The 72089-nt window shown below is 40.5% G+C and overlaps 3 protein-coding genes across 3 annotated transcripts in view; all 3 read left to right on the forward strand.

Moving 5' to 3' along the window:
• The first annotated feature begins 19584 nt into the window (after positions 1-19584).
• On the forward strand, positions 19585-28477 carry LOC135932638 (caspase-12-like). Its single transcript, XM_065470142.1, has 9 exons — positions 19585-19598; positions 19659-19793; positions 23553-23595; positions 23776-23952; positions 24050-24283; positions 24872-24881; positions 24956-24981; positions 25328-25421; positions 28449-28477. The coding sequence occupies exons 1-9, from the start codon at positions 19585-19587 to the stop codon at positions 28475-28477; spliced, it is 762 nt and encodes a 253-aa protein (XP_065326214.1).
• A 32685-nt stretch (positions 28478-61162) lies between these two features.
• LOC134624309 (nucleotide-binding oligomerization domain-containing protein 2-like) overlaps positions 61163-72089 on the forward strand; it is a 1192597-nt gene continuing 1181670 nt past the window's right edge. The window contains exons 1-6 of the mRNA XM_063469278.1: positions 61163-61271; positions 61495-61637; positions 62237-62363; positions 62906-63022; positions 65069-65147; positions 66229-66451. Coding sequence (XP_063325348.1) covers positions 62275-62363; positions 62906-63022; positions 65069-65147; positions 66229-66451 — 508 coding nt within the window. The 5' untranslated portion in view covers positions 61163-61271; positions 61495-61637; positions 62237-62274. The remainder of the gene's footprint in view (positions 61272-61494; positions 61638-62236; positions 62364-62905; positions 63023-65068; positions 65148-66228; positions 66452-72089) is intronic.
• LOC134624338 (stonustoxin subunit alpha-like) overlaps positions 68474-72089 on the forward strand; it is a 9172-nt gene continuing 5556 nt past the window's right edge. Inside the window, exon 1 of the mRNA XM_063469321.1 lies at positions 68474-69263. Coding sequence (XP_063325391.1) covers positions 69073-69263 — 191 coding nt within the window. The 5' untranslated portion in view covers positions 68474-69072. The remainder of the gene's footprint in view (positions 69264-72089) is intronic.

A 72089-nucleotide genomic window follows, 5' to 3' on the forward strand; every position in this document is an offset into this window, starting at 1 on the left:
ATATCATTAATTTTAATCTCCCCAATCAATTATAATGTTATGTTGGAATGTTGTTAAAAAACATGTTTCAACCCAGTTTGTTTTGCAGATTCTGTATAGCAGCTTTTATATAGGGAGAACACAACTTCCTGATTGTATGAGTAAAATCAGGTTTTTTCTCTTTGTCAGTTTAACAGTTTCTGTTTTGCCTGTCACTGTTCCCTGTCTGTTTTCTTACCTGGTTCTTCCTGACCTTGTACTTTCTCCTCACGTTCCCTCTTTCCTCTCTCCCTCTTTGGACTGACAATCATACACAAATAGATTGTATTCAATTAGATGAAAAATTACATTAATATGAAAAAATACTATTAAGATCACTAACAAAAAGTCCTCTCTCAGTCTACTTTCAACCAAAAGGCAAATAACCAAACCACATGAACATCTAATAAAAGATATAAATATTGAAACACTGATCCAACATTATTTTTGATTGACGGATCATTTGATTTTACACTTTTACCTGAATGTGGCTCCTTTTTTTGAAAAAACTTCCTCATATCCATTATGAACCTGGCTGCCTCTCTGTACACAAACACACACACACACACACACACACACACACACACACACACACACACACACACACACACACACACACACAACAGGAGTTATAAGGTTAATGGGCATTCAGTCAGTTAGCTAGTTAGTATCCATTTCAAACAGGACAGTGGTAACAACAGTAGGCTACGGACAATTTTAAGTTTTAGATTTTAAATAGGCTATATACATTTCAATGGGAGCAACAGGACGGTAAAATGTCGCTGATTTACTACAGAGCAGGACGGATTGTAAAGTAGCAAACATCGTCGGAAAACATGTTTTCAACACTGGAGGTTACCTGGGTGTAATGTTTTTCAGCTAAAAAGGAACATGTTATGACTCCTACCTAACTATATAAAGAGTAACTGCAGGTTAAATGCAGCTAATATGTCCTGTTTTAAGCCAGGCACTTCGCCCTCCGCTCTGCTGCGCCTCAGCCACTCTGGCAGCAACAGCGCTAGAGCCAGAGTAGGGGAGAGCCGAGCTGGAACAAACCATTTTGGGAGGGGGGGGTGTTAGCTATACTTTTGTTGTTAAAATGTTATGTCTCAACCAAGTACTGTATGGTTTTTATATTTTTAGCAGTGTGTCACACAGACAGCAAATATTGTCCAAAAAAAGTAAGAAATCTTTGGGGGTGCTTTGATTCATTTTGGGGGTGCTAAAGCACCCCCAAAAATGGGCTAAAATCGCCCCTGTCTACACCCATCTGGACCAGCCAGCGAGCACTGTGAGGGTCATGTTTTTTGACTTTTCCAGTGCTTTCAACACCATCAGGCCGACCCTCCTGGGTGATAAGTTAGCAGCGATGCAGGTGGATCCTTCTCTGGTGTCCTGAATTGTTGATTACCTGACAGGAAGACCACAATATGTACGTCTCCCACAGTGTGTGTCTGACAAGGTGATCAGCAACACAGGGGCACCACAGGGGACTGTCCTCTCCCCCTTCCTCTTCACCCTCTACACCACAGACTTCAGCCACTGCACAGAGACCTGCCATCTTCAGAAGTTTTCTGATGACTCAGCGGTGGTTGGATGCATCAGCAGGGATGATGAGACGGAGTACCGGGCTGTGGTTGACTCATTTGTCACGTGGTGTGAGCAGAATCATCTGCAGCTCAATGTGGCAAAGACCAAGGAATTAATAGTGGACTTCAGGAAGACAAGGAAACACTTGACCCCTGTTTCAATCCAGGGGGTCAGTGTTGACATTGTGGAGGACTATAAATACCTTGGAGTCCACATTGACAATAAACATCGTTTTCAAACCCCTGTGGTCTTTTGCTACTCAGGTTAAACATGGAATTTATGTGTCTTTGATAACCTAAAAATGTTAAACAAAAAACTGATTAAACAGAAGTATGAGAAGAGAGTTTTGGTGTATGGCTTGTGTCAAAATTTGTTTGATGACACTATCCTTGACTTTTTGACCTTACCAGAAGTACTCTGGAAGTGACTAATTGATTCCAGATGTGTGTAATATGATCCATTATGTCACTATAGCTTCCGCGTGCATGAAAGTGTTTCTCACTAATTTCCTTCCCAAAAACACTCTGGCAAACCCCTCGCCTGACAAATACGGACGCACGTCCAATGCCTACTCGCACGCCATTCAGTGGCTGGAGTGGGTACAGTAGCTCGCTCTCAGAAAATCCTCATTAAAAACGCTTTCAAGATGGGAGGGGAGAAAAAAATAGGCCCGTACTTTGTAGACGGATATGCGGAGATAGAGGGAGAGATGTGGGTGAGGGAGTTTCTGGGGTGCTTTTATCACGCCTGTCCAAAGTGCTAAAGGCCCGAGGAGATTTGCCCTTTGACCTACACTCCTTATGGGGACCTGCACACCTCTACCAAGGTGAGGCTCCGTGAGCTGAGAAACATTTACTACGTTAGCACAGTCACGCTGTGGAAGCACGAGTGGAGCGAGATGAAAAAAATTGGGCGAGGAGGTCAAAAAGTTCCTGCGGCGCTACGAAGCTCCGGAACCTCTGTCTTCTCGCTTGGGTCTTTACGGGAGGCATACTTCGGCCTTGAGGTTGTGTTACAGCGCCTCGCCCAGAGAAAATGTGTATTATGTAGATGTCACATCCCTGTACCCTTACGTCAACGCCAAGTGCGCTTACCCTCTGCATCACCCCAAAATCATACGAGAGAATTTTGTCAACCCTCGTCTTTATTTCGGGTCGATCGCAGCCACCATGTATCTGTGTTCTACAATACAAAACCTCCAGAGGCAAATTAATCTTTACCCTCTGCCGCACTTGCGCCGAGACTAATCACTTAAGCGGCCCGTGCCCTCACGACGACGAGGCCAGAGCTCTCACCGGGGTTTGGGTCAATGTCGAGTTCGACAAAGCCTTAGAATTGGGTTACAGGTTGGGTAAACTCACAGAGGTCTGGCACTTTGATCATCGCAGCAGCAGCATCATCTTTGCAGACTATATTAACACCTTTCTCAAAGGCAAACGGGAAGCCTCCAGCTATCCTCCGGAAACTGTTCGTGACGAGTAGGAGAGATGCAAATATGTGGAATAGTACCACAGGCATCAGGGTATACGGTTAGACCCGTCTAAAATCGAGATGAATCTGGCCAAGAGACAGGTTTCTAAACTGTGTCTCAGCAGCTTCTGGGGAAAGTTTGCTCAGAGAACCAATCTAACGCAGATGACTCTGATCAGAAGGTCAGTTTTTTAACTTTGTCTTTTCAGGCCAGTATGACCTCAAACACATCTCTTTTTTAAAGAGCAAAAAAAAAAGGATGTGGCGTTGATTCAGTGGCGTTATAATGAGTGCTGTGTGATACCACCCGGCGCTTTGAATAATGTTTTCATCGCCGCTTTCACCACCGCATACACCCGCCTAAAACTGCAGCGCAATGTTCTGTACACCGACACTGACTCTGATCTACGTAGTGAAAGAGGAGGAGGAACCTCTAGAGCTGGGCAACTATCTTAGGGATTTGATGGACGAATTAGACGGGGACACCATCCAGGAATTTGTCTCTGCAGGTCCGAAGAGTTACGCCTACCGGACCAGAACCAAGAAGAAGCTGGTGGTAAAAATGAAAGGTATAACGCAGACTAGCGAATGCTGCGAGCGCATCAATTTTGACAGTATGAGCAAGCTGGTGGAACGTTACCTCTCAGGTATGAAGGAGGTGGCGCTCAAGACCTCTCAGCACGGCATTCAGAAGGATAAGAGTGGGTTTCTGCTCAAAAACAGAACATTTCAGAACATTTCTTTCGTCTGGTCTACGACAAGAAACGCCTCTTCCCAGATGGCACAACTCTGCCTTTCGGATATTATTTTCTTTTTGTTTGTTATTATTATTGTTGTTTTCTTCAAAATGGAGGAAATTGAATTTGATCACAGGGTGGAAGTGCTTTTTTCCTGTCTCGTTGTGGGGCTGAGCAGGTGTGGGAAAACTCATTTTGAGGTGTGTTTTGGAAAACAGCGAATGCGCCATGAATACTGTGCTCGTGACAAGGAGGAGAGATGGCGAATATTGCGTGGATTTATACTTTTTTTTAACCGATGTATGAGGAACTGTCCAAGATGAATAAAAAAATAAAAATTTGTTCTTCTTTTGAAGATTTCGAAGATGCTCTGGTGGTGCTGGACAACATCATCTTTCAGGCCTCCGATCACCCGGAAGTGGTTAAAATTTTCACTCAATACCATCATCATAAAAACATGTTGGTCATGATGCTGACCCAGAACGTTTTCCATTAGGGTAAATACAGTCGCACCATTAGCCTAAACTCCAATTATTTGGTGCTGTTTGAAAACCCCAGAGACAAGCAGCAGATTAAGATTTTGGCTCATCAAATTTTCCCTTCGCAAAAAACATTTTCCTCAGACAGTTTCAAAGACGCCACCGAGGAACCCCACGGGTATTTTAATCCTCAAGCTCACACCCTCCTTGTTCGTTGCTCACATTTTTTTATTTGATACATGCATCTTTAAATTTTTGTAACAAGCATGCCCCGTGATGTCCTCTTCGAGCGGGGCAGCGCCCTTTCAAAAAGTCAGATACCATCGATCATTTTTAAACACATTGTTATAGTACAGAGAAAGTATTTTGTTGACGGAGAACCCTTCAGCCTTGTGAATTAGATAATAGAAGACTGAGAAATCAGCTGATCCCCCAGAATAACATCACACTGGCTGAAAATTGTATAAGGCATTTCACTGCATATCGTAGTGTGTATGACTGTATGTGACAAATAAAATTTGAATTTGAAATTGTATTGAGAGGATAATTGATTAGCGCTACCCTGGCGTCGGGCAGGATGTTGGTCCCGTCAGTCTCTGTAATTTTCCCCCTTAGATAGAGCATGGTGTTGTTCAGATCGAGATACTTTTCCCTGTCCCTGGGAATGAAAAATTCAATGGAAGCCTTGTCGTTCAGCGTGGAGAGGGGTTGACATTCTTGATATTCTTTATCCTCTATAGATAATTGGGTCATGGGAGCGATGTTTGTGAAGAAAAGCTTCTGGACTTCTTTAAGTTGCTTGAAGATCTTTCCCTCCTCTATTTTTTTTTTTTTTTTTGAATGCATTGTTAAAATATATCGGAGCTCCGCTGGGGGATCCTTCTCTTTTTGCCGCCGGTCTTGATTAATTTGGTTTTTCCTCCGGGCTTTTATTTTTAACTAGAGAGACCCACTCGCCCAGAGGGCGTTTCCTCTTCCTGCGGGATTCGCGCAGGTAATGTACCGTGTGTCACAGTCTGGCAGTGGCAGACTGTATTAATTGTGAAGCGTGGACCCAAAATGCAGACACGAAGGAACTTGGACCAAAGCTTGAGTATTAACAAAAAGCGAGCCGTTTAATAAGGCTGGTAAAAAAGGTACAAAGAAAGGGCAAGGTATACTGAAGTAAACTAACATCAACCTAAACTGGGAGAACGAAATAAACAGCAAGGAAAACCTAGACATGAAACTTGGAAACATGACATGGAAACCTTGGTGTGAACAACAGATGACCTGACAATGACACACTGAAAACAGAGGACTTAAATACACAGGAGGTGATTAGGGGAAGTGGGAACACATGGAGGAACAGCTGACTGACATGAGCCTAATGACAGGAGAAAGGAAATGAACCTAAATACAATGAACAAAGACCACGCGACTCCTTCAAAATAAAACAGGAAACATGAGACAGACATGATAATACAAACTTGATAACATAACGCAGCATGAAACACAAAGGGTGAGGGAAACTTAAATACAGGGGAAGGAAACACAAGGAGTCTAATAACCAAATGAACTTTGCTAATCTAATGAACTTAAACATAAACAACATCCAAATAAACTAAAACTTAAACCGCTGGGTCAACAGACTCAGGAGCATGACACCCTGTGGTACCTGATGCTCATCACGTCTCCATAATCGTCTGTCACGTTCACTACGTTCAGTAGCGGGGAGTAGCTGTCACCGACCAGTTGACAGAGGTGGGTCGAGTATCCAAAAATTGTACTCAAGTAAGAGTATCATTACTTTAAAATATTATTACTCAAGTAAAAGTAAAGAGTAGTTGTCAAAAAAGTTACTCGAGTAAGAGTAAAAAAGTACTTGGTGAAAAGGCTACTCAAGTACTGAGTAAATAGCGAGTAACTGTTTGAAATGTCCGATTTATTTTATAAATAAATACTATCAGACAAACAAAAATAAATAAATATACAAATTTTAGTATTTTCAAAAGGAATATATGTAAAAAGATCCACAGAATAAGGCACAACAATTCTAATTTCAAGATTTCAGTTTTTCACAACGTAAAGCTTTTTCAAGCAAAACCCACAGTGAATATATTCACATTTACAGCAGCCTCAGAGAAAACATTAGAACGAGGCAGCTTCAACATAATAGACTACAGCTGATGCGCCAGAATGTCATACTAGGGCTGGTTCATTTAAATACAAGGAGGGATTAAGTAAATCAGAAACAAATGACACAGAGATGCAACGGGTACAATCAGGAAAAGTTTATTCCCAAGGCGGACAGCAGGAATAAAAAAAAACAAAAAAACAACACACCTGTGCTAAAATTCCACAGAAATAGACATTCTAACAGAACTTATTTTGTATACTAAAATACCCTGAAGTATAGACAGTGGATTAACACAATGTAATATGTAAAAATGTAAAAACTAAACTCACAAATAAACACTGAAATCAGAGTAAAACTAATTATAAAACACAAATACAAATTTCCACTATGTGGATGTACATATGTGTATGGCTCACTTTACCATAAATTGTTTCTTCAGTCAGTGAAATGGTGCTTCAGCTTCAGCAGCAGTTTGCTCTCAAGGTTCTTGCTGTGAAGCTGTGACCGTTTGGCAGTGAACAGGAGTCCTGCATGACTAAAAAGTCTCTCACAGGCTGCAGATGCAGGAAGAGCTGTATTAACTTTGATCGACAGCTTCTTGATGTGAGGAAAGCCATGCAATAGCTCCACACCTCCAGTGAAGTGACATGAAAGGTAGCTCTCCAATTCCTCTGCTACTGGCTTTCCTGACCCCATGGATCCATCATCTTCATCGAATAGGCCGCTGTTTGTGCTGGCCTCACCCAGCTCGGGGTCTAGGTGATGTGAAGTGGAGACCTGTGGAAAGATGTAACGGTTTCAAAAGAATTAGGTCTGGTCATTATACTGCTGTATACACTGCCAAGCTGCAGATGTTTGTTTGGAGGAAGCCTCCAAAAGATGGCCATACACTGTGCGATTTTTGGCCCATTTTGAGCGGATTTTTCAGTCGCACAACCGTTTTGGGGATAGGCCGTGTTTTGCCTTAATCGTGTGTGCATCGTGTAGTATACATGGGGTAACGAAAAGCAGTTAACACCTCACGACCAGCTCACAATCATCAATCGTATGGTCGCATGATAATCAAACCAGTTTGAAATCCTGTCGCCTCTCACACTGCGCAGCACAAACACAGAAATGAAAGAGAAAAGGTGGAGCGGCACGGCAGCGCAGCGTGTGATCTGGACACAAGAGATGGAGGCACAACTTGTAGGATGAGGCAAGCTCATCCGAGTACGCAAGCGTAGAGCTGCCACCGGGGCAAAAGAAAAATAGAGCCATATCACGTTATAACGTAAACAGTTTATTGTTCTAACAATATACCTTTCATGTTTGAACAATATAATATTTATATTCTACGAACGTGATAATTATGTATATTGCAATAACGTGATATTATATTGTTCAAACATGAACAGTATATTGTTAGAACAATAAACCTTTCACGTTATAACGTGACATATTTTTCCTTTGCCCCGGTGGCAGCTCTACGCTTCCGTATCCGAGGCTTTTCAGTGTGGCCTCACAAAATTATCACGACTACAACAACCATGAAGAGTTGGATGGACATTGCTGCTCAATCACAGCTGCCTGGTCCATGTTTTTCATTAGTAATTTAGCAAAGTTGATGGTGTGTGTGTCTGTGTGAGTGAAAGACAGAGAGGGAGAGCGAGTGACAGATTTTGTATGTTAAGCTTCATGTTATGGACGCACAGTTTGAGCACTCAGGTCGCATCAGAGCATCAGGCCGGCTAGTGAGAGACCTGCATCGTGACCTATGAACTTCTAACCTCTGCGATTTAATTGTACAGTTTGAGTAGGAGGGGAATAACGTGACTGAAAAAAACTCGCACAGTGTTTGCCCAGCTTAATGCAGACTGTTTAAACTAAACAAGCTGCTGTTTCACATAATAAACCCTGTCAGCCGCAGTATTGCCTTCTGTTTAACAGTTAAAGCAGTAAAGACGAGCTGTTTGCATGTTCGTGAAACTCTAGCGTCATTAACCAGGCTAGCTGTTAGCTTATAGCTCATGCTAGCTAATCAGCAAGCAGTTAAAAAGACAACTGAAGCTGCACAAAACACCCACAAACTTATCTCACTACAACGTAGCGCCGAAAATATGACTCGCAGCTCGAGCTCGACACAGCTGCTGTAACATAAGACTGACATCCAGCTAACCACAGCTAAAAACATATTTAGAGAAAACTTACCGTTTCCTCAGTGGTTTCACGCTGAAAAGTTGGTTTGTTTTGGCTCTCCCTGAAGACACCGACACTGCAGACACAGCTGTTCTTTTGTGCTGCTTTTAAGCGAAACATTCTTTGTATGTGAGGCCAAAGGTATTCATCCTCTTCAGCTCTAGCGTAGACTCTGCCATCATATTACTTCTTTCTGTGTGTCCCCTACTTTGAAACGCTTGGGCCGCTCCGCCCGCCACGGTTTCAAACTGGTCATGTGACTGTATGGCCACGTCTCATTGGTAAAAAAGTTACCGGAAACTCCACTAGCGGCATGTTATCTAATGTGTTAAACTATTTTTTTTTAAAGTAACGAGTCGAATTTTGCAAATGTAGCGGAGTAAAAGTACCCTTTCTTCTTCATAAATGTACTCAAGTAAAAGTAAAAAGTATCGTGCAAAAAAGGTACTTAAAAAGTAAAAATTTTTTCAAAACCTCTGCCAGTTGATACTGAAGGATGTCGGTGTAGAGAAACAGGTTATATATGCCCGCGCTTATATCGCAGGGGTGGGGGGTAGAGCGCTTTGACAGAGTCCACTACTCATTCGCTTTCAATCCCAACATGTAAGCCAGAGGAAGGAAGGCCCTGATTTTATACCTGCTGTCGCCTTCACATCCAGATGCTTGGTGATATTGTTGAAAGAGACCTCGAAGGAGGTGTCGTATTTTTGGATCGCCGGCACCAGGTGTTCCAATAGATCGTAATGACCTCCGCTGCTGAATTTTAAAATCACCAGGGGCTGAGCTTCCTCCATTGTTCGGTTCAGCTCCAAGTACGAGGCATCCGGGGATAGATTGTACCAGGTGCGGGGGGTAAATAAATCCACAGAGACCGACGGTCCATTCTCCAGTCAGCTCGATGGGTTTGGCCAGATCCATGGTGTAGCAGCTGCTGGTGTTATCTTTAAATTATTCCTTTCTGGCATTGGAAGGCGCCATTGTCATAATGGACAAAATTCAATATGAAAATGAAATCTTAAGACAACTAGCAAATCAAACTTTCTATAAAAAACTTAAACCTGACCCTACAAAAAATACTTTAAAGAACTACAATTGATACTTGAAGAGGGGTTTACCCAAGGGGACATTTCTCTGAAGGAGAAAACATTTTTACTTAATGAACATCCCTTAAGGGCTTTCTTATACATATTACCAAAAATTCATAAGAACCTAGAAGAACCACCTGGCAGACCCATTGTCTCTGGAATTGGTAGTCTAACTGAAAGAATATCAAGCTTTGTAGACTTCCACATAAAGAACTTTGTACCGTCCTTAAAGTCTTACATAAAGGATAGCTCCCACTTCTTACTTTTTCTCAAAGATCTGCCACCTATTGCTACGGATGCAATACTATGTACTTTAAATATTGAAACCCTGTATACCAATATTAATCAGACACAAGGCCTAGAGACCTTAGAACACTTCCTTGAGACTAGGTCCACTAAACTACCATCTAGTTCCTTCCTAACGAGGCTGGCTGCCTTTGTCCTTGAAATGAACTATTTCTTTTTTAACAACACACCATACCTTCAGATCTCTGGCACTGCAACGGGAACCAAAATGGGCCCCAGCTTTGCCTGCCTTTTTGTTGGTCATCTGGAAGAACAAATTCTATATAATCACCAAAATAACCCTTCATTGTATCTTGGAAACGAAATATAGATGATGTGTTTTTACTCTGGAAAGGACCAGTCTCTATATTACTAGAGTTCGTAGAAATCCTCACTGGACATTTTGCAGGCTTACGTTTCACCCTCAATTACAGTACTGAAGAAATTAACTTTCTGGACATGAAAGTAACAAAAAAAAGACAAATCTCTGTCCTGTATTCTAAACCCACTGATCGGAATACATTATTACATGCTGCAAGTTTCCATCCGAACCACCTCAAAAAGAGCCTCCCTGTAAGCCAGTGGATTAGACTCAAGCGTGTCTGTGAGATTCATGATGAATATAATGAGAGTAAAGAAGAGATCTTGAACAAAATCAAAGAAAGAAAGTATAAAGAGGACTGGTTAAGATCTGCGGAAGAGAAGGTGAGTTCAGTAAGCAGGGATGTCTATTTAACAACCAAGAAATCTCCAAAACCTAAACCTAACCTTATCTTCTGCACAACCTTTACGCCAAAAACCAGAACAATTAAAGAAATAATTTTAAAACATTGGCATATCCTTCAGAATGACCCAAACTTATTAGGTACCTTTAAAGAACCACCAATGATAACCTACAGGAGAGGAAGGAATATTAAAGATAGGCTTGTTAGAGCTTGCCAGGACCCCATTACTCCAGATAAAACCTTGATAACCCATAACCTACATGGTAATTTCAAGTGTGGGGCATGCATTAATTGTCAATACACCCAAAATGTTAAATCATTCAAAGACCCTATAGGTGACAAAACCACTGCCATAAAGGGCTTTATCACATGCAGAACAAAAAATGTAATCTACATGATACAGTGCCCATGCAATAAAATATATATAGGAGAAACATCCCGCCCTCTAAAAGATCGAATCAATGAACACAGAAGTTCGATCAAGAGGAATGATTTAACCAGCCCTGTTGCAAGACACTTCAATGTTAAACATCCAAATTCACCATTATTTTCCTAGGCATTGAAGCCATTAAACTAAACCAAAGAGGTGGCAATATAAATTTTATCCCGAAAAAACGAGAAGCATTTTGGATATTCCTTTTTAAGAGTCTGCAACTCAGAGGTATGAATGAGGATTTTTCTATCAATGAGTTTTTATGAACTACACCTTTAAAAAAAAAAAAAAAAAAAAAAAGTTTATTTCTTTTTTTATCCTAATTTTATCAGTTAAATTATTCAATTAATCTTATTATTTCAGCGAAAGAAGGAGTAGCGTTTTGGACATCTTAAAGTCTAGATTTTAAGTCTAAATTTTAGAGATTTTACATTTTAGAGACATAAATAAGGATCTTTTAACAAATGTGTTTCCATGTGATGATGTAATCTTGTTTTCTAATTGAAATGTGCTTTTACCATTAAAGACTGCCCTTTTTGGGTTTTTTTTGTTATCTGTGTGTATATTCAATGTGTCCTTTTATATTATATATTATATATTATATTATATTATATATGATATATTTATATATAAATATATTTATATATATTTATATATATATTATATATGATATATTTATATACCTATTATATGTCAGCTGACCTATCTATGAAGTTTTGACTGGTTAATTTGATTTTTTTTCTGTTTCCTGTCTTGTATTTAAGCAATTTTCTACAGTGTTTTACTATGACCCTGATGAAGGCCACAAGCCGAAACGCTTGACCAATAATTGATCAATTTAGAGTAAGCAGACTTTTTTCACCAGAGCAAAACCACAAAGTGAAGCTGTTGTGAAAGCAAGTTTTATTGTATCAGAGGAGAATACCAAATCAGCCCAGTACCACTTTGAAGAGCTGTATGATGAAGGTGTGCGACGTCTTGTGTCCAGACAAAATGCAGATTTTGGCAAATTGTGAGCCAGAGCAGAAATACGATTGCTGATCGGGTTTGTGAGATGGCCACTGATTTAAGAACAAAGTTGTGTGAAAGAAGCAAAAACTATATTGCATCATCTCTTGCTGTGGATGAAAGTATAGACATGATGGACATTGCACAGCTGGCCATCTTCATCCGTGGAGAGGAAATATTGAACATTAAATCGATGCACAGGACAACGACAGGAAAAGACATTTTTTTAAAACGTATGTCAAAGTGTAACCGACATGAAACTGCCCTGGGACAAACTTGTTGGACTTAGAACAGATGGAGCGCCAGTGTTGTGCGGTGAAAAAAGCGGACTAGTCAGCAGGATGCCAGTAAAGATGCAGGAGGAGAACTGTACCGGTGAGTTAACAGCATATCACTGCATCATACACCAGGAAAGGCTGTGTGGTAAAGTCCTAAAAATGGATCATGTAATGATCACTGTAACGCAGACCGTAAATTTTATCTGAGTTTTTGAGTTTAAATCACCGTCAATTTCAGTCTTTTATGTGGGAAATAGATTCAGAGTTTACATACATACATACAGAGGACCGTTGGCTGAGTTGGGATAAAAGTTCTCAATAGAGTTTTTGAGCTCAGCAAGGAAATCTGTCAGTTCATGGACATGACATGTATGATGTGGCGAAGGCATTTCAAGTGAAGCAGTCACTAATGCACCAGTGCAACCTGCCTCACTTTCCCTGTTGCCAAGTAATGTTGAACCAAGTCAGCCAACTTTGCTGAACTGCACCTGTGCAGATTCAGATGGAGCTGCAGTGTAATGATACACTCAAGGCAAAGTATGACACTGAATGGCCCGCACAGTTTATTAGTTCCATTCCTGAAGCAATGCTCCATCTGCATGCGGCTCCAACCTTGTGTATGCTTTCATTTTTTTTTTAATCTGGGGTTTTTGGCTGCATGTTCATATTTCTAACTTGCATAATTTTGACAGGATATTTAAAGTTAAAGTTGTGTTTTTAAGTTTATTTAATCTGGAATAATATTCCTGTCCATTTTTATATATATTTATGTTTAAAAAAACATTGGTTTAGTGTGTTTATTAAATGTTTATCTTGTTTGGCCCGCAACCTAAAGTGTGCCTTGACTTTTGGCCCCCTGTGCAACTGAGTTTGACACCCCTGGTGTAGAAAAATACTTCTTATTCATACTTAAGCCACAGGTTAATTAATGTTGAAGCAGAGTCGATAATGACCTCCTGAAGCCGCTTGGGTGGGGTGAATGCCACTGGATCCATAATCTTGTACGTCAGGGCGAGTGTAATGAACCATGTTGAGAAAATTAAAGGAGGATCTAAATTCAGGCACTCGTGGAGGTGTGAAGGAGGTTGATTGGGAAAATAAAACACAAGTTGAAAATGGCAAACGGAACTGAAGATAATCTAAACTGGGAACAACTAAACTACTAAACATGAACAAGAACAACATAGAAGAGCCACCACCATGGGACAAGAATTAGTGGGACAAGAATCTGTTTCTAAAGGTCAAAGGTCACTCTTTAGAGGATGCCAAAGTTCACGTTTTAGACAGAGAGGACAGATGGTTTGAAAGAGGAGTGAAAGAAGCATTTGCGTCCACTGTGAGCGACCATCTTTGAACAGAGGCGGTGGTTTATGACACCAACTGTCTGCCATCTATAATCCAGTTTTGAGATCCCTTCCTGGACGCCTACTCACACCCTGGGCCATCTGACCTCAGGAAGTCAGGTTGGGGGCCAGGTTTCACAATGAGCTCACCTGAAACCCTGGCTGATTGTGACCAGCTTGGCAGCTGCCCTCTCTGGCTGGTGGTGGAGCTTGGCCTGGCTTGGCAGCTTGCCTCTCTGGAGCCCGGCCAGAAAAGTCCTACCAGTACCAGTTAACTCTGGAGGTTTTCTTCTAGTGCTTCTTTACATGTGAGCTTCATTCTGTTACTTTGGGCTGATTTCACTCACACTCATTTTTTACTTTGTACTCATTTTCACTGTGTGCACACTGCTGAGAAAAAAAAGCTCAGCTCATTTCTGCTCTGTTTCATGCATCTAAAGAGCTGATTACACACTCATTCTGAGAACATATCCACCTCCTAAAAACAAACTCTATTAAATAGCACCTGTTATAACCACAACAAGCAGAGTCATCTGTGGGACAATAACCATTTGACCTGTATGCCACAGCTAAAACTTTTATGGTTTGACGAGACACACTGTGATCAGTTTGTTCACTCTGAGCCAGTCTGAGCAGTTGGACGACATTTTTGTAAACCAGCACATGAAGGTGTGGCCCTCTCACCATCTTCAGGTGGAGTTCCGCCTTCTTTCAGGAAGCAGCTCACCTGTGTGTCCATGTTTAGTGTCCAGGTGGAGTGGAGCTTGTTGTTCGTGTGTGTGTTTGAAGAAACCGTAAGTTTGCTTTGTTTCTTCCTTTAACTGTGTGTCTTTAGGAACTTTACTGTTCTGAAGGCAAAAGTATAGTTTGGATAGAAAGTAGGACGTTATGGAAAATGGCATGGGATAATGAAGTAAAAGGGAGATATTTTTATAGAGTACAAATAAGTAGAACAAGTCATTGTTTTTTGAATGGCCTGTTTTTTTAGGATGGGGAAACATCTGACTGGTTTATGTAGGTGCAATGCTATGGAAACGTCTAAACATGTGCTTATTAGCTGCAGGAAGTATGTTGATCAAACGAGAATGATGAGGGTAGAAATGGGTAGTACTAGTCAATTCCAGTATGAAAAGGTGATTAACCAGTAAAGTCATGTAAAGGGAAAGGAAAGATTTGTCATTTTTGAAGAATACCAAACTTATCAAGATGATTTGAGGAAATGGAAGTGATGTAGCAGTAAAACCCAGGAGATGGCAGTAGTGTAAGATTGTTGGATGCAATGTGCCTTTAAAAATTAGAAAAAATAAAAAGAGGAAAAACAACTGTACTGTTTGTATCTGCTCTAAGATGTTTGGACCAAATGTTCAGGTCATATTTCAAGACAAACATTGAATCACTGTTGATGATTACAGAATTCAGCTGCTTGCTGCATACAATGCTACTACTGCACATTCATCTAATGTATAATCCCCCCCCCCCCCCCCCCCGCCTTTTTTTTCTGCACAAGTTGAGGAGTGTGTCAGGTTACATTTCACTGTGTGTTATACTTGTATAACTATATATCTTGAACCTATTGATGGACTGATTCCACACTGGTTAACAGTCAGTAACTCTGCACTGAAACATGTGTTCCCGAGATAAACGGTTTAAATCAATCTGTATAAAACTTTAGAGCCATCAGATACTGATCATCACTGATGGAACATTGCTCTTCCCTTTAAACTGTAAAAAAGAAAATAAAACCTGTTTTGAGGAAGTCGACATTCAGGTTTTACTAAAGTGATGTGAAAAACAACAAGAGGTAAGGCAGCACCAGCTCAGTGCAGAGTTACTGCAAAAAAAGTTATTTAGAAGAAAATAAAGGTTTCGCAGACCTCATTTTCAGCCTGTTTTAAATCCTGTGCTTGTTAAGTATATCTGCATATGGAGGCATGACATTATTTGGACTCTTCAGCATTCCCATGTGTTTGTGTTAATGTCATCTGCCTATTGTGCTTTTTGTTTCTTAATTACTGGATTTGAGTCTGAGTTTTCATCTAGTCTTAGAAGCTTTTGATCATTATTAGTGGTCTCTTGTGTTTCCTTGTGTATTTCCCTCCATTGAGGTCCAAGAGTATTAACCCTCTCAGGCTCAAATTAAGTTTTTGTTGCTAATGCACAACCAAGTCCTGCAGTGGTACTTCTGAGTAAAAAAACTCGTGAAATATGTATGTGCAGTAATCGGGTTCTTAGTTTTTAACTGTTGCAAATCGGCAACACCTTCCTCGAGAGGGTTAAACACCTTGAATTTTCTCATTTTTGAACTGTTTTCAGTCTGAATGAATTCCCACTTGATGCTTTTTTTTTTAAGTTTATTGTTCTAATCTTGTGTGAAATACATGTATGTAGTTACTTAGTTACACATCTAGATGTGTTAAATGGCTGAACTGATACATGGTAAAATTCTCTTTGTTGTAATGAAGTATACGTATTGATTCATGAAGTTAAGGTCAGAGTAACATGTCACAGCCTGAAACACATTTATAGCTCTGCCTCCATAACTAATGAATGTGTGAGGTGTAAAGTGCTGAACATAACCCCAATACTTGCGTTTAATCAGTTTCAAATTAAACACGAATTAACTATTCAAACGAATTATAAGCCTGACAAAAATGTTTAGTCTGTTGGAAATGTTCAGCTGTGAAGATCAGAACGGCTATGGAACCGATCAGATGGTCGTGTCCAGAAGATCAGGTCTGAGTCTGTCATGGTCAGCTGTTGTGAGGACCTACAGAGCAGGAAGCAACCTGATCCTGACTGTTCATGCACTCTTTTAACAAGAACTCAGAGATTTATTCATGAAAAAGAGAAGAATAGAAATGGGAGGAAGTGAGTGGAATATAATTTTAATAACTTGGTTAATATGCAAGAAACACAAATCGTGTGACACTGAAACATGAGGAAGTGTTCAGATAAACATTGCTCTGCTGATGGTTGATTTTTTTTTGCCCCAGTTCCTCGTCTCGTTGTCAACTCCTTCTGTGTGCTTCCTGTTTAATTCACTTTAGCTTTCATAATAAATCCTTGCACACTTTAAACTTTAAACACACTTTAAACCAAACTTTAAACCCTTTAAATCTGCAAGTCCTGCATTTGGATCCTTTCTCCATTTTTCACACACCTAAATGTGACAAAAACTAATGCTGACTTCAATGAACAGCTCAGGATCCACCTATTTTCTTCTCTGATTGTGTTCATATAATAAATATAAGGATCATTATTTCACTACCTTAAAGATTTTTGAAACATTTCTATAGATCTGTGCTCCTGAATTATTTTTTAATTCTATACTTATTTCCAAAAGAAAATCCATCTCTTTGCTCTTTTTTGTTTCTTTTGTTTATGGTAGATTTATTTCTCCACAGCACCACATTCTGTTTGTGAAATGAAAGTCAGCAGAGAGGCTGGTCTTAGAGGAAAATTCAAAAGACTTTCAAACAGAGGATGAACAGGGTTAAATGACAGAACAGAAAGGAATATTTAGAACCTTCAATCATATAAAGTTAGTCCTGTAGTCCAAGAATAAAACTCAGCATAACAGATGATTTTTAACATTTTAACATCACAGCATATCTGAGTGAATAAAAGGTGTAGTATAGAATTAAATTAAACATGATGTCTTCTCTTTTAAAATACTGAGACAAACTATTGGATCTGCTCAAACCGAAGGTAATTATGATTCTTTGTATAATAACAAGACAACGGTTGTTCCATTTGTTAATCACAGTCAATCAATCAAACCAAAATTATTATATTAACTTTGCACCTGTCTGTTAATAACTGAAAACATGTATAGATAATTAGATATCAGTTTCAGATATGTGAACAGATGAAGTCAGATGTTGAGACAGAAGAAATGTATTACAAATGAATAAAATTATTGATGAACTTAATTTTTTTTTAAATCTTTTGATATTACCGTTGATATAAAAAAATACTAGTGCATATCTATATAATAATACAATTATATGGAAACTCATCAAGTCATTCATCAAGTGTAGACGTCAGTCTCTCTTTTCCACTGTGTCCAAAGTATTTGACCTTAGCTGTCCCTCTGATACACATTTCTAACTGAGTCCCTCTTGTTCACTCCCCCCCAAAAACCTTAGCATCTTTAACTCTGTAACCTCCACTTTTTGGGGGAGGGGAGGCAGTAGGGGAGCTGTAAGTGCTAGACTTCTCATGGAGATTAAATTAAAGCGGCACAGTCAGAAAGCACCAGTGTGGCATCAACTGTAAATATGAATATCAATAATCAGTGTGTGTCAGTGAATGCATCATGTGTGCTTCACGGCTCCATCTAGTAGACTGATAGTAGAAGTAGAGCAGCTGATGGCAGCTTCCTCTGCCTCACACTGCTGTCTGACTGCATTCAGCTGACACTGAGATGAAGCAGGAAAGAAGCAGCTGATATTTGGACAGCACACATGATGGAAAGGAGGATTTCAGTTGATGTGCACATGAATGATTTGTGTTTCCTCTGCAGGTGAAGGTAGAAAGTGTGTGTGGGCTGATGTGAATTGAGCAGCATGGATCAGTGTGAGGACAGAGAGGAGGGAGTCCCTCCCTCTAAAAGCACTCTGTGTGGGGAACATGAGAGCCAGACCAAAGCTCAGAGGTAAGATGACCATCTCTAACTGTCCATGACTCTTCTCCATGTCACAGCTCAGCACTTACATCACTGCTCCATCATTATTCACAGGAACCAACCTGGACTATGTCATGGAATTTTCTATTAGTATTTATTACTGCACGCAGGAATACGGACACACATATCAAAAAAATCACAGGTTCATAGTAATGAGCTTTCTAACCCTTGGGCATCACAGCGCCCCTGTTACAACAGGTTTCTGTCCCAAAGGCTGTTGCTGGGCAAAGAACAACTCCCACTATCTTTACCCAGGAAGCTCCAGGCACTGGTCAACAGTTAGCACATGCCATAGTGAAACATTGTTAAGCAAAACTAAGCAGTTTTTTTTCTACCAGGTTATCCTGACATATACACATACTTCATCTAAGCATACAAAGGATATACAAAAATCATACAGTGAAGTTCTGTCCATCTAAATCTAAATTTGAGGGTTAACTAGAATTTCCCCATTACAACTAATTTAATTTAACTTAACTGCTCGATGTTGTTGGATGCCTGTGTTCATGTTTTCTTCTATCAGTCATGGTGTGCTGTATGTTGTAGGAAGAGTATTATTATTTAAATTTAAAAGAGTGGAAACTTTCGAAGCTTCATTTTCACACATTTGACGCTGTAACCCAAAGTACCTGACATAGATGTTCATGTTTTGCTTTTTTTTTTTTATTCACAATGTTTTGTCGCTTTTCACTGTGGTCTCTGCACTTCAGCACTTTGCAGTGCTCACAGCTCCTGCTCTGCAGCTGGCTCTCTGCTGCAGCAGCTCACTCCTCCTCTCTCGCCTGGCCGCTACTTAAACCAAGTCTATATCTCCCTGTTTCTGCATACAACTGAATTTGTCCCAACAGTTAAAGTTTGTTGCAGTCAACCTAACCTAATGCAAACTCCACTTTTCAGGTAACGAGTAAAGTAAGGGATTACTATTGCAAAAACGGTAATTAGATTATTTACCATATTAGATGGTTTAATATGGTTTCATACGGAGGTCGGAGATGGCAGTGAACTGAGTGCATCATACTCAGAGCTGTACCTAATATACTGTCCATTTCTTGTTTTTGTGTTTTGTTGTTGGAAGGTCTTGCATTTCAGACTCAGCTTGTTAGCTCAGGTATCTCTGATATGAATCTGGATACCTGGTTTCTAGGTTACATGACAGGTCAGAGGTCAGCGATAGTAACTCAGTTACTTCTGTTAATGTGAACTGTTTGTGGTTTACCTCTCAGACTCACTGAAGTCCTCAAGCAGATGATGATGGAGGAAGAGGAGGACAGAGTAGAGTCTACAGGATCCAGCTTTCCATCTGTGACCACTGACCGGTCCAAAGGTCAACCTCCAGACTTCAGTGATGAGCCAACGAGGTCAGAGAATTGTAATGAGCTCCCTTATGTTTATGTTTTCTTGGGTAAAAATGGGTAAAAATGGCCTGAAAATGTTTACAAAGAAACAATGAAAAAACAAAGATAAATATTAGACAGTCATTTTAATTTTAAGGACAGTGATGCTGTCCTGAAAAAGAAATTTGTCTTTATTCTGTCTTCCTTCTCTCATCCCAACCGGTCGCAGCAGATGGCCCCGCCCCTCCCTGAGCCTGGTTCTGCTTGAGGTTTCTTCCTGTTAAAAGGGAGTTTTTCCTTCCCACTGTCGCCAAAATGCTTGCTCATAGGGGGTCATATGATTGTTGGGTTTTTCTCTATTGTACGATCTACTGTACAATATAAAGCGCCTTGAGGCAACTGTTGTTGTGATTTGGCGCTATATAAATAAAACTGATTTGAATTGAAATTGATGGGGAATACTGCAATGAATGATCAAGTCAAATATTTTTGATTTAATTTTCTATTTTGTTTTGATAGACTTCCTGAATATGAATAAATATATTATAGACCATCCATCACTGTTAGCTGTTTGTTTTGGGGTTTTTTTTTTAACTGTGATGATTTTGAGTCCACCAGATCCCATTCAGTCTGATTCTGTACGAAATAAGTCTTAATCAATAAGTGAACCTTTGAAAGCAGGGAGATGTGATAGTGGGGAGCTGATACAGTCAGTCCAGCATCCACTTTTTTTTCTTGGTTGCACTTTTTATTTGGGCTCATTAATAAACAACAAATAACAGGTTACGTGAAACAAGAATGCAACTATGTTGTTATAACCACTTAATACATGATAGTTTTTGTGTAATAACCAGGAAACAGAGCTGCAAAATTTAAAACTGGGTGCTTCTATTCAATAGCATATGAATAACCATGTTAATAACATTTTAAAACAAACTTAAAGAATAGTCATACGTTCAAAAGAATATTACATATGAACACATTAGAATCATATATGAGTGTTGAGGATCATTTTTCACAGCATAGTTTATATCTAGATAATATTACATGATATGGTAAAAATCGGGTAGGAAAGAAAGTGTTAATGGAAGACATATTTAAAATATCCAGTCAAATCTAAAAGAGAATAACAATTAGAGCACAGGATTCCACAATAAAACACAGTTCTGGAGGACAACCAGGAGGTTGGCAGCACAGGCAAAATAGTTCATGAGGCCAACCCCGGGACCAACGGTGGCAACGGAGCATGTCTGACCCTCCAGTTGACACAGGGAAGTGCTAGCTAGGCTCTCCACTTCAAGTGTGATGTGGTAGTGGGCTCCTCATCCTCCAACTATAAGCCTGCCAGAAAGGTGATGGGTGACAAACAAGTAGGCTGAAGTGCCACACCACCACCACTCTGTATTTGAGGCCACAGCAACAGCTGAGGAAGAAATCCTGCACCAATGACTGTCAAGGCTGGATGGCTGGTGCGTGGAGTGGAACCAAGCATAGACAAAAATCAGGTATGAGAAAAAAAAATGTAATTTAAACCAAAAGAAAGCAGCTTTTTTTTAGGTCTGAAAAGAACACAGAAATGAAAAGACAAGAGGGAACTACACTAAAACAGTACTGGGAAAAACTAAACTAAACAATGAGTACTAAACAGAGAGTATGCAGAACATTAAACCTAGTCATGGGAACCATTTGAACATTATAACCTGAATCTTGGCAAATGTTGAAGAGAGACATGACAATGAACAGAAGAAACTGACACAATAAATCCACATGAGGGTAATTAGGGACACAGCTAACATGAACAGACAAAATCACGCAACTTCATACAGGAGCAAGGAAGAAGGAGGCCTCAAGGAAATTGGATGGACTGGGGAGACACGGAAAACAGTTATGGGAGTTGAGACCAAGGAGACAAAGGAAAGGGGAACACGGCTGAGAGAGAAAGAGAGATAGAGACATGAGAGAGAGACATGAAAGTACAATACAGACAGTGGAGACAAGAAATTAAACACAAGGAGGAGAGCACGTAAACTGGTTACTAGTTTGAAGTCTGCGTTTAATCACAAGTTGAAACACATCTTGTTGCTGTGTCATTTTAAATTGGTCATGTTATTTTTGATGCGCCAGCGTGTCCGTTGGCCCGGGAAGGTTAAGAATTAAAAAGGTATTTACTTCTCTTGCAGTGCTACAGCAGTAGCTGGAATTTTGGTTTGATTCTAAATGTATTTTTATAATCCATTGGTTTTTAGTCATGGATCTATGAGGCAAGCCAAAGAGACAAATAGTTAGCCTTTGGCACACTACTTCTTCTTTGTCCTTGATATGTTGTTAAATAGAAACAAGCAGTTGCATTTGCATTTTTCACCTCTGTTTCCTTCTTTTTACACAAAAACTACTACAGGTAATTGAGTGGTAATTGCTTAGAAATTACCACATAATTATCCTATTGTTTCTCATTGGAACCCTACTATTACCACTCTATTACCAAGCTGTAGCAACCCCCCCCCCCCCCCAAAAAAAACCCCACCCAAAAACAAACAAAGGCTCTGGTGGACTCACTATCATGTTTCATCTTTCAAACTGCTTAGCTCAGAGCTGATTTAACAGGTTACCCCCCTTTTAATATCATTGTTTTCTTGTTTTCTTGCTAACCTGTGAATACTGAAGTTTGGAGGGTGTTTTCAGAAGTTTGCCCCCTGAAAAAAACCCCTGATGGATGGTAGACATCATGTCATGAACTGGCTGTGAATCAGGCAGGATAGGACCCAGATGCAGACTTGCAGACAGGGCTTAAACTCAAAACACAGCTTCATTACTGAGATGGCAGAAATACAAAACTAACCTAAACTAAACACAGCCATGAGGGAGATCAGGGTGCTGGACACAGGAAACAGAGTGCTTAAATACACAAGGAATGACAAGGGAACAGAAAACACATGGGGAAACAAAGCTAAGGCAAATTAGACATAGCGAGACAGAAGAAGCAAAACTAAACACACTGAACATGTGACACAAGACTCACAATAAAACAGGAAAAGATGGAATGCAAGACTGGAACATGAGCTTGACACTGGAGTGGAAGAAAGGGAGAAAGGTAACGACAGAGAGAGGGAACGAGACAGACATCACGGGCTGGGGAAACATGAATAAATATGATAGACACAAGGAGGGGAATTTGGAAACCGAAGAGGGAAACAAGACACAAGGATGCACACAAATACACAGAGAGGGACACAGAGGACAGAGACACAAAGGGAACCCAAAGGTCAAGAAATTAAACTGATCACAAGTTAACTCAGAGACATAATAAAAATGAACTAACTAGTTAAACTTAATATATAACAGACGACAAAACACAGAAGGTCAAAATGCTGGGTCAGCTGACCCAGAACCATGGCTTTCATGTCCAGCCTCCTGAGAAAGCAGGAAAAGTATCTTTCATGATTTATTTTTTAATTTTATTTTTATAATGTGTCTTCCAGCATGAGGTAGAGAAACCCACACTTCCATGTTCAGTTTGCTTCTTATCTGTAGTCTTTGGATTATTTTCTCTTTTAAGCTGAAGTTTTTTTTTCTTCTTCCATGTCTTGTATTAGTTTAACTTTATTTTTTGTGATTAGGTAATCAAAAAACCCTTTTTGTACACCTTCTTGTTGTCTTCCCTTTCTGTTCCCGAAGAAGAGAAATTATGTGATATACAGTGAATAATCTAAATTATGGATATCATTTGATAAACTGATGCTGTGTCATTCCTCCAGCTACAAATATCTTTCAATGTGTTTATAGATTAAACATGGGAATGTGCACAGATGACATAGATTGTAACAAGGTGAGTCACCATATAATTCTCATATCTGTTAACTGAGCTCTTGTCCTCAGCTTTTTGCAGTTAATATTAAATTAAAGCTAATTAAGGGCTATTTATAACTGACTGCATTACAAAACAAAAATAAAATAAAGTTTGTTAAAGTGATCTGAAGACTTTCCTTTAAATTATATTTTCTTTCAGATTTACCCTGTGACTGAACATTCCATATCAAATCGCATCGCACTGCTGATCAATATTAGACATTTTTATGATCTGAAATCAAACCGACACGGTGCTGAGTATGACGCACAAGCCATGCTCAACCTGCTCTATAATCTGGGCTATGCAGTGGTATATTATCAAGACCTGACTGCACAGGTAAATTCTACAGACAGAAAGCATTATTTCACTTCCACTTAGCCGATTTTCAAACTGAGTAAAATATCAAATTTATGTTCAACTTTTCTGTTTACAGGAGATTGATGAGGCTCTAATTCGTTTCTCCAAGCATCGAAAGCTCTTTAACACAGACAGTGTGTTTGTGGTTCTCATGTCTCATGGCGACTTGGGAACTATCCGAGGATCTGACCTGAAGAACTTTGAAATTGATAAAATTTATGAGCGCTTAAACACGAAGAACTGCCCTGCACTAATGAACAAACCAAAGGTCATAATCATTCAGGCCTGTAGAGGAGGTGATTATCATCTAGCCTGACATGCACCAAAAAGATGCTGAACATTACTGTTACATATGTTTTTATTATTATTACCAGTTGTATTTGTAGTAGTGATGTTATGAAATAGTTAGTTTAGTTTGTCTCATTTAGGTCAGTGTCTTTTTTTAAAGAAACAAGAAAACCACGAGCAAAATTAATTACAGGCAAAGAAAATCCAAAACTTTTGAAATCTTTAAAAGAAATTGGAGAATGTAATGAAACTAATGGTTTACTAGATGTGATGATGTTAAATACACATGATGTAGTTTTTCTCGCTTTTAGTATGACAACAGAGCACCTGAAGATGAACAAGTATAGTTGTTTGCACACATCTGTCTTGTTTCAGAGACTGAAGGAGTAGTTACAGTAGATGCAAGCAAACAATCCATGGGGACAGAAAACACTGGCCCTCCATCAAAAAACATTGCCAAAGTTGGAAAAGTACACATAGAAAAGGATTTCATTGGTTTTCATTCGAGCACACCTCGTAAGTTCTCCTGCTTCTTGTAACTATTATAATAATAGTGTATAATAAACAAACACCATTAAAAGCAGCAAATTATGTTTCTGTTTGGTTGTAGACACCTATTCGTATAGAAACCCAGAATATGGTTCTAATTTTTTCCATTACATTTGTGATGTGATCCTCACGGGGTGTTGTCAAGATGATATTGAAGAACTATTCAAAAAGGTAAGTTTGCCAGTATTTTATCTGGCCATTAACCTGAATTTATTCCTAATTCTTTCTCTGCATGTTTAACTTTTCCAAATATTTTTGCATTTTCTTTGTGGCTACTATTACTAGTACATTTCATACCATGTTGATCTCCCATGCTCGGAGTTGGCAATGGGGCTAGAATTCTGTAATGCCCTTTATTTGTTGTGACCTGAAACAAGGGACAACAAGAGATGATCCTCCTGTCTCTAAACATGATGGAAACAATGTCTCCATGTATCTGTCTATGACTGCAATATATATTTTCTGTAATATGAGCTGTTGTGTCAGACATCACTCGAACTTTATTTCAATCTCAAAGGTCATGCAACAGTTTGAAGATTTCCCCTCTGAACAGAGGCAGATGCCAACCAAAGAGAGAGACACTCTGACAAAACACTTCTACCTATTTCCAGGTAAGTACCACTGTTGGGTCTGTGCTTCGGCAGGCCCGCAAATTCAGACTTATTCCCGTGAAGACAGCAAGTCCACAACTGAAAAGGTTTTTACATGCTAGCAAGGAGAGGATCTCAGAGTAGCATCTCTGCCCTCGCTCTCAGACCACTCCAAAAAACCAGCTTCCCCTGCAACCTTTCATTCTGTGACATACAGTTTACACAAATACTCATTGTAAACACCCCCCCACCCCCCACCCCCCCTATTGTACATCATTAAACTCAGGCACTGAGTGTGTTTGTGTGTATGTACCTGACGAGGAAGGATCACTAAGCTAGAGAGAGTCGGCTGGAAAGGAAGCAGTGGACTGTCTTATGAACTGTGTGCACAAATAAAAAACGTTCACGGTGAAAACCAGATTTGTAGATATGAGAGCTGCTTCATCCCAAGTGGGATGGATGCCGTCTCTCCTAAAAAGACTAGATTTGTTCCCAGAAAGTTTCATAATTATCTGTGAAGTCGACCTCATTCTTTTTGGACACCACTCAGACAGCCAGCAGGAGAACATGGGGTCTAAAAAAACCCATTTCCAATTGGGTAAGACACCAGAGAAAATTTCAGAGTCTAGTATAGTTTTAACAAAGTTACACATCAATCCAAACTAATTTTCATGACCTCCAGTTCATGTGGTTTTTTTAGACCCCATTCCTACAAGACTGCTCAAAGAAGTCCTACAATTAATTAATGCTTTATTTTTAAATATGACAAATCTATCCTTATTACTAAGATATGTGGCACAGGTGTTTAAAGTAAGTTTAAAGTGAAAGCGATTAAATAATTACTTAAAAAGCCATCACTTGACCAAGCCATCTTAGGCAATTATAGACCAATCTCCAACCCTTGTTTTTATCTCAAAAACTAGAGTAAAAGAGTCCTTCGGTGTCATTTTACATGTATAACAAGGTTATGGCCATTTTTAAAGGGCAGCCATAAAACAAATAACTAATCAGCTATTCATTTAAAGAGTTTCAGTCTACTTTCAGTGCTCAACAGTGGATTGTGCTTGTCCTGTTAGGCCTCAGCAACTACAGCATGCTGTAGGTACTACAGGTACTACACTCCAATGATATGAATTTGATATATCAAGGAGATTCCAATTTTGTCATCTACATGGAGAGCTGTCTTTACACACTACAAAGACTCGTTTGTCATCTCTCTCTCCCCTCACCCCGGCCAGCAAATGGCTACGAACCTTTTTTAAGATTTCTTCCTTATGAAAGGGAGTTTTTCCCTTCCACTGTCAACGGGTTTTCTCATATGGGGTCGTCTGATTGACTGGGTTATTATTTTTTTTTGGAATGAAACAGGATGACTAACTCGTGTTAGTAATATGTATTCATGGTGATGGCCATCATGATAGTCATTTGACAAAACAAAAATCACAGATAGAATTAGGTTAAGACTGCACCTGGCTAAAAAAAAAACAATGCTTGTGGGAGAACAGAGCCCTCATACTGCTAAAGTAACATGAGAAATTCACTTCCAAGTCTTTGGAGCTGTTTGTCATGGTCCCTGGATTTGGGCACTCATTGTAACCATCTTTATTAAACACTGAAAAGGACAGACAGAAAAAGGGTATTCCTCTCTTTTTGGTGCAAATTCTGTCTTTTTCATACACTTGGTGGCCTTGCTACTATTTTTACACAATCAGTGTTTCAGGACAAACACCTTTGATTTGCTAATTAGAACATTGTCAAATGTTTAATGGACCAATTATGATTTAAGATGCATTTGCAGGAATTAAGCATCGGTTCCTTGAAGAGAAGCAACTACACAAGAGACTGAAAGCTCTCAGGTATGCAAAACCCTCCTGAAAAAGGAGAAATTGTTAAAAACATTTCCTCTCTCCTTAACTTAGCTTTTTGTTGATTCATGCAGAATATGAGTTCCATATCAAGAATCAGACATCCTGTGATATCTGGAGAAACACACAAACAGTATATGACAAGCAAACAGTTTAAATGTGGCTTAAAGATGTGTGCAACATGCGATGCCAGAAAAAGTTATGACAGGACCAGCAAGTTTATACTGAAAATTGTTCAGATGGTGTTCCTGGAAGGAACTGTTGAGGATAATAGATTTCTTACTGCACATTGGAGTACAGAAGACTGGAGTTTGGGATTGCTTGCAACATTATAATATGGCAATTGCCATATGTGCAGTGTGCTGGTATAGTTTTACACTGGCGCCTATTGTCACTTATTGGCTTATTGCCAGCTATGCAAACCAATAGGGATCGAATGGCCCGTAGCAATGGGCCAGACACCCCAGCTGCACCTCCCACAGAAAACCCCAAGGGACACGATCAAATGCCTTGCCAAGTCCACAAAACACAAACAGCCTGTTTGGGCAAACTTCCATGCGCCCTCAAGTATCCGCAGTATCAAGAAAACCGCATTGTACCTCCTGTATCTGAGGTTGGACTAACAGACAGACTCCCCTTTCTCGCACATTGGCATAGACTTTCCCAGGGAGGCTGAGGAGTGTGATCCCCTGTAGTTGGAACATATCCTCTGGTCTCCCTTCTTAAAAATGGGGACCACCGCCGTGGTCTGCCAGTCCAGGGGTTCTGCCCCTGATCTCCACGCAACATTGCAGAGGCGTGTCAGGCAGGACAGCCCTACAACATCCAGAACAGGACATTTTACTACTCAAACCATTTTTTGGGACTTTGATCATTAAAAATGATCAAAGTCCCATTTTTTCCCCATTTCATTTTTAATGATCAAAGTCACTCAATGCTGCACTCACTCAAAGGTCAGAGGTCATCTACAGTAACCACACTGACAGCAAGAGGAGAAAACAGCTGGCAGCAAAGGCAGAAAAGGAATATAAAAACAGAAAAGGAATATAAAGATAATGAAGATAATGAAAATGTTGGACTGTTCCTTTATCGGTGTCTAAAAGTATATGTATGAGAGCCCTGTAATGTCCATGTGTGCATGCTGAAAGAGACTGTGCTGGTCTGACCCCCCTCCTCCTTTCAGGGTCGAACCTGCTGGGGGCCAATGGTTGAGACCAGGTCTGAAGAAGTGTAAGTGTGTTTTAATGTGATTCTTGAAAACAATGCAGCACACACTCAACCATCTTCAAACTGTCACATCACTCATTCACATCTCTGATGTCAGGAGTCATCATCAAAGTGTCAAAAAATGAACAGATAAAGAATCAATAACTGCAGCTGGATTGTGTTTGTTCTCTCCATCAGATTCCTGTCAACTCACAATTGACACAAACACAGTACACACAAACCTCCAACTGTCTGACAACAACAGGAAGGTGACACGTGTAGAGGCGGTTCAGTCATATCCTGATCATCCAGACAGATTTGATTTTTATCCTCAGCTGCTTTGTAGAAACGGTCTGACTAGCGTCTGTTACTGGGAGGTCGAGTGGAGAGGACACATTTTTATATCAGTGAGTTACAGAAGAATCAGAAGGAAAGGAGGCAGTAAAGACTGTGGGTTTGGATGCAATGATCAGTCCTGGAGTCTGAGCTGCTCTGATGATGGTCCTCGTTCTGTCTGGTATAATGGAAAAAGAACATCCATCTCCTCCTTCTCCTCCTCTGTCTCTAACAGAGTAGCAGTGTATGTGGACTGTCCTGCTGGCACTCTGTCCTTCTACAGAGTCTCCTCTGACACTCTGATCCACCTCCACACCTTTAACACCACATTCACTGAAACTCTTTATCCTGGGTTTACACTCTGGCCTGATAGTCCTTGTTCATCAGTGACTCTGTGCTGAGTTGAGTGTAAAAGTGTCCTCCTGTTAGAGAAACACTCTGACTGTTGATCAGATCAGTCCAGTCTGTCTCTTTCACCCAGAAACACATTTTCAGATTCATGGATTCGGTTAGTTGATGTTTTAAACTGTTCTAAATGATTCCTTGTAAACTTCTTCCTCTTCAGTGCTTTAAAGATGGAAGCTCCCATCATTCCAGGATCCACATGTTGTTTTTCTGTCTTTTTCCACTCAAAGCTTCACAGTGAATATCAGCATGTTGTGTTTCTCTGAAGCTCAGTTCACAACCAGCTCCTCTGCATTTTCAACAAGTCTGAGCTCATTAAAATGAATCCAAATGTTTGATTTCTCTTTCTAATGGAATGTTTCCAAACTCTTCACATGCTCTTACTGTTTCACTCATTGTTGGAAGCTCATCATATGAAAATGTTTCAGCTATATAAGCTGAAATTATTGGCTCAATAGCTTTTAAATGCAGTTATAGCCAGAATATGATTGTATTGAGAGATCATAATGCATGTGACTTATCTAATAAACACCAAAGGCTTCAGTCCTCATTTTAAACTACTAGTCTTATAAGGGCAACTAAAAATTCTTAAATTTTCTCAGAAATCAACAGCGCACCTTATAATCTGGTGCACCTTATGTATGAATTCTGGTTGTGTTTAATGACCCCGAACAATTTTGGTGGTACACGGCGCTAAAAAATATTTCAAAAAAGGTACGACTTTGGTAAGCTACGAAGATGTACACCTTGATGAATTGTCTGAGTATTATGGGTACCGTAGTCAGAAGCCTCGAGGATCAATCTGGGTCCAAACTCTGCTTCCGGTCCTAAAGTTGAAAAAACACTGCAGCATCAATAAGAGTTCAAAACTGTCTAAATTCTTTTATGTTTAATAAAACGATCAGCATCTCTGCTTTACCAGTTGCAAAACTAAGTTTAACTATCAGGCTGCCCCTCCCTGGGCCTGATACTGTTATTTCCTGTTAAAAGAAAGTTTTTCCTTTTCACTGTCATCAAATATGGTTGCTCATAGGGGGTAAAATGATTGTTGGGGTTTTCTTTACATGTATTATTGTAAGTCCTACTTTACAATTTGAAGTGGCTGTTGTTGTGATTTGGTGCTGTATAGTTAAAATAAAATGAAATAAAATAAAATTGAATTAAAGACTTTGCATTAATTATGCTTTTCAGTTTTGTGTAATAAACATGGGACTGTTTTATGTATTTGCAACTCTTTATTACTATTACTATTCTATTACTATTCGTTTCATATAAACACTAGACATTTGAAAACTCGTCAAACTATAACTGTGAAAAACTGTTGTCCATTTTTTTCTAATCTATAATTGCCCTTTTTTCTGAACATTCTCAACAATACACACACAAAAAAGTATTTCTCTCACTACTCACACTGTTTTCTATCTGGAATTTGTGTCACATTTTTGTGTCAATATAGAGACTTTCTCCACTTCCAGTTCGATGGACATGTCAGTAGTGACCACACAGTACTGATATGGACCTGTGCCCTGTCTTCCTCTTTTGTCTTTTGATACATGACAAGTAATTATTTAGCCTTATAAGCGTTACTTTTTTCATCCACAAACAAGAAAAATATCTTAATCACGTTTTCCCACAATCACCTAGCCACAAATATGAAGACATTACATTATGTTATGTTATGTTATGTGTGTGTAACGTTATATAATATATACAATATCATGACATTTTGTCACCTACAGTAACAGAGCATCTCTTTACATTTCAAATCGTACAATTCTAAATATTTAGGTAATCTCACATTTCTATTGCAGGTTTGCACCAACCAATGTTCCTCTAATTTTTGTGTCTGAGCGAACACACAAACTCTCTGAGCAATCCCTTGGACCACGGTGAGCATCAACAGATGTGTGCACTGTGGTCAGGCCAGCATTGAATCCATCCACGTTACATGGTTTATTAAAATAATCAAATTACAGCATTTACATTTATGTTAGACTACTTTTAATTAACTGCTTTAGCCCACTTACAATGAAAGTTTTAGAGGGATATGAAAAGTGGTTAGCCTTCTTAGACTGTGAGGATTGGCTTCCTGTGCAGTATGTTCTGTTATTTTCTAATCAGACAAATAAGGCGATGACTCTCTGAAAACAGTATTTCTTATAACTCTGCAATATAATGCATCATAAACAATATCATTCATTCACACTGAATCAGCAGTCTAATGTAATACAAATCAGTTTAATAACTGTAATAGTTATCACCTTCTTCTAATTCAGGAGAATACTGCAAACTAAAACTACATAATAATTCCACAATCATTAATCAGGGGTATTACATGGCATAAGATAATATAATAATCTCACATGGCCCAGGGTGAGATCTAAAAGCAGCAGGACACCGGCTCTTGATGACAAACGTTCCCTACCCCTGAGCTAACATCTTCCAACAATGTCAGTAGTTAGTCGTGTTTGTGAACTAAAACTCAAGTATATGGGATACTGTTTGTGCATGATTTAGAGAGCCCACCATGTGCTCTCGACGCAGGGGAAACATTATTTTGTGCTGATATTGTAATTCTTCAACAAACTACACAATAGTGTGTAGTGTGTACACACTAGTTCTTCACACACAATTCTTCAACACACTAGGGTTCATACATGGACACACCAAACCCCTTTATCCTTAGCCAGCTGCATAGTTTGGTACTTAATTTGTGGTCTTTTCCCCTGCCATATAAACCTGGGAATGAATTTGTCCCACTCCTGAAATTGTTTGTCAGTTATTTCAACCGGCAGTGTTTGGATCAAATAAAGCATCCTAGGCAAGACGTTCATTTTGACTGTATCAATACGTGACTTGAAATTTTGGATCGGTATTAAGTTCCATCTCTTAATATCCTCAATTTTTTCATAGCAAAAAGGTTTGAAATTTGCATCATATGTTTTTGAGAGATCTTTAGGGATATCTACTCCAAGATACTTCATTTGCTCCAACTCCCAATTCAAGTTAGCTTTAGACTTAATTTTCTGATTTGGCTTAAAGTTAAAATCTGAGTCTTAGATATATTAACTCTATAACCTCATACTGAGCTAAAGGCCTTCAGGAGTGATAACAGCTTGGGGAAGATAATATTTGGATTTGTCAAGTAAATCAAAATGTCATTGGTGAACAAAGATCTCATGTTCTCAACCTATAATCTTGACTCCAGTAATATTAATGCTTAATGAGCAAAGAGTAGAGGACTTAATGGACAGCCCTGGCGTGTCCCTCTATGTGGATCAAAAGAACTTGAAAGCGCCCCATTATCTTAAATTCTTGGCCTTGGGCATGTATATAGTGCTTGGATGGCCATGATAAACGATTGATGAAATCTGAACTTCCCCATAACTTTGTATAAAAATTCCCAATTAACCCGATCAAAAGCCTATCTAAGCTCATAAGAACCATCAGATTTTTATTTTCAACGACATGATCAATTATAGTAGTAGTAGTTTTCCGCAAACATTATCTTGTGTCTGTCCCTGCTTAATAAAACCTGTCTGATCCAAGCTAATTATCTGAACAACAATATTTTCAATTCTTTTGGCAAGAATGTATGTCAATATCTTATATAGTCTTGATTAAGAACACCAATAGGGCGGTAATTTCCACAGTCAAGCCTGTCCTTTCCCTCTTTAGCTATTACGGAAATGAAAGCCTTGTTCCAAGATTGGGGAATTACTCGCGTATTTAACATATAATTGAAAGTTGTCTTCATCAAGGGAATCAGTAGATCTTCATTTCCTTATACCAGTCTGATGGAAATCCATCTGGACTTATTTGGTTTTAAGTTTGAGATAGCTTTTTTAATTTCAATTTCTGATATTTCCTTAAGTTTGTATTTTGATTTTCACTTACCTTTGGTAAGTTAAGTGAATCCAGGAAGCATGCCATACATTTATCATCTACTCTAGATTGTGTGTGTAGTTCTTTGTAGAATGTTACAAAAGCTAGCTGAATGTCTTCCAATTTGTACAGGATGCTGTTCGTTTGAGGGTCTTTTATTTTGGGGATTGTATTTTCTAGTTGTTGTTGTTGTTTTTTTTGTTTTTTTTTACTTGTAGGCTATCAGTTTTGCTGATTTGCCTCAAGGGCCATAGAATAGTTGTATTTAATCTCCAAGACGTGTCTCTTCTTTTGTTTCCTAATACTACTTCTAGGTACAGTGGGACATGGTGTGATAAATCCATCACTCCTATCCTAAAATTAACCACACTGTTAAAGTCTTTTTGAAACATACAAAAATAGTCCAGTCTAGAGTAAAATGAATGTGGGTGAGAGAAAAAAGTATAGTCCTTTTTTATGCGGTTTAACTCAAACATCCAAACATCTATAAGCCCTAAAATCCTTTAAAATTCAACTGTCCATGACCAGCCATTTTATTTTCTATAAATCCGCCCAACTCTTTCATGTTCCTGTGTTTCTGTCTTTAATGTTTTGTACACTGAGTACCATTGGATGTTCACTTCAGCCATGATGGAATAATTACATTAAGAAAGCGAAATCAAACATTTGGATTTATTTTAATGAGCTCAGACTTGTTGAAAATGCAGAGGAGCTGGTTTTGAGTTTGGTCACGGACTGCGCTGGCAGACCGTGGGTATGTGGGGAAATAGGACCAAAACACAGAAGTCTTCAATGCAGATAGTACATTTATTCACAGGGTGGAAAATAATACACAACAATAAATCCCTCTGCATCCCTGACTCCCATGCAATGTCTTCTTTCGGTGTGAATGCTCTGTGTCTCTGCTCGTTAGTGTCCGTGTACCCCGTGCTCGCTGCCCTCTCGTTCCTACAATACTCCTGGGAAAATTACAGAGGCAGCTTGTTAGTATATGACAGTGACAAGCATAGACTCACTGACTAACTTGCTTGGAAACTGACGGGAAGTCTCACGAAATGATCCAGCGTCAGAGAGAGCGCTACCACACTTCTAAGTAGCTCCCTCGAGGAGGGTTGATCAGCTGTAGGTATGTGTGATCATCTTCCTCAGGTGAGGCCAGCTTCCCAGCTGAACACAACCATTGGGCCTGATGATGCCTTTAAACCGGTGGTCCACACACACATAAGGAAAACAATGGCAGGACAGCAACACCAAATATACACATAAGTCCATAAACCATTCAAGAACCTTGGGTCCCCAGGCCCAGTTCCTTGACAAATTCAGAGAAACACAACATACTGACATTTACTCTGAAGCTTTGAGTGGAAAAAGAAAAAGAAAAACAACATGTGGATCCTGGAATAATTGTAGCTTCCATTTTTAAAGGACTGAAGAGGAGGACACAGGTGCCGTGTCTGCACGCTGCTTTTGCTGCTGCCTATTTGGATGACAGTTACACCTGGGCAGAGCATGTGGAATCAGTGGCCATGGTAATGGAGTCCCTGAGGCAGGTGACTCTCACAGCCACCCCACAAAGTGAACTATTGAATGGAGTGATGTAACGAATTTAGTGTACCACTTGCAAGGCAGGTGTCTGTGCATTCACAGATGGATAAAAGAGTAGCAATTGCATACTGTCCACATCCCAAGACAAAAAGGGAGGTGAGGCGGTTCTTGGAGCTGCCTGGCTATTTAACGCCAAGTGGCATTCCTGCAGGTGAAGGAGGAGTGCCTGGCCATCCATTGGGAATTTGACTTTATTCATTATTACCTCCTCGGTTGACCCTTAACCCTGCTGCAGTGTGGCAGGATGTGATTTATTGCTCAACTGCAGGGAAGGGATGGAGCAGTGGGTTTACAGTGTGGTGTCAGGGGAGGCTGAACTACACAGCTGTTCTTTCCCTATTTCAGTAAGTTGCTAGAACCTGACGGGGAGCTTTCTGTTGTGAGCAGGGTGGATGAACATAGCTGGGAAAAAACATATTATTAGCATACACTGTAAATAAACACCTTTCAACGTGCAATGCCGTCTTTGTAGGTCCTTCAACCTCTTACACTGATATTCACTGTGAAGCTTTGAGTGGAACAGACAGAAAAACAACATGTGGATCCTGGAATGATGGGAGCTTCCATCTTTAAAGCACTGAAGAGGTAAGAAGTTTACAAGGAATCATTTAGAACAGTTTAAAACATCAACTGATTGAATCCATGAATCTGAAAACGTGTTTGTGAGTGAAAGAGACAGACATGTACAGACGGAACTATCTGTTCAACAGTCAGACTGTTTCTCTAACAGGAGACACTCTTTACACTCAACTCAGCACAGGGACACTGACGAACCAGGATACAACCAAAATCCAGGATGAACAGTTTCAGTGAATGTGGTGTTGAAGGTGTGGAGGTGGATCAGAGTGTCAGAGGAGACTCTGTAGAAGGACAGAGTGCCAGCAGGACAGTCCACATACACTGCTACTCTGTTAAAGAAATAGGAGGAGGAGGAGGAGGAGGAGATGGATGTTTTTATCTTATTGTGCCTGACAGAATGAGGACCATCATCAGAGCAGCACAGACTCCAGGACTGGTCATTCCATCCAAACAAACAGTCTTTGCTGTCTCCTTTCCTTCTGATTCTTCTGTAACTTACTGATATATAAATGTGTCCTTTCCACTCGACCTCCCAGTAACAGCGGCCAGTATGATCATTCCTACACAAAAGCTGAGTATAAGCATCAAATCTGTCTGGGTGATCAGGATATGACTGAACCTCCTCCACATGTGTCACCTTCCTTTTCTTGTTGGAAAGTTTGAGGTTTGTGTGTACTGTGCTTATGTCGATTTTGGGTTTAGAGGAATCTGATGGAGAGAACAAACACAATCCAGCTGCAGTTATTGAGCCATCATCTGTTCATTGATTGACACTTTGATGATGACTCCTGACATCAGAGATGTGAATGAGTAATGTGACAGTTTGAAGATGGGTGAATGTGTGCTGCTTTGTTTTCATGAATCACATTAAAAATACACTTACACTTCCTCAGACCTGGTCTCAACCATCGGATTCCAGAGGGCTCTACCCTGAAAGGAGGAGGGGGGTCAGACCAGCACAGTCTTTTTTAGTATGAGGCATTGGGTGGTTGTGGCTCAAGAGTTGGGAGTTCGCCTTGTAATCGGAAGGTTGCCAGTTCGAGCCCCAGCTCTGACAGTCTCAATCGTTGTGTCCTTGGGCAAGACACTTCACACGTTGCCTACTGGTGGTGGTCAGAGGGCCCAGTGGCGCCAGTGTCCAGCAGCCTCGCCTCTGTCAGTGCGCCCGAGGGTGGCTGTGGCTATAATGTGGCTTACCAACCAAACACTCTCCCACTGTCTGCACCTGTGCTTTGCTTCCACCTGTCTCTTGTTTGCAGTTAGCTGCTAGTGGATATACTGTCCTCTTTTCCTGTGTCTGCTTTGGATTTCTGTTTTATGTCTTTGTTCTCCTCATTTTGCATTTTTGCATTTGGGAGAATAAACACTCTGTTGTCAATTTTTTCCCCCCATAATACTGCATATAGTGAGATATCTACAAGTGGTGACTAAAATGTTCCCGGGTAAGTTTCTATCACAGACCTTGTACATTACTGTTGCTCGAGACTAATCGACAAAGACTGCAAGTGCTTTAGAATTTGTTGTTGAATCCACTCGTTTAACCCTTTAAAGCTGGTCGGAGCGGGCACGCTCCGTTTTGGTAACTATTTTTAAATCCCGGTAGCACTGCAACCACATAAGCTAGCGCAATGATTTTTTTTGCATATGAAACCGGAGGAGTTGTACTTGCATCTTATGCCATCAGCTTGCCCTAGGTCACGGTTTCCTTCCACATGAAGCTTTGCAAAAATTGCATAAAAAGCGCTTGCAGCAACAAAAACATAATATTCCAGAAACACGCTTTACCGATCCGATCAGCTGTTCATAACACTCCCTACGCTGGAATAGACGTCAGCGCGAACTATCGCATGTCCGCCATTATCTGCCCGAAACCGGAAGTGACATCATAATCGTGGAAATGTAGGGGTTTTTTTTACCATCATGTCCTTGTAAGCCTATACTGGTGTTTTTAAAAGTTATGTTTGACTTTCTGTGTCGTTTCTGGGATGCTTAGGAGTCAAATTGCACTGCTGGAAATAGTTTATTTTGATGCATATGCTAGGTTTTTTTTTTTTTGCAAATTTGCACTATAATATTTATTTTCGTTTTTCCTGCAGTATATAAAAATTGGTGTATTTAAAAAAAAAAAAAAAAACTATGAAGACACTCAAAATAGATTTCCCGTGGTGGGAAACTAGTTTGTGCAACTTTTTTGTATTTTCAGTTTTGAGGTATAAGCCTGTTAAATTTTTCTAACTAGAAATATATGTTAAAAAAACAAAAACGATTTTCATTTTTTTTGTAGTTTATTGCACTTTTTTGCAATTTATGTAATTACTATAGACTTAATGCATACATATTATCGAAAATTGGGCTATAATGGTTGTATTGATGTATTGCAACTTGAAATGCTCCCATAAATGGCACTACAGCATGTAAAAATACAATATAAGCTCTGGCGGACTTGGTTCTATGGTAGGTCTTAAAGGGTTAAAGGTTTCTTCAGCTGTAAATGAATCCAGTGACAGTTGTCGGTATTTCCACTGCTGCACAGGAAACAGTAACTGCTGATATTAAACTCAGCAAACTTGATTTTCCAATCATTAGTTAAAACAGCACATATACTGCTCCCACTGCATACCTTGGTTTAAAAATGTTACTTGAACTTTTTATCAAACTGACCTATCACTGACCTCTTCCTTTTATGAAACCTCAGTGGATGTCCTGAAATAAAACACATGCATAAAGGACAAGTTCTAAGTACTCAGGACCAACGTCTAGAACAGTCTACTCCAACACAGCTGAATCGAATGGTGAAATTATCTCTTCAGCATGCCATAAGTCTTGCAAAGGCCTGGTAGTAAGCCATACACGTGATTTAGGTGTGTTGGAACAAGGATGTGTCTAAAAACTGCAGGACAGTAGCTCTCAAAGACTGGAGTTGGAGACCCCTGGTCTAGAACATTGACTACAAAATGTTCATTTTACTTAGGACCAATGAATACAAATGTAAATGGTAAATGGCCTGTATTTGTATAGCGCTTTACTTAGTCCCTAAGGACCCCAAAGCGCTTTACACATTCAGTCGTCGGATCATTCACACACACATTCACACACTGGTGATGGCAATCTATATTGAAGCCACAGCCGCCCTGGGGCACACTGACAGAGGGAAGGCTGCCGGACACTGGTGCCTTCCAGGCCCTCTGACCACCACCAATAAGCAACGGGTGAAGTGTCTTGCCCAAGGACACAACGATTGAGGCTGTCAGAGCTGGGGCTCGAACCGGCAACCTTCCGATTACAAGATGAACTGCCAACTCTTGAGCCACGATCGCCCCATAAAATTTACTCTAAATTTTGAGTTAGTAAATCAAAATTTTGAGTTAGTGTTGCCAATCAGTAATCTACGTGATTGATGTCATTTCCTTGTTACCTGGAAGCTGAAGCCCTCAGCTTCAAATGCTACAGCTAAGCTACCAGTATTACAGCCAGTCATGAATGCACAAATTGCTGAGTATTTTCAGTGTGGTTTCACAAATGATGAAATCCTTGTTAATATCAGCAAACTTACTCTAGAAAGCGCCAATTTGTTGCGATCCAGTTTTGAGTGCATATTCCTGTGTGCCATATTCTTCCGGGTAACAAGAAAATGACCTCATTCAAGTAGATTACTGATTGGCAGAGCTAACTCGAGATTTCGAGTTATCAACTCAAAATTTTGAGAAAAGTAAAGTCAAGACAGATAAGTCAAAATTTCTAGTTATGGATACTTACAGATGCTATGGATACTTTTTCTTTTCTTTTTTTTAACAGCGGAAACGGACTTCCATAAAGGACTGATCAGAGGCAAATTTTATTTCAAAAGACTACCCGATGGAAGACTTGATAAAAGCGTGGTTTTGTGCAAACTGTGCGAACTTCAACCTTACGGTACCATCTAAATGCAATACATGTTGCAGAGAGCACAGAAACCATGGGAGCTGTTAGTTCTAGCAGTTATCATCAGGTGATGAACCAACTTTCCAACTGCCATGCCAAAAGACTATTTCAAATTCTACAGCTTTATGACACTAAAAAGCAAGCAAATTTAGATGCATTACAGACAGCCCTGCTAATATGGAGGACTACACCAGACTGGGGCAACAGAAAGAGACACTCATATAGGATGTTTCCACACAGTTGAATTCAATGCTGGATATGGTTTCTTGTTTACTAAAGAACCATTATAACTCCATTAGAGCTGATAAAACAACAAAAGCTGGTGACTACTACAGGTTCGAGACTGAGCTTCTTGGAGGTGAGACTTGTCTCATGTTCAGTGGTTTTACCTGCTTTCTACCACCTGCATCACACTATGGAGGCTGGGCTGGTTCTAGACAGGGAAGTATGAGGGGGAGAAATGTAAAGGGGGCACATGGTGGCAACGGAAGCAGGAAAGGGGGGGGGGGGGGGGGGGGGGGGGGCTTTTGTTCTGTAATTACATTGCACTTTGTCAGGCTGAAGACTCTGAGGTCGGAGACCCCTGGAGTGTTGGAGTGAGTAGGTGGTCCTATCAGCGGTATTCCTCACAGCTACCGGGGCAAGCCAGTTTCCATATTTAGAAATGGTAACTCTAAAGAAAGCATAAGATCCAGCGTATTTTCCTGTTTCTGGGTTGGCCCTGATACGAACTGAGCAGAACTGGAGGGGTCTATCAAACTCAAAGTCTATGAAATGCCTATGGCCAGACGATTGGAGGGACAATGCACGTGAATATTAAAATTTCCAACAATTAAAATTTGATCATAGCTTGACACGATACCTTGGATATTTTGGAGGTCTGTATACAGCTGCAATGAGTGTCGGGCTGGGATGCCCCAATTCAAACATCAGAAGTTCAAAACTGGAATAAGAGTCAGCTGGGAGTTGTTTTCATGCAAGCTTCTTCCTAAAAACAGCTGCCACTCCATCACCACACCCACTCATCCTCCGCACGTTAAGATATTTACAGTCTGAAGATAAAAGTTCCGTAAAACAGGTGGACTAACTGGCTCTCTGCCAGGTTTCCATCACAAGGATAAGATCCAGTTCCCAATTAGTGAACAAGTCCTTAAGAATAAATGATTTGTTTGCTAGTGATCGAGCATTAACAAGACTTATCCTTACCAGTGGCTCAGCTCCATATCTGTTAACTCAAGCCCTCCCTTTAATCGCAGAAGTAGCTAACTCTGAATCTGTCTACCTGGTATTTATAAACTCTGTATCCGATATCTCGGATTCAGTGGATTTAGATTCTAAGGTTGATTTTTCACAGGCCACATCTTCATGAATACAAATAACTCCTTTTGTTCTGCTCCATCTGAGTCAGGATGGACCAGGACAGTTTTTCCTTCTTCTTTGTCATGACTTGAAACACAACATGATGGCTTTAAGTTTCCGTTTGTCACATTAATGAAGCTAAATTGTGTGTTTCCCAGCTCTCCACAGCTGCGTTTTGTATTTCTCCATTCTGAGACTTTGCATGATGATTTGTCTTGTACTTCTTCGGATGTTCATTTAGAGTCAGGTATGCTTTCTAAAAGGGCTTTAAATGTGGGCAATACACAAACCAAGTTCTCTGTTTCTGCATCTGTTAAGGATAAGTGTGTTATTAGTGAGTCAACCTCTCTGCTGGAGGCTCCGACGGGCTCGTTCAGCCATTTGTTCCTGCTGGAGGCTCCAAGGGGTCTGCAGTGCTACCAACTACTCTATCGCCTATGGCTTCCATGCCATCACCTGCAGCACCACCACCTATGGTTTTCACGCTGTCACCTGCAGCGCCACCACCTGCACCATTGCCTGCAGCCTTATCTGGTCCTGTGGCTGCCACGCCGCTGTCTGGTCCTGTTTCATCTGGTCCTACAGCTGCCACCACTGTCCGGTCCATGCCCTGCTCAGCTAGCACAACCACTCCCAGCGCACCATCACCGGCCACTTTCCAGGCCATTGGCTCAGGAACCTTGCCGTCAATGGCAGCTTTCTGAACTGTGTTGCCGCCTTCCATATTACCGACCTGCTGATCTGCTCCTTTGCTGTTGCGGCCTTCTGCTCGGTAATCCTTCAGAACTGTTTTGCCCATGCCGCCGCTGCCTTCCGCGTGGTCAGCCCCATGAACCATGTTTTGAACTATTTTCATAAGCTCCAGTGTGTGTTATGGTCATTGTATTTTGGTCTCCCGGAGATCCTGTTTTGCTTTGATCCTGTAGGATCAGTAGGCAGTAGGTGAAGTGTCTTGCCCAAGGACACAACTACTGAGACTCCGAGCCACGGCTTGAACCGGCAGCCTTCCGATCACAAGACGAATTTTCCAGTTTAGGTCTCTGTTTTGTTTTCACACCAGCAATAAAGCTGAGAGTTTTGAGTGTACATCTGCATTTGGGTCCTTTCTCCTGCCTGCCTGCACACAGCCGTGACATGTGTGGCTTCTGAGTCTGTCTGTCACTGACGTCCGTCAGCTTTTCAGCTAACTTGCCTGGTCTGTGGGCCTGTTTCAGAACAACTTGAGTGGAGCTATTACTATACTGACTTTTGCAGAAGTGGTGAGGTGAAGTGGTCACTTCATAACTACATTTAGTGGAGAGTAAATGACTGGATGGAGCAACTTAGCCAGATTGTTGACTGGTGAGAAAGCTGCTAGAAAGAATGGGCAACGGCATTCGGTTTCTCTAAAGTGCCGCCATGATGTTCAGAGTGTTTGGGTTCTTGGATTGCCTGAAGGGAATCCGATGAAGCAGAGCTGTATGGTTCTTTGTCTGATGTGCTGACGGACAAGAGGGCCATTGTAAGCAAATGAAGGGTGAGTACGATTATATTACTCTTGTAAGATGAGATGTGTTAAAGATCTCCTCGAAAGGTGTTCGCATAAAAACGAGAAGAGATGAAAACAAGAACAAACAGCTTGTAGAACATGGGGGGTCATATATAGATAAGAACCAGAAGTGGCGTGTTTGGAGGTGTGGTTGTCCTCCTCTAATTAAGCTAATTTATCTTCAATTACTAAAGATTTATTTTTAATGTTTTGATCCAAAAAGGGTATCCTTTTCCATGTGCACAGTCCTTGTACTAAGATGTCCTCATGTCTCTACATAGTTTTAATCTGATCTGAATCACGTACAAACAGAGGAAGATGTTTTTTTCAGAAAATTAGTGACCCAATAAACATACAGCTATTTACCAAATGGTGAGGTGGTGTTTATCATTGTTAATCCTGACCCCCTACATAAACATACATTAATGTCTATTATCTAGCCAGTCTAGTTTTTCTATTTATGAAAATATTCCTGCATGTATGATTGTTCATGGCACATCTACATGGAAAAAAAACAGCAAATAATTGAAGGACACGTGAAAGGTTTCCAGCTCTTCCTACTCTATTAGACATTCCTCTCCATACCTGAGAGTGTCCAGTCTCCAGCCTGGATCCTTCAGTCCAGCCGACAGCAGCTTCATTCCTGAGTCTCCTGGATGATTGTAGCTCAGGTCCAGCTCTCTCAGATGGGAGGGGTTGGAGATCAGAGCTGAGGCGACAGAAGTAAAGCCTTCCTCTGTGATGAGACAGCCTGACAGACTGCAGATACACACAAAAAAGCAACAAAACTCTCTCAATCCACATGTTTGAAAAGAAATCTACTAAAACAGATGAAAACCCTAAGTCCTAAGTAAAGAACAAAGAAATAAGTGAGAAAAAAGTTTAAGAGTATAATCCACCCAAACGGTCATTTGACAATTCTATAAAGACCACTTGTTTATACAATAATATTAGTCTATTGAGGCATGTGACACACGACACGGGAGCTCTGGTTTTACACTCCAACTTTATTCACCTCCAAACATGAACTGAGCATATGGCGCCCAAACACAGCAGAACCCTTCCTCCCAGCTTGGGTGTGAGTGGAGTCCTCTAGTGGGTCACCACAAGTCAAAGTTTAAATGATGTGAAGTAGAAAAGTTTGAATCCTGACCTGAGAGTTTCCAGCATGCAATGTGGACTCTCCAGTGCAGCTGAAAGTAGCTTCACTCCTAAATCCTCTATGTCATTGTTACTCAGGTCCAGGTCTCTCAGAATACAAGACTGAGACTTGACAACTGAAGACAGAGCATCACAGCTTCTCTCTGAGAGGTTAGAGTAAGTCAGTCTGAAAAAAAAAAGTCAATGAAATGAATTTTTATTTCTAAAATGCTAGTAAACTAAATAACTTGATTAAAAATTGTTCTTCTATCTCAAGATAGTACTTCTGAGTTAAACCTCCTCCACCTTCTGATTCAGAAGACCTGAAAACAAACTGCAAATCTGCTAAAAACATAATTTCTGGCTCATGATTGGAAATGTAATCTTATCAGATCCATTTGTACATTTTAGAGCCTGATACTGAAATATAGCAATGGACAGCACAAGCGTTAACAGCAAAGATTACAGAAGACATCTCTGTAAAGTAAGTATTACACTGATGCTGTAAGGAAATCCTCTTGTCCACAGCACTCCGGTAGAGTGACCCAATTTTGGCAGCCTAGAGATTTTCATGCTCTATTCCAGCTGTAATAATAAGCGGTGGAACACAACAACACACCTCTTTGGCTCTCGGAGGAGGCGGACGCACTTTTTCTCCTCTCCCTTATCTTCCCTGCTTATGTCCTTGTCTAGTCTCGTGTTTTTTTTTTGTATTTTCCCTGGAACATTCTCTCACAGTCTGTTCTCTAAAACCTAAAGGAGGAATTATGGATTGGATCAACTGGTCTCTGAATGCAATTGACACCCCTTTCTCAACGAGAAGTTTGGGCTTGGGTGAGCCTGAGTGGTGAAGATATCTACCTATTCGGAACCATGGTAACAGGGTTCTTGCTGATCGGAGCTGGCTTGGCCCTGACTTATCGAAGAATTAAGGAAGCGGAACCGGCTGTTCAAACCCCCACAAGGCTGCCCGCTGGGATTGGAACGATGGGACGAGGCGTGAGTTTCTCAAAATGGGCTCATTGAGTCAGGATAAGATCTTGGAGAGGCTACGGCTGCTGTGAATACTCAGAATAAGATCTCTGACTGCAGACTGGATACATCTCGGAAGGGCTAGCCCGGAATAACATCTCTGGGTGCAAAATTGGATGACATCTCGGGGAGGCACACTGCCATGAGTTCTCAAAAATTGGCTCCTTGAGCACAAGAAGTGACAACATCACAGAACGCAAGTATGGCGAAGCTCGCGGCTCTCCAATGGGAGATTGAGAGACCAGTCTTGGACTAGAACTGCTTTGAAATTCATATGAGCTGTTCGCACTAAAGTAAAAAAATAACATCACTTATGCGGATACCCCTTTGGCGCCAGCTGCAAGGCCAGAGCTGAACAAAACACCATGATAACGACTGTGTTTAGTCTGTTCCTTCCCATTCCATGCAAGGCCACCTGGGTTGGCTGGAAGACTGTTTACTTAGCCTGGCAGGGCGAAGGAAACTGTCTCAGCTGAACTCTGGACACGCACACACATACATATACTGATACTGACTGTCACGTTCCTGGGTCTGTTGACCCAGCGTTTTGAGTTTTAGTTTATTTTGATGTTTATGGTTTATTTCTACTTCATTAGTTTATCTAAGCTCATTTGTTTATTTAGATTCCCCTTGTGTTTTCTTCCCCTTTATTTAAGTTTTCCTCGACCTTTGTGTTTCATGCTGCATGTCTTTTGTTATCAAGTTTATATTGTCTTGTCTGCGTCTCATGTTTCCTGTTTTATTTTGAAGGTCTGTGTCCTATGTCAGTGTAGTCAGCTTTGCTTCCTGTGTCTCGTTATGTCAGACCTTTGTCAGCTGTTTCCCCATGTGTTCCCACTTTCCCCTAATCACCTCCTGTGTATTTAAGTCCTCTGTTTTCAGTGTATCATTGTCAGGTCGTCTGTTGTCCACGCCATGTTTTCCATGCCATGCCATGCCATGCTATGAGTCCAAGTTTCTTACCTAGGTTTTTCTTATTGTTTGTTAGATTTCCCAGTTTGGGTTTGTGTTATTTTTGCTTCAGTTTACCTTGCCTTTTTGTTTGTACCTTTTACCAGCCTCATTAAACGGCTCGCTTTTTGTTAACTTTCACGTTTTGCTCCCTGTTCCTTGGAGTCTGCATTTTGGGTCCTTTTTGCAATTCATACAGTCTGCCCCCAGCCAGACTGTGACACTGATAAGCACTCACCGACGCATCATCCTCCCTACCCCGGATCCAACGCCACCTCCAACGCTTACCTCCCCTCTGATGTGGACATCGGGTCAGTTGGAGGCGCAGTCGAAAGATTGCAGCGGTCCCAGATCAGATGTACACACTGGAACTCTTTCCCATGTTGCTTGTCTGTGTTTATTGTGCTATGGTGTGTTGATATCTGTGCATTCCTGTATTATCCTTTTGTGTTACACATTTCGATGTTTTTTTCCTCGCTACCTAGCCTGACCTGTCTCCCCAATGTGATGTTTGTGTATTGTATGTACGGTCGGCAAGGTCTGTCATCTCGGTTGTGGGCAAAAGACCTGCAACTGACAAATAAAGGCTATCTCATCTCATCTCATCTCATAAATAAATTTGCCAATGTGGATCCTTATCATTTGAGATTTTGAAAAGATTTTTGACTCAAAGAACATCGGTGATTTTAGATTGGAAAGGCGAGAGTTTTCAGAATATTAGGCATTTTGTACTTACTGTATAGGGAAGAGGGCAGAGAAGACAGGCTGGGAGGAAAAAGTTAGGAGAGTGACACAAACAGACTCGAACAAAGGCACTGGACTCACACCTCTAACCTTCAGTACATGGGCAGGCATTGGCCTGCCCTGGATCTGAGCTACTCTGAGTAAACAAATGCAAATGTGCCAGGCCTCAACGATAATGGGTGGTTTGCACAACAAAAGCAGGAGGAGAAACGAGCTGACAGCCTGTGAAAATCTCAGTAGGGGTGAATAACACATCTGGACTTGCACCAGAAAATAAAAAAGTCAGTAATTCTAGTAGGTGTTGGGTTGAGGGAAGTTATGCAAATCTGCGCAAGTTTAGTAAATCTAGTGTTAACCAGGTAAGCTATAGCAGCAGTCTATCATTTAATTTAAAGGCAGTGATAATAATGGCTATTAGTTTTGAGTTTCTTGAGTTTTGCTTCCTATTTCATTATGTTAGATCAACCCCAGCTGTGTTCCCCATGTGTTTTCACTTCCCTCATTGCCCCTCTGTATCCCTCTGCCCATTGTGACATTGTGCCACATTGCTGTGCATACTCCTGTACTCCTTGTGTCCCTGGCTTGTCCTAGTTTTTCCCAAGTTCTTAGCTCGTAGTTCCCAGTTTAGGTTTTGAATGTTTTTGTCACAGCAATTAAAGCTGCCTCTTTGAGTTTATTGAGTCCATCTCTGGATCTTCATTCTGCCTGCCACAGCAGCACATGACAAAAACTGCTTGGTTTAGATGGAAGATGAACTGAGATGATGCATCAAATTCTGCACCAACAATTTGAAAATCCTCACTTTCCAACAGGAGAACTGGGCTCAAGGAGAGACAGCTATCCGTTGTACCACTTTTGGGTGAGGGGAAAGGCCGAAGAGGGTGGCTGTGACTCAGGCGGTAAAGCAGATCAGCTACTCATTGGAAGGTTGGTGGTTCGATTCCTGGCTCCCCCCAGTCTGCATACCAAATATCTATGGGCAAGATACTAACCCCAAATTGCCCAATGTGTTCATCGGAGTATGAATGTTTATTGGTTGCACTTGAGTTTAGAAGTGCTTGTATGAGTGCGTGTGAATGGGTGAATGAGGCATGTTGTATACGCTTTGAGTACTCTGGGAGAGTAGAAAAGCACTATATAAGAATCAGTCCATTTACCAAAACACCAGCAAGCGAAACACACACACACACACACACACACACTGTGGAAGGCTTATTTTAGTAATCACTAATGAATAAATTCAAAACAGTGTAACTACCGATGATTATATGGCTGTAATGATTCATTGACTAATTAAAAAACTCAAGCATAAAAAATTCTCAATGCAATGCTTTGTTAAATGCATGACCAGCAGTGCTCAGTTGTCACCATGTACATGCAACACCAACATTTGTGACTAAAAATAGATTTTCAGTACAAATGTGCTGTATCTAGGAGCATGAATGTGAATAATAAATATGACAACATTAAGTACATGCAGTCCCCCAGTTTTCAAACAAAGATTGAAAATACAACAGCACTGATGATTATACTGCCGTAGTTTACGGTGGAGTCGGAGTCCTTGAGCCATAAAAAGGTTCAAGTTGTCAAGAGCAATTCTGATACTTTATGAAAAAAAAGGTCATACAAACCCAGAAAGTCTAAAGTCATAAATTACTGACTCAATTGCATGTTAAAAGTAAAGGATGATTACAAATTTACTTACAGAGCTTTGTTAGAGGCTTTGACCACTGGCAGCAGCCTCAGAAGAGCATCTTCTGAAGCAGAGTATTTCTTCAGGTCAAACACATCCAGATCTTTTTCTGATGACAGCAAGATGAAAACCAGAGCTGACCACTGAGCAGGAGACAGGTTTTCAATTCCTAATGTCATGTATAGTTGGATCTCCTCCACTAGAGAATGATCATTCAGTTCATTCAGACAGTGGAACAGATTGATGCTTTTCTCTGCTAATAGATTCTTGCTGAGTTTCTCCTTGATGTACTCGACTGTTTTCTGATTTATGTGTGAGATACTTCCTTTCTCTGGCAACATATCTCGTAGGAGAGTCTGATTGGTCTGCAGTGAAAGACCCAGGAGGAAGCGGAGGAACAAGTCCAAGTGTCCATTTGGACTCTGTAAGGCCTTGTCCACAGCACTCCGGTAGAGTGACTTTAAACTCTTTTTCTTTTTAAATAATTTGGACCACTTGAAGTACATTTGTTCTTCATCCAAGAGATTGCTTCCAGAGTTGATGAAGGTCAGATGGACATGAAGAGCAGCCAGAAACTCCTGAACACTCAGATGGATGAAGCAGAACACCTTGTCCTGGTACAGTCCTCTCTCCTCTTTAAAGATCTGTGTGAACACTCCTGAGTACACTGAGGCTGCTCTGATATCGATGCCACACTCTGTCAGGTCTGATTCATAGAAGATCAGGTTTCCTTTCTGCAGCTGATCAAAAGCCAGTTTTCCCAGAGACTCCATAATCTTCCTGCTCTCTGGACTCCAGTGTGGATCTGTCTCAGCTCCCCCATCATACTTCACCTTATTCACTTTGGCCTGAACCACCAGGAAGTGGATGTACATCTCAGTCAGGGTCTTGGGCAGCTGTCCTCCTTCTCTGGTTTCCAGCACATTCTCCAGAACTGTAGCAGTGATCCAGCAGAAGACTGGGATGTGGCACATGATGTGGAGGCTTCGTGATGTCTTGATGTGGGTGATGATCCTGCTGGCCTGCTCCTTATCTCTGAATCTCTTCTTGAAGTACTTCTTTTTCTGTGCATCAGTGAATCCTCTAACCTCTGTTACCCTGCCAACACAGTCAGGAGGGATCTGATTGGCTGCAGCAGGTCGTGTGGTTATCCAGAGGTGAGCAGAGGAAAGCAGTTTCCCCCTGATGAGGTTTATCAGCAGCACACCGACTGAAGTTGACTTTCTAGGATCAGTTAGGATTGTAGTTTTGTGGAAGTCCAGAGGAAGTCGACACTCATCCAGACCATCAAAGATGAACACAACCTGGAAGTCTTCAAAGCTGCAGATTCCTGCTTCTTTGGTTTCAGTAAAGAAGTGATGAACAAGTTCCACCAAGCTGAACTTTTCCTCTTTCAGCACATTCAGCTCTCTGAAAGTGAATGGAAATATGAACTGGATGTCCTGGTTGGCTTTGTCTTCAGCCCAGTCCAGGGTGTATTTCTGTGTTAAGACTGTTTTCCCAATGCCAGCCACTCCCTTTGTCAGCACTGTTCTGATTGGTTCATCTCTTCCAGGTGAGGCTTTAAAGATGTCTTCTTGTCTGATTCTTGTTTCTGGTCTGTCTGGTTTCCTGGATGCTGTTTCAATCTGTCTGACCTCATGTTCATCATTGACCTCTGCAGTCCCTCCCTCTGTGATGTAGAGCTCAGTGTAGATCTGATTCAGAAGGGTTGGGTTTCCTGCTTTAGCAATCCCCTCAAACACACACTGGAACTTCTTCTTCAGTGCAGATTTAAGATTAAGCTGACACTTTTGAAGAGATTCTTAATTGGAAAGAGAAGATAGGATGATGTGTCATTTGTGGTTTTTACAGTGTGAAAAACTTGATAGACTGGAGCCTATCCCAGATAACATAAGGCAAGTGGCAGGGTACACCCTGGTCAAGTCGCCAGTCTTTCACAGGGTTAACACAGAGAGCCAGACAACCATTCACACTCACATTCACACCTATGGGCCATTTAGAATTGCCAATTAACCTAATCCAACTAACTGCATATTTTTGGACGGTGGTAGGAATCCGGAGTATCCAGATCTGAGGATAATGCAAATATGAGGATAACATGCAGCCTCCTCACAGACAGGCCCTGGCCACGTGGTGGAATCGTACTCAGGACCTGCTTGGTGGATCACAACACCAGTATCAGAGTGATGTTGGCGACAGTAAAAGTAGTAGTGAGTTCATGAATGTCTTCATAAATAAAATTTTAACCATTACAGACAATTTATCAACTTCTGCCTGTGTACCACATTGGCTGTGTACCACATCTCTTAATGCTTGCAATAATTAAACCATTACTTAAAAAGCCACCACTTGACCCAGCTATTTTAGCTAGTCATAGGTCATCCTCCAACTTTCCTTTTATTCCTAAACTTATTGAAAGAGTAGTTGTAACACTGCTAACTATTGTAGGACTGCTTCCATCCATTTATGCAATATCTCTAAAATTCAATATAAAATTAACAACTAGATCGATTAAAATTAGACATAGAAATATCCTGTCTCAGAGTGATGCTGAAAAACGAAAGTTCATGCATTTATTACTTCTTGGCTGGACTACTGTAATTCATTATTATCAGGATGTCCAAAAAAACTAGCTGAAAAGCCTTCAGCTAATCCAAAATGCTGCAACAAGAGTACTGACAGGGACTAGAAAGAGAGAGCAGATTTCTCCTATATTGGCTTCTCTTTATTGGCTCTTGTTAATGTGTATTCCAGTAAAGCTAAAGGTTAATGATTAGTTTAATGTTGTTTTGATCTTCTTTTGCTGCTGTTTCTGATGCTACAGCTTTTGCCAGCTGCAGCATCAGAACATGTAAGTCGGCTTTCAGCCCTGAAGGCGTGTCTGTGTGAGAAAGCCGACATCTCCCAGATTCTGATACGTTCGGTCCGCACTTTGTGTTTAGATCTTTGTGCAGAATCAGGGTTCTTTTTGGCTATGAACCATCCTCACATCTCAGTAGTTCTGTAACCAATCCTCTGTTTTAAGTAGATTTAATTCCAGAGCTTGTCAGGTAACTGCTGTTATAGCCGGTGAACTACAGTTAGAAATTATTAGACCAACCAGCTGTTCATTCATTAGAGCTCAGACTTTAGTCGAAATGCAGAGCTGAGGCTACAGAGATACCACATGGAAACAATCTAAGCTCTGATTGGTCAGCTCAGGCTCCATGTGTTTCTGCCTTATCGATGCCTCTTCAGACAAACGGATGAATTCTTACCTTCTGATAAAACTGATGAAGCTGCCTGGGCTGAAGGACTTCCTGTTTGAGTAAAGTGTGTCTTAAATGATCAGTCTTTTTAAACATTAAAACCTGTGTGGCTTCTAAATAATAGAAAGATAGTCAAACACAATTTAATAAAAGTTTATGCATTCATGAAATAAATTGTGAAAATATAATGTCTGCATACTGTACTGAGTGTTTAATGTTTATTTTTCCTCTGACTGACCTTCATTCATCTTCTCTAAAATCGACCTCGCCACCTCCATCACATGGTCTGAATACACCTGCACCATCACTTCTAATGTTTCCAGTCTGTTGGCGTTCTCCAGCTGGCACTTATAGATTTTGGGGAAATCATCTCCAGGTTCATACTGAAGGTAAAAGTGAAAAAGCTTGAGCTCGTCTTCACCCAATTTCTTCAACATTTCCAGAAGCTGCAGTGGCAAGGCCTTCTCCATCTTTGATCTGTAGAACATGATAACATACAAATGGTCACAGTCTCATCACATCTACTAATAATTTATTCTCTATGTTTCATAGCAGATTACATTCTCATTTTTGTGCGAACATGGTTCGTTCTCATTATTGTCTGTTCTTGTTCTCGTGTGAACTACTTACAGCAGGGACTTTAAAACTGCTTACCTTATATACAGTCAAGCCCATAATTATTCATACCCCTGGCAAATTTTGACTTAACGTTACTTTTATTCAACCAGCAAGTTATTTCTTGACTGGAAATGACACAGGCATCTCCCAAAAGATAATAAGATGATGTACAAGAGACATCATTGTAGAAAAAAACAATTTTCCTCTTCCGCATTGCTTTTCTTTCCCTCAGTCTCTTTCTTTCTCCCTTTCCTTTCCCCCAGTCATATATAACAACTGAAAATAAAATAAACAATATAAACAAAGGTCAATCAATGGACCAATACGTCAAGGCTGGGATGATCCACTTGGTAAAGTAAATCCGTTGGGCATTTTTCTAGGCCTTTAGGCAATACTTCTGATGGCAAAAGATCCAAACGAGACAGGCGAAAACAAAACCAAAAAAAACCCCAAAAAACATGTTCAGCCTGCTTCCCTCAGGGAAGCGCTACAGGTGCATCAGCACAAAAACCCACAGACTCAAAAACTGTTTCTTCCCAAAAGGCCATAACCACCCTTAACTCACACATGCACCGATAACACAGCTCTCATTTCCCCTATGAACCACCACTGTGCAATACCAAACTCCAATAACCCAACTGTATATGTATAACACTCATTACATATTTACTTTTTTACACTGGTTTGCATATTTGCAAATATGCACAGAGTCAGTTTTAATAGGATGTTTTACTGAAACTGTTTGAAAGAAATTTTAGTCTTTGTTACTGTTACATTTTGGTACTTGTTGAATTTAAGACAGATTTTGGAAGAGTTCAGTTTCATAGAACCTGTATTGTATATTGTATAAAGCAACGGCTGACTTTTTATTTGGGTCTAAACATGTTGGACAGGAAGTCACAATCAGACAAATCAGATCTAAACCTGCAAACCCACAGAGCCGAGAGCAAAGCTGTCTGCCTGTGTTACAAGAGGAAATGGTTTCATCAAATATATACACTTCCTGTGATCAGTCCTGCAACTGTTAGCTGTTTCATATGTGTCCCACTTACATGCTCAGATTTTTAAAAGCAAGAAGTGTGGCTGCTAAGTTGCTGCTATGCATGCTGTTGTCGCACAGAATAGGATGAGTTCAAGAATAAAACAGAAGAAGCTCAGTCTATTTGCTTCTTCGGAGGTCAAAGGTCATCTATGTGATTGATTTAATCTTTTCATTTCTGATCTTTCAATATTTGCTTTGCTGAAACTTTTACTCAAAGACTTCTGTGGAAGAAAACTGAAGTGGGTTCCTTCTGAGCTCCTAAAACAACGTCTTTTCTTCTGTTTGTGTTCTGGTACTTTCTCAGCTCCAGGGGCTGTTTTAGGGAGATAGGTGAAGATGCCCCTATGTCTCTGGCATCCCTCTCAGTGTTGGGATGGTGAATGAAAGAGTTTTGTGGAGTTCCAGCTGAGACACTAAAACTCAGCAGTGATTGTGTCTAAACAGACTGTAATGAGCCTACTGCAGATCCGCATACACATTCATGGTTTGCAGCATGTCTTTATTACTGGTTGCTGTGCACACTCGTGTGCAGCTCTGCCACTTCCAGCCACACAAATCAACAACAACAACAGCATAATAGGAGCCAGTTCAGTCTTTTAACCCAGTGAGACGTGATTGCGGATGCCCTGCAGGTGCATTCGTCTACCGTGCCCTGCCACACAGACAAACATGAACTAAATGCAACGAAGCTGCCGTTTGTCTGAGGTAGGTCACTGCACTGTGAAGCCTGAATCCTCTCTGAAGTCAGCAGCATCATTTCAGTCAGAGTTTTACAGTCTAACAAGAAGTGATCAGAAGTCTACAAAAGTCTCTGAATCCTGAAACACTGAGAGGAATTCTGCTGTTCCAGCTCACCTGCTGATCATGGTGTCAACATTTCAACCCATCCTCACCAACTGCAAATGTTTCTAGCTGCACATTCATCACATTAGAAAATCAACGCTAACAAAGACTGAATTCCAACCTTTATTTAGTTTAGCTGCAGCAACAACTATTTGACAACAAAAACCGTCAACAATAATTTTTGCATTGCATCATTTTACAACCTATCTCCACAATATTGCCCTTTGTGGGGATAGGTTAATTGACAATTCTAAATTGCCCATAGTTGTGAATACGGGAGTGATTGTGAGTGCGAATGCTTGTCTGTCCCTGTCTGTTAGCCACGACAGACTGGCGACCTGTCCAGGGTGTACCCCGCCTCTTGCCCTTCGACACCTAGGATTGGCTCCAGCACCCACCGCGAACCTGAAAAGGATAAGCGGAAGCGAATGGATGGATGGATCATTATACAACTGGTGATGGGGTTGGCTGGGTCTGTAGCTAGATTAACTGCGTCCCGGGATCACTCCTAGTTATGAGCTGTTATTAATGCTAAGGGATCACCCCCCGCTGCTCTGCACTGGTCGCTGCAGCACACACACACAGTCCAGCACTTGATCGTTTCATGGGCCAGGGGTGCCTGGGTGGGCATGTTAGTGTGCTAGCAGGCCTGCTCTCTTGGGGGATGTGGTCCAGGCTGGCTTGGGCTTGTTTGAGGTGTGATAGGGTTTCTACCTGGTTTCAGGTGATTCTAAAGGGTCTGGGGAACCGGCCCCCAGTGGAGTCAGCTGTCCGCTGACTGTGGTCCCCTGACACCTCCACTTTCCTCCTTCCTCTTGTATTATTATATTCAGTTCTTTCCTTAACCACCTCAAGCTCCTGGGGAGTTGGCATTATTATTTTTTTATTGGTTTTTTTGGTGCTGTGTATCATTTGAGTGTGCTTTTTTATATAAGCAGCAGTTGGATACCTAGTGTGTTTGTTTACTTCACCCACCACCATTCTCATCTCTTTTTCTCTGGTTTCTGCTTATGTTTTGCCAATCTGACCTGTAGCCTCTGTCTGCTCTGGCACGGTATCCACTAGATAATGATGTGAAAATAAAAGAAAGTAAACAAATAAAACAAAAATATTTGGAAGAGAAGCCTACAGAGAGTATGATGCTATTCTTGTGAAAGCAAATATGGCAAGCACTACAAAGCATTCAGACCAGACGTCTGCTTCATTCATCTACTAGACTGAACAGGTTTAAAAACACGGTTCAAAAATGAAACTGTTGACCTACAGAGCTGCTATCTTCATCTACAAACTGCCCCACATGCTGAACCACAAACTCCACAATGTGCTGAGAACTCACTATTATTTTTCTGCACAGCATCTCTGAAAAAAAATTCAAACTGGCTCATGATGTCCTTTGTCATTCAAACTACAAACATCCAGGACAATAAATGTTTATGTAAACAGCAGCTGAAACTTCCAGGAATTGAAGACAAAACTCTTGGCTGGTATATAAAAGATGCCTGCAAACACCAGGTGAAGAGTTTAGGTCAGTGTTGAAGCATCAGACAGTCTATAATAGAAATCATCATTTAGACCTTTTCATTTAATTTTAACACAAAATTACATCCACACAAAAAGGCAGGGGAGCATTTAACACTTGGCTTCATTTGGCCAGCTGTGAGTCCACTACTGTGAACTATGCAGTGACATATTTGTGTTGGAACTAAGATGCACACAGCTGATATTAGCCAGGAAAACATTACAGACTGTTTCACTTACCTTTACATGGAGCTTCACACAGAGACACTCAGCATCACGAACACAAAGTCCAGGAAGGTGAAAATACTTTGAGCAGGACGGAAACAACACGTGAGGCATTCACAGACCAACATCACAGCAGTGGTGGGTGGTGACTTCTACAGAAAGGCAAGCAGTTATGTTGCTCACCCTACCACAAATGCCTGAACCTGGCATAGAAAACCTTGACCAGAATAAGGATGACCTATTCTTTTTGTGAGCCAGCACAGCGTGTGTGCAGGGATGTCTGAAAAAACAAACCAAAAAACAATTTGCCTGAAATAGGAGCAGATAAGTTCTCATCATTTTTCAAATTGCCACAGTTTTTTCTGTTGTCTCTTTTTTTGTCCATTTTGATTGTTAATGTAGTTTATTAGCAATGTTATGATGGGAAATGTTCCTCTTTTACTGTTACTTTTCACATTTACTTTTTGTGAATCACTTAAAAACACACACACAAAGAGTGCCTATTTCTGGTCACTTTGCCAGTCCCAAGCCTGGATAAATAAGGAGGGTTGGAATTGTGCCGTTAAAAAAAACCCCAAAACTATAATTGCTAAAAGAAATTAAATTTGTTGTTCTAAATATATTATAAATGCATTAAGGGTGATTTTTTCCTCAATTTATGTCTCTTCCATAATGTTATTTCTCTCTCGTTGGTTGCAGTAGTAGTAATAGTAATTGACTGCATGCTGAGGTGTCATTTCAGCCATTCACTTCATGTATGTTGGACTAGGGACACATCAAGAAGTTGCAGTACACTGACTGTTGAGGGATCGAGCTCGACACAGCTGCTGTAACATAAGACTGACATCCACTTAACCACAGCTAGGAAGAAATTTAGAGCAAACTTACCGCGACATGTTTCCTCAGGGTAGCTGTTGAGTTTTTTCACACTGAAATGTCGGTTTGTTTTGGCTCATACTGAAGGCACATAGTTATATATTGTTTTGTGCTGGTTTTAAATGAAACATGCTTTGTATATGAGGCCAAGGGTGCTCATCCTCTTCAATTTTAGAGTAGACTGTTGCCTCTGTCATGTTTTGATGCGTTTCATCTTTCAATGTCCGCTAGTTTGGAAGGTTTGGGCCACTCTGTTTATAACTGGTCATGTGACTGTATGGCTACATCTGATGGATGAAAGAGTAACAGGTAATTCCACTGGTGGCATGATCCATTGTTAGTAGTATCTAATTTGTGAAATTTATTATTAAGTCGAATGTTGCCAAATATAACAGAGTAAAAGTAACGTTTCTTCTTTACAAATGTACTCAAGAAAAAGTATAGTGCAATAAAGGTACTTTTAGAAGTACATTGTTTTCAAAAAGTCATTTACTCAAGTAAATGTGACTGAGGAAATGTAACTCATTACTACCCACCTCTGCTTGCACACTAACAAAGACCATCGGGAGAAGAAGTAAGTAAGTTAAGTAAGTTAAGTAACAAAGACAATATACACAATATAAAAGGTTAAAAGAAAAATAACAATGTAAAATTTAAAAAACGTTTTTTTTCTGACACAGTGGGACAGAACAGACTCACGCGCAGGCTCTAAGTCTTGAAAACACAAGAGTCAAGGGTGAGGGGAAAGCCGGGCTCAGGGGGTCCACACACGAAAGGGAAAGACGCTGAAAGTCCACACACACACTCCGTCCACTCCTCACGCTCCTCTTCACACTCCACAGAAAGCGCAATGGCTTACTCCACTCCTCGCACACTCAATCACTCAGGAAACACAGGGGTATCAGGAAATCTGTACACAGAGACCCAAAGGGATTACAAAGGAAGATCGCTGAGAAACACTCTAGAGGTAACTGAGCTGGGGTTACACTGACGAGGGTCGGCAACGGTCCAGCGACGAGAAACAGAGAGCTGACATCTTATAAAGGAGCTGGAGCACTCTTGTAATGAGCCACAGGTGCGTGATCGCGACCAGGTGCGTGGGCCAATGGCAGGAGCCCACAGGTGAGCTCCGCCCAGGCAGAGGGACGAGGGAAAGAGAGGAAGGGAGAGAGCAGGAACAAAATGAAAATAAAAACATATGTAGCCATACTGAGCCGACCGGGTAGGCACAGGGACCCTGACATTTTCTGTTTAAACAAAAAGAAGACATGGAGCAACCAGCAGATGGTGCTCTATCCTTCAGGTGAGCTGCTAAGTCCAGATGAGCTGTAACTTCCTGTAAGTATTTTAGCTGAAATGCTGCAGCATTCACAGGTTTCCTTCTTGACGACATCTGATCTGACAGGTTTCCTTGGTCCAAAACAAGAAAAATCTGATAGGGAGTTCTAACAGTAAGAACAGCTGGACAACATCTGGAAACACAAAGAAATGAGAGGTTAAAGATTAGCTAGCAACAGAGAGTGAAGCTGATTGTGAGGACTGTTTGAAAAAGGCTTCAGAGACACAGGTGAGAGTGAAACAGTATCAGGTGACAGAGAGGCAGGATTTTAGCAGCCACATAGAAACTGATGAATCTGTCACACCATCAGTCTGTGGAGGTTGTCTGTCATTCATGAGACTGGAAAGAAGAGAGACTGGATTTGTTTAAGTTTCTTGAAGACGTTTCACCTATCATCTGGGAAGCTTCTTCAGTTTTCAAACCCAATGGTGGAGAATCCCAGATATTAATCAGATCAAACACAACGCCCCAGTTCACTCCAGACCCAGCCTTACACTCAGACACAAACTGGTTCATCCCAAGAACAAAACTCCCAAACACAAACTCAACAACGCGTTGTTTGCTGTGCAGTACAGCGAGGAGTGCTCAGACCTCTACATGGGAGAAACCAAACAGCCAGATATTCTGGTCCACCCAAGAACAATTTCATCTGTCAAATATTTCAAATTTTTCTGCATTTTTGAGATTTTCAAAAAAAAAAAAAAAAACCTTTCCAATTTTCAAAAATACTCAAGGGTAGTACAACACTGTGGAAGAGGCACACTGGAAAACAGTTATCTGTGGTTATGTTGCATCTTGTGTTTGTGAGTCAACTACACAACGGCTGACAATGTTTTTCTTCAGATTCTTCAGAACTTCTTCCCCGTTTGCCCTGTGGAAACCTTTCCAGATGTTTCAGAGGGGATGCGTGCATCACAAACCCAGAAGATCTTTAGCAGTAGTTGTTGGACTTGTTTGATATGTATTGTAGAAATGTGAACGTAGCATGGCACAGGTTCTTCATCTATCTTCATCAATGGGACTGAATCCCTGTCTGAATGTTATCATCTTCACTAAATGTCACATTCACATTCACTAAATACTACTAAAATCTATGAGGCATGCCAAAAAAGGAGGCAAACAGTGGCTAAAGCTAGCAGCTGGCACCCCATTTCTTTGTCTTTATCCAGATAGAAAATTGAAAGTGCACCTACTGGCAGACTGCTTACATAGAAGCTACCACAGGTCATAGAGTGGGAGTAACTTAGGAATTACCACAATATTATGTTCTTGCTTCTTTCTTGTTACCCTACTATTATCACTTTGTTACCAAGTTGTATGTCCACATTGTTACCCCCAGTTTTGGGGTCCTTATTATCCTATTACATAAATTTCAGGGTAATATTATTCAACTGTAACCACTGTCACTACCATTATTTTACTTGGATATTACATGGTTATTACATTAGTATTTGCATAGTAATAACTTAGGAATTATCACATTATTACTCTCTTGTTTCCTCTTGTTTTCCTACTATTACCCATTTATTACCAAGCAGTAATAGAAAATGCTACCCAATAATGTAAACTCAAATCAGTTGAAGGTAACTTGTGGGGTTCCTCAGGGTTCCGATTCATGATGTATGTTAAAATGTGTTTTTTTTTTGCTTATGATACCACTCTGTATCGCTCAGGTAAAAATCTAGAACAGCTTCTGACTACAGTGGAAAAGGAGGTAAATATACTAAAAAATTGGTTTGATATAAATAAGTTATCATTAAACATAAACAAAAGAATATATCATTTTTGAGACAAGACGAATAAAAATGTGGCTTCAATTAAGGTTAAATGGAGTTAAAATTGAATGAGTGTATGTACATTTCTTGGAGTGATAATTGTTTTGTTGGAACTCTCATATAAACCATGTGAAAACAAAAATGTCAACAACTATTGCTATGCTCCATAAAACAAATGATGTCTTAAACAAGAAATCATTATACATGCTTTGTGGAATAGTTATCACAGTGATTTAAAAAGGTGCAGTTCATTTCCCTCATTTAAAAACATGTTTAAATGTAGAGTATTAGAAAAAATGTATAAATAAAGAATGAAGAAGAGTAATAATGACAATACTGAAACTCATGGTTGTTTGGCTTAGATTATTGTTATAAAATGTATGAAGTGTATTTACTTATCTAAGATGGAAGATGGAATGATCTTTTGCTCAAAGGACGAGCATGTGCTTTCACCAATACCTTTTGATTAGCCTTATCTCATGTTTTTTTCTACTGTATTAACTGAGAGATTTGAATGCTCATCAATAAACAACTATCAATCAAAAATGTTTTGAAAAGAGAGCTATATAAAGGCTTTAGAGCAACATATACGTACAACATATACAATGTCTATTTCAGGGAAACCCCTGCATATTTCAGCAGGACAATGCAAAACCACATACTGCATCTATTACAACAGCATGGCTTCATCGGAGAGTCCAGGTGCTGAACTGGCCAGTCTGCAGTCCAGATCTTTCACCTATTTGGCGCATCATTAAATGAAAAATATGTCAAAGACGACAGCAAACTGTTCAGCAGCTGAAAACCTAGAAACCAGGCAAAATGAATGGGACTTAATTCCAACACCAAAACTCCAGAAACACCAATGCTACAACAAGTTCACGTTTATTTATATAGCACTCTTTAAAAAAACAAAAAAACAATAAGTGTTTACCAAAGTACGGTACAATAAAATGGACAAAACAGAAGGTATAAAAGAAAAATGGAATAGTGTTTTAGAAGAGAGGTAAACATGTGCCTGTCCGAACTATTTTAAGAGCTGTAGCAAACATCAAAATTCAAATGAGCTCATTTTGTGCATTAAATTAAAAGATTTCTCAGTTTAAACTTTTGTTATATTATTTGTTTTTTGCTGAATAAAATATTGGCTCTTATGATTTGAAAGTCTTAGTTTTCATTTTGTTCAAATTTTAAGAACATTCCAACTTTTCTGGAATTATGTATGGACCTTGCGTTTTGGTATCCCTGATTAGTCCCAACCAGCTGTTCAATATTTCTTTAATTATCCTTTTGTAAATAAAGCTTCGGGTCATTTGTCACCTGTCATGTCTGTCTCTGTCTGGTAAGCTTCTCTCATGTGTTCCTGCCGGGTTTGTGGCTTGTTGGAATATTTTACAGTTGTGGACTTGGCATTAAAAAGAAACACCTTGTATTAAATGTATTTGTACACACTGGTGATGGCAAGCTACATAGTAGCCACAGCCACCCTGGGGCGCACTGACAGAGGCGAGGCTGCTGGACACTGGCGCCACCGGGCCCTCTGACCACCACCAGTAGGCAATGGGTGAAGTGCCCAAAGACACAACGACCGAGACTGTCCGAGCCGGGACTCGAACTGGCAACCTTCCGATTACAAGACGAGCTGCCAACTCCTGAGCCACGATTATTCCTGGCTGCCTTGGAATCCTTTTCCTGTAACTAAAAAACAAAACAAAAAACATTCAGATCCTTAAAATATAATGTCTGCTCTTTAGAAAAAACAAAGTTACAGTCCTGCAATGACTGTACTGCGTCTATTTCTATCATTATTATTATTTAATTTAAATAAAATATACAATCAAACTTGTCACTTTGTAGTTTTTATAAGCATTTGAACTTTCGAAAACTAAAATTAAATATCCTGTATCATAACTACAGTTTGAAAAAATAAACCAGTGAAAATGAGCTGTAAATTCAGAGTGATGATGGTTTTTCATGTATAGTCTCCATAGGCTGACTAACGTCATTAGAAGGGGCGGGGCTCCAGCTGGGTATTCCCGAGATGACGCTAACGTCTCTGCGTGTTTCCTTCTTTCTACAGCTCCTCCTTCCTGAACTTGGTGTTTGTGACTGATGCTGATCGTTTCCATGTGAAGGTAGTGTTAGCAGTCTGCAGTGTTTTCCTGGCTAACATCAACTGTGTGCAGCTTAGTTCCAGCACAAATCTGCTGATGATGTAATCACTAGCATAGCGATGGCGGCTGACTGCAGTAAGGAGACCTGTGACAAATGGTCTTACTTTAGCCTGGCTGGTAGCTCAGCACCGTGTAGAAATGCAGAGAGGCGTCATAACTTACATGACATTCTTTATGTTTACAGCTGGTGCGGACCGTTTGACCAAGTCTAATCTCAATACAGAAGTTCATACTTCCCTAATTCTAGTTCTTATAAGTTCGCTCGGGAGTGCAGAGGACACTACGCGTAGTTCAGCAGTAAAGGGAGTGAACGGGATGACGTCAAAGGTAAGCTCAGATCCAGTGTGTTTTTGTTACCGTCTCCCCTTAATTCCAATCATTGATATTTAAGATGGAATTTGTTCAGTAATGCCCAATTACTCGAGTTCTTTAAAAAAATATATATTATTAAAAAAGTATTTTCAAGTGTTTTAGCAAAATGCTTGGGTATAAAAGAACCATCATTGTGAAATCACTCAGAAAGATTGCAGTAAACATGGACTGATTTGTTCATTGATTTACACCAGAATACTTTTAAGAGGACATTAAAAACTGTAAAGAATTGAACACTACTATACTGATATAAACATGGAACAATCAATAACTGTAACAATTGCTGTAAAGGATGCCTCCCTGTCTTTAATAGTTTCTTCTTGATCTGTATGATCTGTTTCACAGTGTTTAACTAACCTCGTACAGTTAAGCAGCAAGAGTCACTACATGACTGAAACACAAACTTCATCTTTCTGAATTAAAAAAAAATGACATGTCTACACAGGGCTGAATGATGAAAGCTGCGTCTCAGATGGATGTTAGTCCAACACATCAGACATCACATCTGCAGCTCTCAGTTTATGTGCACATGAATCAATGTGTTTCCTCTGCAGGTGAAGGTAGAAAGTGTGTGTGAGCTGAATTGAGCAGCATGGATCAGTGTGAGGACAGAGAGGAGGGAGTCCCTCCCTCTAAAAGCACTCTGTGTGGGGAACATGAGAGCCAGACCAAAGCTCAGAGGTGAGATGACCATCTCTAACGGTCCATGACTCTTCTCCATGTCACAGCTCAGCACTCACATCACTGCTCCATCATTATTTACAGGAACCAACCTGGACCTCCACCCAGCTCTGTGTCCTTAAAAAGTGACCAGTCTGCAGATCGTCCCATTGATTTTAAAAGCCAGCAGTTGTCTGCTGCAGAGAGGTGAGCTGTTAGTAACATTTGATTCTCTGATGTCAGTTTGATTTAAATAAACTTCTTGATATTGTTTCCTGGTCAAAGGAAGTCACTGAGTGAGGAGTTCCTTTATTCTGTAAAACATGTCCAACATGTACATTTAAACTCCTGCTCACAGTAGGACCATCAATAGTCCTGCACACTGTAAATGACTGTGTTTACCTCTGGGTGGCGCTCTGTTCTCACACTGCCAACACTAGTTTGGAGTTTCCTTTTGTTCATGCTCAGGCTGCAGACCAGTTTACCTTCATCATCCCAAAGAGATTCTTAGTCTTCATCAGCCTCTGTGGGTGCAAATAAAAAACACATTTTTCTTCTTACAGGATTTATGAGAGAGCTGCTGGACCTGAACCTGAACCCAGCTGTGTGTCCTTAAAGAGTGACCATTCTGCAGATCGCCCCATTGATTTTAAATCGCAGCCTCTGTCTGCTGCAGAGAGGTGAGCTTTGATTTAACTGCCTGATGTTGTTGGATATAAACTGTAGTGCAAACACGTCATTCCCTCTATCCCATTTAAACTCTCTTTTATAAACAACCCTTTGGTTTACTGAAAATCCACTTCAGCAAACAGGAAGTTATGCTCGTGCTCATGTTTTCCTCCAATAGTTCTGACACTCACTAGTCCTTGGCCACCTTCCTCATGTTTAGTGTACACTCTGAGGATGCTGGATTTAAGGGTACACCACCACTCACCCCCACACCTAACTGTCAGCAAATATCTGTTATCAGGAACCAAAAAACAGGTGACATCATGTTCTGTACCGGCGCAAGATAGTGCTAAACATGCTATATATACTTTGACTTTAAAGGCTTATTTCTTAAGTCCAGCTTCACAGACAGTATTAGGGCTCCATGGAATAAATTGGCCTTTATTTCTGCACTGTTTCAAGTCCATTTTAAAGCTGACTATAAAGCTTGAGGTGTTGCAGATGAATATCAACAAAATTAAAAAAAAAGTTTCAAACAAACAACTTTATTTTATAATACGGTTTATGTTATCTCTTTATTTGAGCCTTAGGCTTGTGCATTTTGGTGTCACATTCGGTGACGCTGTTACTCAGTATGTTACTCATAACATATTGCTGTATGTGGCTGGAGCAGCCCAGAGGTTAGCAGATGTGTGGCTGCGGGCTGTTCCTCCTATGCTGAGTGAGTCAGTGTAAACTGACATGGCTTTAACTCTGTTCCAACCATCACTGGTTTGGAGAAGCTCTATTCTGATGTTCTCCTATGTGATCATGTCTCATATTGCAGTTATGGAAAAGTTATTTCAGTATAAGATTGGCGTTTGTTTTCTTGTCTGGCCCTATACCAACAGTGCTGAAAAACATATTGATAACATTGTTACATTTTCTGAATTTCAGTATTATACTTCATTGCCTGTTCCCTACTTTGGACATCTGTTCATCCAAGGAATAATTAATATTAATATTACAGCTGACCTGTAACATGTGCAGAATAGGAACACAAAATATTTAACATAGAGTAGAATCAAAAACCTTGTCTAACATAGAGTAATACTCAATATTTAATCAGGGTTAGGCTAGATTTTATAAACTAATTTATTGTTAGTTGAATAATTTTTGATGGGGAAATGTTATTCTAATTTCATTTGGTTTGTTTGTTTGGGATTTTAAAAAGATATTTATAGATTTTATTAAACCATTTGCATTTTAAACTCTGCGAACGACTGGCGACCTGTCCAGTGTGTCTCCTGCTGGGATAGGTTATAGTCCCCCCGCGACTCTGAAGAAGAAAGACGTTTGGACTTTGATTTCTCTGAAACTCATCTCCATCATTTTTCAGTTTTAAATGTAATTTCACCTTCAGTGTAACAGAGATGTGATCTGATGATGTTCTTGTTCCTATAATGAACTGGGTGATAAAGAAATCTCCTTTAAAACATGAAGCAGTGATCCAGCCTGGTGTTGGCAGCATGCCTACCAGAGTGATGTGTATAATCTTCAGACAGCTGTTCTCTGGATCAATCGGACAGATCAGGAGGTGTGCGGGATTCATACAGAGGAGGTTCCACTTTTTCCTGCCAGATCTCGATCCACTCATGTATGAATGAACTTCCTGTCACTGTGTCACATGTAATAGTGTAGAAGGACTCAATTCAGAGCTGTCGACCTGAGCCAGTCATACACTAGATCTGATCACATCAACACTCCTGCAGGTCCAGCAGCTTCAGCTACATCACAAGAAAATACCTGAGTAAATTTAATAATAATATACAACCATAGTAATTTTGAGTTAGACTGTGCTTGTAGATTACCAAAAAGAGCAGCAATAAATAAGAGAAAAAGAAGAAATACAAGCAAACGACAATAATAGAATATTCGAGAGCAAGATACTAACAAGGTATTAGACAAAAGTATCATCATTATTATTATCATTATTATTATTAGGGATGTAGAACACCAGCATCTTAACTACTTGGTTATATTTTGTATTATTCTTGATCTTCATGATTCCTCCACAGAGTGGACCAAGAGAGCTCAGAGGTTCCCAGTGGTCAGTCTGCGCAGCAGCATCAAACACACCTGGACTCCATATTTATGGTCTGTATATGTACAACAACTACTTTTACATGCAAGGGTTTTAGTTCAGAAGGTAGATCCGATTGTCCTTGACAGACCTCTGCTTCCTCTAAACTGCATGACATAATTTTTGAGATGTGTAGTTATTCCTTTTCCCTCTTAGCAATTATTGTCCATATAACATACTTTTTTTTTAATTACTGGAAGCAAGGCTCACTGTATTAGAAGCACAACTCAACACTGTTTAAATGAAAGCATAAATGCCGGAAGCTGGGAAAACCTAAACAACATAAAACTGTGGTGTTGTTGACCACTGACTAATTTGACCTGAACAGTTACATGTCATCCTTCAACTGCTGGCTTTAATGGTAAACTATCTGCCTAGATAGATAATTAGAAAACATTACAGAAAAAACTTGGTCTTGTCATGAAATATGGCATCTATGGCATTTTGAACTGTGCTGGTCTGATCGAAAAATACGTCTGATTCTTTTATGTTTTTTTTTTGTTAAAGACAGGTCAGGGTTTGGATTTCATTAGGACTCTTGGTATTGCACATCACTGAATTGATTTCTATGAATTAAGCCTTTACTGCGGACAATTTTAGTGATGTAAAAATGTTCAACCCAGGGTTTGCACTGGGGAGTTATTAAAAGGCTGCAGAGGTGAGATGTCATATATATGTACTATATATTCACGTTAGCTGAAAATCATATCTTTTGTTACAGAGGTCATACTGCCTTATTATATCAACCAGTTACTTCGCTGTCAGACTGCAGGTTTACTTGTGGTTCCTCAAGTTTCTAACTGTAGAATGGGAGGAACAGCTGTCAAGATCGTCTCCTCTAAAATCAGATACCAGTTTTTAATAGCAAGATGCCTGACTTAAGACTAGGCTTCCAAATTTCCTTTATACTTGTAGTTAGGTTCAGGGGTGAGCTTAAGCTGTTCTCTTCTGTTACTCTCATGGACACATACAATATTGCATGTCTCTGTTTTCTTCCTCTTGTTGCTTGCATTTTGTTCTGTTTTTTCTCAGTATCTATGGTACAGCAACCTCACCCTCCCACTCCGCCCTCATTCATAAAGTATTCCATTGCAGCTCTTGGAGGACAAAATGGTCACTCTTGTGAAGAAAGAACTTAAGAAGATCCAGAAGGTTCTGTGTCCAGATTCCCCAGAATGCTTAGCAAGTCAGACGGACAATAATTGTGCATTAGCGGGTGAGGATGAAGAGCCGAATAGCATCAGAGAATCATTTGTGAAGATCACACTGCATATCCTGAGGAGAATAAAGCAGGAAGAGCTGGCTGACGAATTACAGAGCAGTAAGAGGATTTCTTCAAAGATTTAAGCTGCTGGATGAATAGAATCTTTACTATTGTTTCACTAAATGGACATATATATTCAAAATATGTGCATATAATAATTCATAGTGAGGCTTTTGTCTACTGACTCTTTTAGGAACTTTAATTAGGGACGTTGAGTGGAGTCAGCATGAACTTAAGTCTATTCTAAAGAAGAAGTTTCAGTGTGTGTTTGAGGGGATCGCTAAAGCAGGAAACCCAACCCTTCTGAATCAGATTTACACAGAGCTCTACATCACAGAGGGAGGGACTGCAGAGGTCAATGATGAACATGAGGTCAGACAGATTGAAACAGCATCCAAGAAGCTGGACAATCTGGAGTCTACAATCAGACAAGAAGACATCTTTAAAGCCTCACCTGGAAGAGATGAACCAATCAGAACAGTGCTGACAAAGGGAGTGGCTGGCATTGGGAAAACAGTCTTAACACAGAAATACACCCTGGACTGGACTGAAGGCAAAGCCAACCAGGACATCCAGTTCATATTTCCATTCACTTTCAGAGAGCTGAATGTGCTGAAAGAGGAAAAGTTCAGCTTGGTGGAACTTGTTCATCACTTCTTTACTGAAACCAAAGAAGCAGGAATCTGCAGCTTTGAAGACTTCCAGGTTGTGTTCATCTTTGATGGTCTGGATGAGTGTCGACTTCCTCTGGACTTCCACAAAACTACAATCCTAACTGACCCTAGAAAGTCCACCTCAGTGGATGTGCTCCTGATAAACCTCGTCAGTGGGAACCTGCTTCCCTCTGCTCGCCTCTGGATAACCACACGACCTGCCGCAGCCAATCAGATCCCTTGTGACTGTGTTGGCATGGTGACAGAGGTCAGAGGGTTCACTGATGCACAGAAGGAGGAGTACTTCAGGAAGAGATTCAGAGATGAGGAGCAGGCCAGCAGGATCATCTCCCACATCAAGACATCACGAAGTCTCCACATCATGTGCCACATCCCAGTCTTCTGCTGGATCACTGCTACAGTTCTGGAGGATGTGCTGGAAACCAGAGAAGGAGGACAGCTGCCCAAGACCCTGACTGAGATGTACATCCACTTCCTGGTGGTTCAGGCCAAAGTGAAGAAGGTCAAGTATGATGGAGGAGCTGAGACAGATCCACACTGGAGTCCAGAGAGCAGGAAGATGATTGAGTCTCTGGGAAAACTGGCTTTTGATCAGCTGCAGAAAGGAAACCTGATCTTCTATGAATCAGACCTGACAGAGTGTGGCATCGATATCAGAGCAGCCTCAGTGTACTCAGGAGTGTTCACACAGATCTTTAAAGAGGAGAGAGGACTGTACCAGGACAAGGTGTTCTGCTTCATCCATCTGAGTGTTCAGGAGTTTCTGGCTGCTCTTCATGCCCATCTGACCTTCATCAACACTGGAGTCAATCTGCTGGAAGAACAACAACCAACCTGCCAGAAGTATGAAACAAGAGATCCTACATTCCTCTACCAGAGTGCTGTGAACAAGGCCTTACAGAGTCCAAATGGACACCTGGACTTGTTCCTCCGCTTCCTCCTGGGTCTTTCACTGCAGACCAGCCAAACTCTCCTACGAGGTCTGCTGACACAGACAGGAAGTAGCTTACAGACCAATAAGAAAACAGTCCAGTACATCAAGGAGAAGCTCAGTGAGAATCTGCCTGGAGAAAAAAGCATCAATCTGTTCCACTGTCTGAATGAACTGAATGATTGTTCTCTAGTGGAGGAACTCCAACAGTCCCTGAAAGCAGAACGCCTCTCCACAAATAAACTGTCTCCTGCTCAGTGGTCAGCTCTGGTCTTCATCTTACTGTCATCAGAAGAAGATCTGGAAGTGTTTGACCTGAAGAAATACTCTGCTTCAGAGGAGGCTCTTCTGAGGCTGCTACCAGTGGTCAAAGCCTCCAACAAAGCTCTGTAAGTAAATATGTGCTCATCCCTTTATTTTTAAAATGCGATTCTACTTAATAGAATCAACATTTAATAATCTTGTAAAGTTGATTCTGTTCATCTGAATGTAAAATTCTCCATGGAAGGGACGTTTTGTCAGTCAAGTGACTTCCTCAGTTTCAGTTGACAGGTTTCCACAATTTTAGAAACAGTACTTTTCCATAATGAGCAAAATGATCACAGTGGACTAACAATGGGTTATGAGGTCAATTTCGTGACCATTAATATGGAAATTTTCATGACCATTTATCAATAAGTAATTAGTACAATTCACAGAAAGTTGGAGAATGGTTGCAGTCACATATGATATGCGTAATATGTGACCTGAAGATGGCTCCAAGAGCAGACACACTCAGCAAGCTAATGTTCAGAGTGGTCCTGTTGCTGAGGTGGAGTCATCCTATCATCTCTTTCAAACTACCTTCACTACTTAAGTTACTAGAGGTAACTGAAGGTAAGGGCAGGTAAATGGTGATGCAACATGATATGAGACATTGTTTTATTTTCAATAATAGCATATCTCACCTTCTCCTTGATATCCAAAGTGTTTTGAGCCAGAAATCTTGATATATTGCATATAGCCAAGTTGAACACACAGACAATAGGTCTTAGGTAAACCATACAGTGCTTTGTTTTTTTAAATCACAAATGTCATTGTGTTTCAGACTGAGTGGCTGTAACCTCTCAGAGAGAAGTTGTAAAGCTCTGTCCTCAGTTCTCAGCTCTCAGTCCTCTAATCTGAGAGAGCTGGATCTGAGTAACAACAACCTGCAGGACTCAGGAGTGAAGATTCTCTCTACTGGACTGAAGAGTCTGTGCTGTACACTGGAAACTCTCAGGTAAGCAAACTTTTCCACTTTCATTTAAAAAAAATCTGAATTTCTGAATAATTATTTTTGCATAGACAGCTAACCCTTATAGAAATTTAAAACTAACTTTTATTAGCCTTTTACATGTATTATCAGATTCTGACTTGCTATCTAAAAATGTTTGATATGCAAATTTTGTTTTAGATTTGTTTGAATAAATCAAATTTATGCAATGATCATTTAGAGATCTATGTCTATTTTATGTTCATAGCATACCAATTTCCTTTCATTGTTATGAACTGTAGCTTTAGGAATTAGATTTAGGACTACAGAAAAGTTAAGAGAAAAGCTACATTTTGCATTTAGTTAGAATACCAAAAAAAAGTATATTGTAGAGACATCCATAGATATGCTGAGATATATTGTCACTGATTTTTCTTGAGGTCATCGGGTGTTTTGGGCCTTGCAACATTAGGACAGCCTTGATTAGGTGACTCAGTCAGGCCTGATCAGACCTTGACATATGTCCCAGCTGCACTGGTCCACGATTTGGACCTATTAATCCAAATCCACCTGAAGGCTCTTTTTGCAGCCTCAGTGACAGATTTTATGGCCTTCCTCTTTGCAGCTCCTCTGATGCCAAGAGAGTTGTAGGTCTTAGAGAGGAATATCTGGCGTCAGTAAGACTGGCCGGTCCCAGTCTAAAGATGAAGAGAGCTGGCTGAATGTTCAGAGGCTGGCTGAGACTTCACTCCAGCCATTAAAAGGAGATTTTTCTTTGACTCCAGACCTGTTTACTGTCCCTAAGGGATTTTGGGTAGCTGTTGTAGATATGCAGTGTACTCTCACCTGGGTGGAGAAGGCATGTTGGATGCTTTCTCTTGTCACAGATAAGCAGGCTTTCTGGACAGGGTAGCATGTCATACACAGCTCGGAGCACGAACTGCATGCCCTGAGGTTCTGCATACCAGATGTCATCCCAGGTGATTATATTCTCCCATTCTCCTTACCGTTTCATCCATGTCCCCTGGTGCCACATTTACAGTACGTATGCTAGTTTATGCTTTGTCGATTTAGTTTGCTACTTATCTTTATGAACTTTAATCTTTTCTTCATACCTGCCTGCTTGATCATCATCATGATAGATGGAGAGATAGATAAACAGCCATGCTTTTCCCATCCATCATCAAGTATCCTTAAAAGGGTAAAAAGCTGATCCAGTGTTCCGCAACTAGGAAGAAAACCACATTGTTACTCCAGTATTCAAAATCAACTACCAGACGGACTCTCCTTTCCAGCACCTTGGCATAGATTTTTCCAGTGAGACTGAGGGGTGTGATCCTTCTATAATTGGAGCACACCCTCCGATCCCACTTGTTCAGTACCCCAGGCTGCCAATCCAAAGGTACCGCCCCTGATCTGCATGCAACATTGTAGAAGCAAATTGTAGAGGGCAAATCTCATCCAGTACAGTGGCCTGTTTAACTGCCTCAGTGACCTAACGCCTCGTGATGGAGGAGTTGTCCCCCTTATCCCCAGACTCTGCTTCCTCTATGAAAGACATGTCAGTGGGATTAAGGAGGTCCTCGAAGTATTCTTTCCAGTATTCTGCTGTGCAGGCAGGCAGGAAAGGACTCAAAATTCAGACTCAATTGCGGAGATGAAACTTAAACTTAAAAAGGCAGCTTTATTGCTGGACACAAGAAAAAACTAAACTTGAATATACAAAATAAACTTGGCAGGCTTAGCAGGCAGACTACACAGATTGGTATGAAGGAGACTGCGACATGGAACTGAGGGAGACGCTGACATAAATGCGCAGAAAGATAAAAGGGATGTGGGAGCACACGGGGAACACAGCTGACACGGATAATCATAGCGAGACAGAACGTAGATGGAAACACAAGACCTTCACAATAAAACAGGTAACTAGATACAAGTGGAGGAGAGACAGACGAGAGGGAACGAAGGAGAGAGGCATGAGACAGAGACATGACGGGCTGGGAAAACAAGATGGAATAAAACACAAGGCGGGGAAACAAGGCACAAGGACTCACACCACTGTATAAACACAGACACCCAGGGGGAGACACTGAGGGCAAAGACACAAGGGGAAATCTAATAAACCAAACTAAGCAGAATAACCCAGGGACAATAGAATAAACCCATAGAATAACAACATGACTTAAAGATAATACAAAATGACAGAAAATACAAGAAAACTCAAAAACACTGGGTAGAATAACCCAGGACCATGACACTTGACAGGTTGCCAGAATCTCTTTGAGGCAGTCTGAAAGTCTTTTTCTATGGCCTCTCCGAGCAAAGACTCACAGCTTTGGCTAACTGCCTAAAGAGTTATACAAGAGGGATAGAAGCCAGCAGAATAAACTAGCTGTTCTCCAGTGAACTATCAGGTGTGCTGTTACTGGCAGGGGAACAATATGAGAACAGCAGCTCACTCCTGTTCTGCATAGGTCTGAACCCCCTCAGTCAGATTATCAATGACTGGCTACAGATGCCAGGCATGGAATGGAGCAACTATTAACCACCTCTTCTACGTGGATGACATCAAGCAGTATGCCAGGGGAAACAACCCAATGTTAGGCAGGTGTTCCTAATATTGTGCCTGATTGATGTATAAGGTGCACTTATACATCAAGTTAAAGGTATATGTATTGTTATTGGTATCGGTTCAGGCAACACAAGCCCTTTGTTTACTTCATACCAAAATTTACAATTTTGCACACCCTACATCTAGTTCCAAGAATTTTCAAAAACAGATGTGGATTATTACAAAAGAAAACAAAAGAAAATTGTCCCACTATAAATAAAGCAGAATTAAACTGAAAAATT

The sequence above is a fragment of the Pelmatolapia mariae genome, linkage group LG3_W (genome assembly GCF_036321145.2).
Source record: "Pelmatolapia mariae isolate MD_Pm_ZW linkage group LG3_W, Pm_UMD_F_2, whole genome shotgun sequence".
Classification (NCBI taxonomy): Eukaryota; Metazoa; Chordata; class Actinopteri; order Cichliformes; family Cichlidae; genus Pelmatolapia; species Pelmatolapia mariae.

Excerpts from the sequence above, each read along its gene's own strand:
- LOC135932638 (XM_065470142.1), top strand. Across the intron at positions 23,953-24,049 it reads ATCAAGACCTGACTGCACAG|GAGATTGATGAGGCTCTAAT; the intron begins GTAAATTCTACA and ends TTCTGTTTACAG. Across the intron at positions 24,982-25,327 it reads TTGAAGAACTATTCAAAAAG|GTCATGCAACAGTTTGAAGA; the intron begins GTAAGTTTGCCA and ends TCAATCTCAAAG.